At 34.5% G+C, this 72,089-nt stretch overlaps 1 protein-coding gene and 1 long non-coding RNA gene across 5 annotated transcripts in view; one reads left to right on the forward strand and one right to left on the reverse strand.

Moving 5' to 3' along the window:
* The first annotated feature begins 2,563 nt into the window (after window positions 1-2,563).
* Window positions 2,564-36,614, forward strand: LOC136042339 (F-box/LRR-repeat protein 14-like). 4 transcript variants are annotated; one of them, XM_065727303.1, is made up of 6 exons: window positions 3,554-3,735; window positions 15,773-15,970; window positions 21,133-21,349; window positions 23,487-23,593; window positions 24,925-25,080; window positions 36,282-36,614. In XM_065727303.1, exons 1-6 carry the CDS (start codon window positions 3,661-3,663, stop codon window positions 36,417-36,419), a joined length of 891 nt encoding a protein of 296 aa, XP_065583375.1. In that variant the 5' UTR covers window positions 3,554-3,660; the 3' UTR covers window positions 36,420-36,614. The 4 variants fall into 4 exon arrangements, with proteins under 4 accessions (XP_065583374.1, XP_065583373.1, XP_065583372.1 ...); XM_065727302.1 differs by lacking the exons at window positions 3,554-3,735; window positions 23,487-23,593; window positions 24,925-25,080; window positions 36,282-36,614 and adding exons at window positions 2,564-2,685; window positions 13,256-13,460 and having other exon boundaries at window positions 20,158-21,312; XM_065727301.1 differs by lacking the exons at window positions 23,487-23,593; window positions 24,925-25,080; window positions 36,282-36,614 and adding an exon at window positions 13,256-13,460 and having other exon boundaries at window positions 3,549-3,735; window positions 20,158-21,312.
* A 19,049-nt stretch (window positions 36,615-55,663) lies between these two features.
* Window positions 55,664-72,089, reverse strand: part of LOC136042338 (uncharacterized) — a 25,606-nt gene continuing 9,180 nt past the window's right edge. The window contains exons 3-6 of the long non-coding RNA XR_010621258.1: window positions 68,660-68,815; window positions 65,422-65,624; window positions 61,662-61,815; window positions 55,664-60,670 (exon numbers count right to left, since the gene is read on the reverse strand). This is a non-coding gene — a long non-coding RNA (uncharacterized LOC136042338). The remainder of the gene's footprint in view (window positions 60,671-61,661; window positions 61,816-65,421; window positions 65,625-68,659; window positions 68,816-72,089) is intronic.

Consider the following 72,089-nt stretch of genomic DNA (forward strand, 5'->3'; position numbering starts at 1 on the left):
GCTAGGACACACAGAACTCCTATCTATTTAAAGAAAATCAATGGATATAAGTAGGTTTTATTGTATTTAAGCCCTAGGGCCATGGCAATTAAAAACAAAATAAAGGAGATTAACTTTATAATACTTGACATTAAATAAGCATAATAGTCACAAAGAAAAACAAATAACAAAATTATACTTCTGTGTTCAGTTGCCAACCTGAGCAACTGTCATAAATTTTTAAATCTTGCAGAACATTCACCCCCATTACATTCACAAGCTATCTCTCATGACCCACAAATTTGTCCATACATCCACATTTCAGGGAAATGGAAGGACCATCACACTGGTATTCTTCATTTCTACTTATATTTAATGGGTTTGAAAGAAAGTTTCTATGGCTAAGTCAGTAGGCCAGTAAAGGACCTGGTGGTCCTTTAGCCAGGTAGTGCAATAGGAAGCTAAGGACCAGCCAGCCTATGCTCTTGCATGCCCTTCCTCCTTACTGTCCCTAGATTTCCATCTATACTCATTTAAAGTTGGGCCAATTCTAGCTGAGGTTAGTCATATCACCAACCCCTATCCAAAACCAAATAAACTGGCAATGCCAGGAATTAAACCTATACACCTTGGACAAAGCGTTCCAACCCAAAGCGCCTACCACTTAGCAAGGAACACAAATTTGACCAGAGAACAATAATTATTTGAAAAAAAAAAATAGAAAATTGAAAAAAAAATTGCTATAGTTGCCCCACTACTGTCCTATAAATGCTATAGGCCCATTTTATTTAGACAAATCAATTTGAGACAGGTATCAACAAAACTCCATCAGGGATTGTATTTGCTTAAAATACAATCAAGCTATGTGAATGCTCAGCTTTGTGATATTCTAGTCTTGAAATAATAAAAAAAAGAGAAAATTTATATTTTCTATTTATTTTTCACCAACTCATTTGAGCAAAATCATTTGTGACAGCCAAATGCCCATGGTTGGCTTAGAACCTCTCTAAATGCTCTGAAACAGCAGGAATTAAAAAAAATTATACTAATCAGCATTAAACTATCCCTTAAATTTGAACACGTGTATTTAATTTGAAAATGATGCTACTGCTAGTCAGGTTACTGTGCCGTTCCCACTGGCTCTACTGCAGTTAAAAATGGGCAGTTACCATGCAGTAACTGAAAAACCATCAGCTGGAACATACCCATAAGCAATTATATCTGTATATTATATCAATTATATATCTTATATTATTATATTATATATATATACATAAGCAATTATATCAATTATATCTGTAAAGAACATACAAAAAGGCATCAAGTAGTATATTCACTTTATTTTTAAGTCAAAATATGAAAAAAACAAAAAATTTACTCCCGACCTGCCTAATTTGCTAATATATAGCCCAAATTATATATTTTAAATGTATTTTGCCACCTTTTAGCCTACTTATTTTTCCAGTTCTTGTTTTGCCACAGTTGCTTCAATTATCAGGTACTATGGTTGAGGTATAGATTGGCAGAATCAATAGGAAATATGCAATTTCAGCCTTAGATTTCCATATTAGGAGGGTTGGTGCTAAAGTAAAGCAGAGCTGCATACTTCTCTAGTGCTTAAGTATGACCCCTTAGCAATATTGACAAGAAATGAGTAACAGAAAAAATGCAATTTGGACTAAATGGCAATCAGGAACTGGATACAGGCTAAAGGGGGCCGAAAACAGGGCTGTATAATTGGAGTTCAAAGAACTCCAATTATACAGTGATTTTAAAAAATCACTGTAAATAAGTGATTTTTTAGTGAACTAAACGCTTCCCTTGCTAATTTAGGACTTTAAATTGATTAGCCTACTGGAATTTACCTATCCTATGCAATTGAAATATTTTACCTTTTCAGAGCATTAAGACAATCCATCACAATAAAAAAAAAAATATCCAAGGCATCTTGAATGGAATGACTAAAAGAAGACAAATGAAAATCACAATTTGCAATCTAACAATTAAACTTCTGGCCACACAAATTGTATTAGGATACCCAGCTCTGAAATAATTGCTCAAGTAGCTTTGCAGTAACTTTAACTAATATTGCAATAACTTTATAAGTTTTTTCTTAACCATTTTATTATCTACCTATCCCCCCACCCAGTAAAAGAAAAAACCCACCCACCCACACAAGAAAAAAGCCGGTTTTAACTAGGGTAATAACATAGTTTTTAAGTCTATTTTAGTGCAACCTACCCAACAACAAAAATCTGGCTCAATAACTCACCATACTGGTACACAAAAGTGGTGCCTTCATCCTGGATCCATCTGAACACATACTCCATGATTACCTATAATTGAAACGTTTGCCCTCTTTCCGAGTTAACTTGAGACGAACGTACAAAATGTAAAAGTTGTTAAAAGTCAACTTTTCATTAACTTTGGGTGCGTTTGTTTACTTGTCCGATTACTAATCTGATTAATCCAAGCGTTTTTTGAGACACATATGACGTCAGAGGTTAGTCGGATTATCCCCACAAACGCTCAGGATTACTTGTCCGTGGGCTGGCACTTTATAACCCCCAAATAAAAAGATTATTTGAGGATTGTGACGTCAATGCTATATATTTTTTAAATGGATAAACATGTGAAATCGTTAAGTCTAGAGAAAAGACAAGGAAACTGTAAATAATAGAAATAATCTTAGCTTTTCAGTGACCTGTAAGTAATATTATGTATATTACTTAGTATCTAAAGGGTTTTTGGTGTTCTAGGCCTGTCTTGCATAGGCTAAGCTTCATAAGGAGTCAGAAGAAAAGTTTTTTTGTTATTAAAAAGGTTGATTCTTAGGGAGGCAGCTATCACATTGGTGAGTTAGTCAAATGTTATTAAATCAAACAGGCCTAGTTTCTAAACCATCCTATAATTATTAGTTGGAAAAAATTTAGAATGATTAGGCCAATACCTATAGCCTTTTATATAGTCTATATTTGTTGAGATTGCTATTTAAGCTGGATTTTTAAGATACAGTAGGGGTAAAATTTTACTTTAGCTACTTTTGGCTGTCATAGGAAATGTGCATTCCCAAGCTCTATTCCTAATAACACACCTTTCTAACTGATAAAAAACCTTTGTTCTGTGCATCAGAGCCTAGCCTACTAGCCTTTGAAAGCTAGGGCTAGCTCTCCAGAAAACCTTAATATTTTATAAACACAGACAAGATTATCCTACTTACAAACTCCTAAATCTGAAGTAATCTCCAATATAACTGTATTAGTATGCTCTCTGCATATAATTTTATAAGTCTTGTCAGTATGCCTATATTCCATCTGAAATTTCTGAACTGAACTTACAAACTCAATAGACAGTTCAACTGCAAATAGAACTTGAATCCCAACCTCTTCCCAAGGGACTTGATATGCTTCCTTAGAGATATTAATCATACTACTCCACTATAAACATAGCTTATCTACAAAATCCATCTCAGGTGAGTCACATGCACATGATCGTCTGACGTCACAATCTCAAATAATCTTTTTATTTGGGGGTTATAAAGTGCCAGCCCACGGACAAGTAATTCAGAGTGTTTGAGGGGATAATCCGACTAACCTCTGACGTCATATGTGTCTCAAAAAACGCTTGGATTAATCAGATTAGTAATCGGACAAGTAAACAAACGCACCCTCTGTTTTGAAAATGAGAAAAAGCATGGATATTAGAAGAATTAAGAAACAAAGATTGGAAGGATTTTGGAGTTGTTTACCAGAAGAGGTTAGAGTCCATGGTGAAATTCTACTTTTGGCTATCTTGGAAAGGGGTAAGGTTAGGAAAATGAAACTTTCAGGGATAAGTCTATAGGGTAAAGTATGCCCCAGGAACCTAGTTTTGAAGTACCTAGGCTACCTCCACTCCTCGTCCCTCTAGAGGGCCCTAACCGTTGATGACATTTATAAATCTGTGTTTAATAAAATGAAACCTTGCAAAATAAATCTCCTGCTTATATAAGGTACAGCATAATTGTTTTCAGCTGTACAACTTTGCTGAATTTCGGCTATAAGGTTTTAAAGATATGCAAATGTATTTCTAAAATTAAAAAAAAAACATTGCTATGGCTTAAAATTCTACTCAAATAGCAGGAATCACATTTTCAGAACTAAAGCCAGAGCTAAAGAAACTGATAACTGAAAATTAAGGTAGAATGTATTTTTCAAAATTTCAAGGTAAATATATGACTGTCCATATTATTGGCCTACCAATGAAGTAAACCTGCCACTCAATGTTTTTTTTATGATCTTTACAAATATAATAATTGTTTCTATTTGCAAATTCAAATATAAGCACTTTTTGATCTTACCTAAGCTAAACTAACCTTATTAAAAATAATTTTGTGGTAAATGTTTAGTTTCATTCCAAGTTGTCTAAAGTGCATATTACTACATATAGCAAGATTCTGATGATTGTATATATTCTTCCTTTGTCATTATTAGAGAAACACATCCATTTTTTATCTTTCTAAAATCCCCCAACAACAAGTCTAAAAATGTATAAAGTGGGCTTGCTTACAGGATTACTTGCTTACATTTACCCACAGAGCAAATTATATTAATCCAAGAGCTCTGCAGACAGTAGGTTGAGGTCTGTATTCTATATTTATTAAACAAAGAGTAATAAAACTAAAAAAAGATAAAAAATAAAAAACCTTGGTAAATTTATGACACTTCATATAACTGACTTACCAATGTGAACATACCACTTGAAGCCTTTTTTTATGTTCTTTAAGAATATAATAATTGCTTGTACTGTAATTCAAATTTAAGCACTGTTTAACCTAACCCAAACTAACCTTATTATAATTAATCTTAGCTCTGAGAAAATGTAGGATTTTTTTTGAAAACAATAGAAAAAGATGATTCTGTGAAAACACAGTATTATTTTGTAGAAAACAAGTGATAACTCAAACTTTAATTGAAAATTTATTATTTTTAAGATTTCAAAAAGTGCTTAAATTTGAATTTGTGGTAGAAGCAATTACAATATTTGTAAAGAACATAAAAAGGTATTGAGTGGTATGTTCACTTTATTGATAAGCCAGTTTTTTGAACTGTCATAATTTTTTGAAAATTCATCATTTTTAAGAGCTCAAAAAGTGCTTAAATTTAAATTTCCAGTAGAAGCAATTGTTATATTTGTAAAGACCATAAAACAAAGGTATCAAGTGGTATATTCACTTTATTGGTAAGCCAGTTATAGGAACTGTCATGATTTTACCAAAACCTCAAACAAGATTTAATAAATAAAAATAGAATACAGACCTCATCCTGCTGCCCTCAGGGCTCATGGACTAATACAATCTGCTCTATAGGTAATATTACCAGTAAGAAAGCCCACTTAATGCATTTTTAGTTGGTCCCATAGAGAAGGAGGGTAAACCAGAAATGAAAACACACCTAGAATTGGCATTTATAAGTACTAGAGTATAGAAACTATGCTGCTTTGCAGCATAGTTTCCAGTTTAGACAGCTTGTGATAAAACTAAACATTTACTAATTTTGTCACTACAAAAATGTAGCATTATTTTGTTGAAAAGAATCAAGAAAACAATGCTGAGAAAACCTAGCATTATTTTAATAACCAATATTAAATATATAATTATATTTGTATATATATAGGTCTGAAAATAACCAATAGTTCATGCTTTAATTGACAATTCTTCAATCTCCAATTTCAAATTTTGCAATAGAAGAGATTATTTTATTCATAAATAGCAAAAAAAAGGTATTGAGTGGTATGCTCACTTGATTGGTAAGTCAATAATATGGACAGTCATATATTTACCAATTTCAATAGGTATAGACCCATCATGTAGACAAATTTCAGGACCCCCTATAGGAAGAAGGAGTTGAAGTAGGTACTCAAAATACTTTTCCAGGACATACTTTAGCCTTTAGACTTGTCCTTGAAAGCTTCATTTTCCCAACCAAACCTAATTCCAAGCAAGCCAAAAATAGCTGAAGTAGAATCAAGTAGAATAGACTCTTAATCTTGGATATTACTATAGTGTTAGATAGTTGTGATCAGCTAATTAGGCCTAGACCAATTGGAATTGGCAGACTGAAATCTTGGAAAGCATCAGGTTTTCCCAAATTTGAATCAAGACAAAAGTTAGCTCTACACTCTAGTTTATATTAACACTGTACAAATTTTTGTGTTTTACAGCACTTGTCTTATATTAAGTGGATCCATTGTCAATGGTGTCTTTCATTAGGGTACATTGTTCTAATTGTAAGATCCTGTGTTTAAATTTTTATATTAGAATAAATTTTCTAAGATTTGTTTCTAGATTTAAATGTGTAGTCAAGATTAGGCTCCTGTGTTGATACAACATTCAAGCTAATCACATGCTTAAAAACTTTTTTTACACCTTTAATGGTATAACAATCCACTTTCTAGGTGAAATGATTAACCTATAATTTAGCTAGTAAAGAGAGGATTAGCTGGCTGACTATTGGGTATCTTGTCTTTATTAGCTTTTATCCAACTCTTTAACTTTTCATCATATTCTAAAAACTAAAGTTACCTTTTGGGGCTTAAAATAGAATTTACCTCAGAAGTAATTTCTAGATTTGGAAAAAAAAAAATATGAACATCTTCAAGTTAGGTGTTTCCTTTCTTTGTAGCTAGATTTTATGGAAAACTTAATATTTATCCAGCAACTACAAAAGTGAAATCTGAAAAAATAGGTTTTCTGCTCAGATGAGGCTTAATAAAAGTATGAAGTTGCACTCTACAAAAGTATGTACTCTACTAAAAGCAAACTATTACCAGGTTGCAAAACAAATTCTCCCATCAGGTAGTCAGCCTATAGAATTCTGTTATAAAAGAGAGTGCCCTGGGAAAGACCATCTACAGGAGGGTTCCTGTACTCAAAGATTCCCAGGTAAGGGTTGTCACCATTTTTGGATGTCTTGGTCATCAGGCTCTTGGCTGTCTGTACTGATTTCTTGATTAGTCTGTTTGATTGCTGATAGATTGGACTGGATGTGAGGTGCCTAGATCCCCATACCTTTGCAAATCCCTGGAATTATGTTTAGGCATACTTGTTGCCATTATCAGATATGAATACCACTGGTAATCCATATTGAGCAAAATGGGTTTTCAGTTTGGTAATCACTTTGAAAAATCATTTATGGTAATCTGCAGTGATCAAAAAATCAGTTTCATTCCACTTGAAGAGGTCAGATGCAACCTTTTGCTGTGGCAGAGGTGGGACAGGATGGTGGAGAGAGAGAGAGAGAGAGAGAGAGAGAGAGAGAGAGAGAGAGAGAGAATAAAAGATGGGTTTATTAATATAAATAACAAAACAAAACAAGCCAATGGCTTGAAGCAAAGCTTGTTTGGGCTTACAACCACAATACACATACAAATAAAAACAATACAAAAAGAAGAAGAAAAGGAAAGGAAAAGAAAAAGAAAAGAAAAGAAAAGACGAAAAAGAAAATCAATTACCCTGCAATTCAATCATCACAGAATTACACTTCAAAAAAGACAACCAACATCTTGGCTCCACTTGAGGTCTACTCAACTATCAAAACCATAAATATTAAGGCAAAATAGCTTTAATTCCCGCCGAAATTCAAGAAAATTATCCATGTTTCTCAAAGGTGTAGGTAAACAATTCCATGCAAGGGGTCCTAGATGCCAAATAGAAAATTGATATCTACAGATAATAGAATGTGTATGAATATTGCTTCCTCATTCAAACATACTTTTAAAACATATTGGTAAACAATTTTGAAAATATTTATATATAAACAGGCTTGGATAAAAAGTAATAAGTCCTGCTAAAGGCAAGATTTTGCAATCTATATACCTCTTTTGTACCGATTCTTTAAAACCTACACCACATAACACTCAAAGCGCTTTATTCTGCAAAACTCAAATAGGATGGAGATGAGAAGGAAATGTACTACCCCAAACATTAAAACAATATAGCAGATAAGGATGAATTAAGGAATAATACAGTGTTCTTAAAATATCTCTTGGGAAAATGTACTTCAACTTTCTTAAAATGCCTACATTCCTAGCAAGTTTAAGACTAATATAATCTATATGTTCTCTAAAACTGAGACATTCATCAATTAATACTCCTAGATATTTTGTACCATTTATTCTTAAAATTCTCATATAAGCAATATTAAGTCTGTCTCTCCAAGGGTAATAATTTGAGCTCCTACCATACAATAAAAAGCAAGATTTACTGTAATTAAAATTTAACTTATTAACCTTCATCCACTTTTGTACAAACTCCAGACAAGAACGAATACGACTCAACAGCTGAATTCCTGTTTGTGTAGCCATAGTTATATGAGTGTCATCCACAAAGCTGGGAACAATTACTTTTCCCCCATCACATCCAATGTCAAGATCATACGAAATCATATTAAAAGCTCTACATAAATCATTTATAAAAATTAGAAATAACATGGGACCAAGAACAGATCCTTGAGGTACTCCAAATTTAACACTACTGACTGAAAAAACATTATTCCCTAGTTGTACATATTGAGTTCTTTCTTTTAAAAATGAGGACAGTAATTCAAGAAATGGTCCTCTAAAACCGTAATTTTCTAATTTGGCAATGAGTATAAAATGGTCAATGCAGTCAAAAGCTTTTACAATATCAAGAAAAAAAGAAGCGACTTTCATACCATTATCCAACACATCACTCACAAAAAATGTCAAAAATAAAACACCATGCTCAGTAGATAAACCCCTCCGAAAACCAAATTGATTTGGATTAAAAAATGACTTACTCTCCAAAAATTCAACCATTCTTTTAACTGTTAATTTCTCAAACAATCTGGATACTACTGGTAATAAAGAAATGGGCCTATAATTTCCTAGTATATTTTTATCTCCACCTTTATAGACAGGAATAACTTTTGCAATTTTAAAACAACTTGGAAACACTTCAGTCCTTAAACATTCTTTAAATAAATACACTTAATGACCAGAAATAAAAGGATAAATATATTTTAAAGTTTTAACTGTTACAAAATCAGAGCCTGAAGCTCCAATTTTTAATTTTTTTTAATGTTTCAGAAAGCTCAGAAGCATTGATTAGCTTCAAATATGCTGAAACATCACTTGCATTCCATAAATATTTCTTAAAACTACCTTCATGCTCAGAAATAACTATACTTTGGACCAAATCCTTCCCCACATTAGCAAAATGACAGCACATTCTATCAGCAATTGCACTGTCATTATGTATACCGTCAGGAAATATACCATCATTATCAGGACTTATGACGGATTTTATAATTTGCCATGTTTTTCTAGGGTTACCTTCACAAGATTTAAATTTATTACGATAATAATCAGCTTTGGCTTTACAAAGTAGCGTATTTAACTGGTTACTATAAATCTTGTATTCTGTTTTATCACTTACACTATTACTAGCCGCACACATTTTGAACAAATATCTTCTTCTAATAATAGCCTTTAAAAGAGCTCGGGTGATCCAAGGTTTTTTTGGAGTTAATCTACAACAGGTTACATTTTTACAAGTACTACAATCAACCAATAAACTATTTATAATTGAATACCAATTTGAAACTTAGCATTAATATCTAGTTCATCACTATTTAAAAATTCAAAATTACATTTCTCTAACATTACTTTATAAATAATGAGCACATTATTATCAGTGATCACTTTTTTATATATATTTTGTGAATTTGTGTTAGGCCTAGTACCTTTACTAAAACAATTTTGAACACTTAAAAATATCCCAAAATGGTCAGATACTTCATTTATTATCACACTTAAATTATGGTAACTGACATTAGCAAAAATATTATCAATCAACGATGCTGAATTCATAGTAACCCTAGTTGGGACTGTAATCGAAGGCTTCAACCAATAACTCAGCATAATATTTAATAACTGACCAACTTCTGGATTAATAAACAAATTCATTAGGTCAATATTGAAACCACCACACACAAATATAGGTAAGTTTCTACTCCTAATCATGTCCAACTGTTTTTCTAGCAACATAAAAAATTCATTAATATTTCTTGACAGAAGTCTATAAACAACAACCAAATAAAACACCTTGGATTTCTTGCTAACCTCTAATATCAACTCTCAAATACCATTTCTCCATTAACCCTTAAATCATCTCTTTCTATAACTAGGAAGTCTTCTAATGTAAGCACCCAGTCTACCATGCTGACGAGTCTCCCTATTCTTAAGACACAATCAATAGTTGCCTAGTTCTAATAAACTAGAATTATGATTCTGTAACCAAGTTTCAGTTAGAGCTAATATTTGAATTCCAGAAAACATGCATAGTTCATTTAAATATGTTACACTGCTTTGCAGTCCCCGACAATTCAAATGGACAACTGTAAGAGAGTCATTAGGCATCGATTCAGAAATATCAACCGGGCTAATATAGCGTACTGCTATTTTACTTTCCTCTTCAACAAAATCATCAATCCCTCTACTTTCATCTACTAGCTCCAAATGATCCAAATTAAGTGGACTATTCTCAAGTGGACGCAATCTATCAAAATCTACAACCATTTTCACACCAATAACTTCAGCTTCAACACGATTAACTTTTGTGTTTAAATTTGTGTGTCCAGATTCCACTGTTGAAATACAGCATTCCAAAGTTTTTAATCTACCATCAATTGACTCAAAAACCTTCTTATTATCTTCCAAAACCTTCTTATTATCTTTTACAATTTCTAACATCTGAGTGAAATTATCAGCCAAAGATTTTAAAGATAACTCATCATTGGCTTTCGAAAACACTGAATTTAGACCACCTGACGCATCCGAAATATCAAACATGGAGCGGTTTGATGGGCCATCATCACTTGATGCATTTTCAGTTCTTTTCTGTTTCCTTCTCTTCCCCATATTTATATAAAAATATACGAAACAATCTTACCGGAAAAAGTGTCAGATTATTATCCATGCCAGTGCCTACATTCAATGCATTAGTCCCCAATCAAGGGCACGGCTAGCACCGCTATATAGCACAAAGATAAATCCAGGAACGCAGAAACTATAGGCCAAGAAAGCCAAGTTTAATCGCATCAGAAACTATAGGCCAAAACAACCAAGTTTGATCACATCCATAATCACAACTCTTAATTCAGGGGCATATATAAGCTATTGATCCTTTTCTTTTTTCCCTTCTTCATTCAGTTCTTTTTCCCTACCTCACCTTGCCATGCAAATGACGAAACATAGGGAAGTTACTAATCTTGAACACTATAATTCATTTCATCACTCTTTTTATGTAGGTACCCGGATTATGCTCTTACTCGTTCAAAGTCACATTCATGTAATATTACCAGTCAAGCTATTTCAATTCAATGCAAAATCTCCAATAAGTTTTCATCCTCTTTCACTAAATAATGTTTATAAGGGGGCTATTTAAACCCTTTCTTACAAAGGCCTTAGATGCTCCAAATTGACGACCAAATTTATAATGAACTATGTCCAATCCAGATATACTAATCCGATTATGCAAGTTAGACTATATCAAGAAACCGGTTTTTCTCACTGATAACTTTGAGCATACAGATATTTGTTCACGGAATGAATGCTTTTTCAACACAGATAAAGGGCTCTTTTTGGTTTGAAAGCTTGTTTTTGGCACAAGTTCTGCACTTCTAGATACACTGCTTAATGTCTCCATTCTGACTTGGGCAGTAGACGAGTATGCATGCCCAGTGCTTGGTATTATCCACACCAAGGTGGGCACCATGTAGTTGCATCAGGATTTCTGGTTGTAAAGCCTGGGGTATCACAAGTCTCTCTCCTTTAAAGATGATGCCATTTGCTGTAGAAGGTTCATGCTGGATGCTCCAAACATGAAAATGTTTCACTGGCACCTTTTCCTGCAGCTTGGCCATCCATTTTCTATAGCCTTGAGGACATCCTTCAATTAGGGGTCTGCTGGTTTTATCCTTGATTGCTGCTACCTTACTATCACTCACAGGTAAGTTTTTGCTGATTTGGTGCACATAAACATCAAGTTCCTTCTGCAGTTTGTCATCTGTACTGGGTAAGTGCAGCCTGGGTAGACCATCAGCCACAGGAATTTCTGATCCATGGCAAAACTGCAAGTGGCAATTGTAAGGCTGAAGCTGCAGCATAAGTCTCTGGACTCAAGGAAAGGCTTTACAGATTGACTTGTCAACTATGGTCTCCAGTGGCTGATGATCTGTTATGACTGTAACACGTCTTTCATACAAATAGTGGTGAAAATGTTTGCTGCAGTAGATAACTGCATATAACTCCTTTTTGAGGTGTGAGTTTTTTTGTTCTGTCTTGTTCAGTGCCCAAGATGCATATGCTACCACTTCCCCATCAAAACATAGATGGGCTCCCAAACCATGACCCAAGGCATCATCTTTCATTTCCACATCTGTGCTTGTGTAGTTGAAGAATGATGTATTTGAGACAATGGGGTGCTTAAGATATGACAAGACTGTATCATGCTCTGGGCCCCAAGAGAATGTGTCTTGTTTGATGATGTTGTGGAGGACCTTGTTTTGGGTAGACAGATTTGGTATGTATTTTGCCAGGTAGTTCAGCATACCTAAGAAAGTTAAGAGTGATTTGTGTGTTTGGGGACTTGGCATTTGATGAATGGCTGTCCGTTTTTCCTGATCCGGCTTTATGCCTTCTGCTCCATTGATGTGTCCAAAGTAGCAAACATTGCTTACACTTGTCTCTGTTAAATCTCACCCCCTTTTGCAGCGCTTGCTCCAGGAGTGCTTTCAGCCTCTCATTATGCTCTTCCTTGGTTCTACCAAACACCAGAATATCATCGATTATAACAGCAAAGCCTTCTAGCTCTTCAAATGTTTCTTCCTTTTGTTTCTGGAACTCATCCTGTGCTCATATGATGTCAAAAGGCATTCTTTGAAGCCTGCCATATATGGTGCTGAATGTCATCGTGTAAGATGTGCTTTGGGAAAGTTCAAATAACCAGTACCCAAACTTGGCATCCAGTTTGCTATAAACAGTTGCACCATAAAGTTTCGATGCTGCATCCTCCAGGGTAGGTATGCGGTAGTATGGGTACTTAATGCATTTATTTAAGTCCACAGAATCTATGCACAACTGAACTCTTCCATCTCTTTTTTCCACCATGACCATTGAGTTAACCCACTCAGTGGGTTCAGTTATTTTTTTTTTATTATTTCACCCTTCTCCATCTTTATTAGCTCCTGTAACAGTTTATCCTTTAATGTTTCAGGTACTCTTCTAGTAGGGTAGGCAGTAGGTACTGACCCATCCTTCAAATGAATATTGCACTCGGCTTCCAGTCGACTGGTTCCATCTAAGACATTTTTTGTACTGATCCTGTATACACTTTTGGGGTTTGCCTGAGTTCACGTTGAGGATCAGCTTAACTAAGTCCAAACTGATGCTATATTGGTCGCTTATGATGGGAGTAGATGGTGAGTCAACAATATAGAATTTATGCATTGCAGTAGAGCTGGTTTTGTGGCTACAGTTTAGGTCACTAGTTCCGAGAATTGGTATCTTGGCACCACAGTAGCTAGTGAGTCTTTGGTTAGTTGACTAGAGTTTGGGTTTTGGGTTGATCTGATCAAAGACACTAACTCCATTTTTAGAATATTTTTATTATTATAAATAGAAAATGATCCAGTCTAATATTTTATTGCTAAGGGAAGTTTTTCTTATGTATGCCCCTATAGACTAGAAACTAACATTTAGTGTCAGAATTTGTGTTAACCAATTCATTATTAGTAACATCAGAGTATTGCTGTTTGCTTTCTTTTAAGGGTAAGAGAAATGTGTTTATTCTTTTTCTCTTCTCTATTCCTTCTGTTTTGTGCACTTTCTTTTGTCGTTTGGAGTATAAAAATATTGATGATTTATATAAAAGAAATATATTTTCATTTACAGTTTTAAATTTGTGTTGGTTATATATTAAAAAAAAGCTACCAAAGAGATGGATGGTTAACAAAAATTGAATTATGCAGGAATTCTTTTCCTTTTGATTATTGCTGCTGATTCCGTTTTAAAATGAAAATGAATGTTAATTGAAAATCTTTTAGTAAATTATCTCCTTTGTCAAATCTTCTATGTCTGTGTATTGAAAGTCTGTTCACCTGTTTGAGGAACATTGGCAGGCGTCAGACAGAAGCTGGGGTGAAGGCCACGCAAATATATACTTTCGAAATACAAATCTCTTGGGTTTAAAAGTTAAAATGACAATTTTTATTATTATTGATTGATTGCCCTATCTACTTTTGTAATGTTGAAATAGAGTACTAAATTTTAAAATTACATATAGCTATGATAAAAGACCCAGACGATATAGGTCATAAACTGAGACAATGATTTTAAATATACATTACTAACTAAAAATAAAAACCAAATGGCAATAGAAACTGTATGTCACTATCGAATTTCATAATAATATTATTCTTCACAAAGTAATGCAGTAATTAGCAAAGACAATAAAACTAATAGGAAACACCTAGATTTAAATCTTTATTGTAAACGTCAGCCTTATGGAAAATATCAGTAAAACTAAAGTTGGTTCATTGGTTCCTGGGTTTAGTAGTAGTAGTAGTAGTAGTAGTAGACAGGTTTAATAGCAAAAACTTGACAGCTATCGCTGATTTGTGTTTCTTTACAACATATACAAAATCAAAACTACACTTGTAAATATAAATCAAACTATAAATATTAACTCTTATTATACATTTTGACGAAAATCAGGACGAAGGAATTACCATATCGGTTTGTTCTTGCTTTAACGGGAACTAACTTATCTTTAATTTGTGTAAAATCATGGGAGTAGTTCTGAAACTCTGGTTGTAGAAATTTTCTAATGTCTTTTACAACAGGATGCTTGTAGATAACAGATCGATAGAAGTATCGATAACATGACACTAGACAAGGTGATTTTCACAATCTTAAACATCAACACTTATTTATATTTGAGAGGGAGGTCTAAGTGTCCATAGGAAATACATAGTTGGTGTCCATTGTAAAAAAAAAAAAAAAAAAAAAAACCTAAGATCTCTCTTTAAATTAAGATGTCATTTATATTATTGCTTTTATGACTAGTATAATAAAGAAAATGATTTCGATAGTTATTATTAGTGTTGGGGTTTATATTTACTCATAGCCTCTTCCCCAATCGAAAATTTGAGGTTGCCTTGACCCCTCAACAGCTCACTAAAGTTTCAGCTTGATCTTTCTAGCTGTTCCTTTAATGCTGGTTATATTTTGGTTGGTGGATACCCTTAACTGAAGGATTTTTGGGTATTCATTGTAAGCAAATATAAATAAAACACGCTTTAAATTTCAAGCCAAGTGTAGACCCAAGTTGGAACTCTATCTTTTTATCCTATCAAAATTAGCAATAAAATGGTTATCTTAAAAATTTTACCCAGTCAAATGAGCCCTCTTTGATGTTTCTAGGATCACCTCTTCTGGATAAATAGGGCAAAGGGAAAAGTAAATAAATAGAGAACATCTAAAAGGTATATAGCCCTTTACTGTAAAAGTACTTAAAGCTAAATGAATATACTGCAAGTAATAACACCACTTGTTATGTTACTGCTAAATAATGTATATAATATAAGATTAAAATATGTGACGTGTTCAAATATAAGTGGTAGGAGGCATAGATCACTCACCTTTCTGAGGGCTAATTTCCAGAATTAATTCAACAAACAAAGCAAAGCCCACATTGCATCCAAATTCTTTGGTCTAGTATATACCGTTCTAGGTTATATGCACATTCTATGAATACCTAAACTTCAGAGATGTAGAAGCCGCCAGTCAGACTTGTAGAAGCTGGTATGCAGCATTTATCAACAACAGTAAGATTCATAGAAATGTTGAATTTGTAATCCACCGAAACCATAGTGAGGCTCTAGCTGCTTTATCAAGATATCCTGGTCGCTGCAAAAGGATTACAATTGAGGTAAAGTATTTTAATTGAAATTTGTACCTATAGATTACTGACATATAATGCAGGATAATAGAGGAGTAATCCCCTTTAAGGATTGGCCAAAGATCCCTCTCTCCCGAACTCTACAGCTGCTTCAAGACAGAAACTCAAGACAATATTTCTATTATTGGCCATTTAAATGAAAACATAGACTGAATAGTTATTCTTATACTATTTCATATGTGGATTTACTCAAAAAATCCATTGACAAAGAATAAAATGAGTCTCGCAAAGCTTTGTGTACTTGCATTTGTACAAAGGGAATGCAAGGAAATGCAGGCTATTTTGAAATTGATAAGTTGAAATTAAAGATAGGGCAACACTTGGGCTTAAGAGAAATAAAAATGAATCCAAGCGATTTGTCTTACTATATCTATCAATATACCTTGGCTCATAGAAATACATGACGTGCCTATGTCAAAAACAAAAAACTTGTGTTGATGAAGTCATGCTGTATTATTTATTTTGAGTTAGGACTGGTTATAAAGTTCATTTAAGAGCCTCCATACCTGCCAAAAAAAACTAAATCTATAACTGAAAAAAAGGAAATTTAAATCTACAGAGAATCTTGGTAGAGAATTACTACAGAATATTAACTTGTAAGTTTTTCTCATGAGAATAAAGATCAAAGTTGAAACATACATTGCTGCCTTGCTTCATTTGTTACATATTTTTGAAGAACTTTTTCAAACAAAGCGGCTCTTGAATTTTTGTTTTGTATGTTTGTAGAAATCTGAAAATAAAGCACTATATTTAAAACTGAGCTTGCTTGAGTTTATTGGAGAATAAGATGGCATCTTAAAATCTATTGATATCATGGCTCGTCAATGATAGGCTATTAGTTTCAATTTCTTTAGGTTACCTAAGAATTTTTTCTGCTCCTAGTCCTGTTTTGTTGTCAGGTCAGAATTCGACAACCTTAGGAAAATATCGATTCAGTTTATTTGAAACATCTTTTCAAAAACTGGTTGTATAAACTGCTAAGCAGTAATTTTGTTCGTCGTAATTTTCAAATTTTCTTTTTACTTCCCTCTGAAAAACTAGGGAAAAAATTTTGTTTTTTCACGTTGAAACAAAAGCACAAAACTAGCCATTTTAAAAAGATCCTTTTCCCCCTTTTCGTTACTCTACAAAGTCTTGTATACCATAGTTAGTCTTAAAATGTTTGCCGTTTCAGATTCCCTGTTTGTTATATGCTTAATGATTAATGATTTATTGAAAAATTATAATGATAGAATGATTTATTAAAAAATAATAGGTTTACAGGGGAAAAATACCAAAGGAGGATTGTTCATTGGACTCTAAGGACATTCAACCCTGGAGACGACGATGGTTTCCGGTTTTTTCTTCCTACCTTACCTACTTAAGACAAAATTTCCGAAGTACTGGTACGTGTTTTGGGTTCCATGTGAGACATTGAGATGGTGTTATCCCATCATTACGTCAAATTTAAAAAATAAGATGTAATAAAATTTGTTTTCAAATAATCCCTTAAATAGCTATCAATTACATTCTAGTACCCCACGAGCAGTGACGAAAAAGAGGGCACACGAGTTCCCTCAGGAAAGTGATTTTCAATGTTGTTCAAGGTAGGGAACTGTAATTTACCTATATTGAGTTTTGCGCAATGGGAATTCTAGTGCTGTACTTTTCATTCCAATCCAAAGTTTTTGAGGGGTTTCAGGCTCTCAATATTCCTGTGAAGTTGTTTTCAAAATAACATTTTGCTGTTCAAAAATAATCCAAATAATAGCTATCACCTCTGAATCAGCTACAAATGAAAACTTTTTTTTGTAGTAAACCTACTGAAAAAGTTTTTTTTTAAATTAAGAGTGGTGAGGTAAATCCCCCCCCTACTATTTGAGACCACTAGCTTTAGAAGACTGCAGACTAAAAAATTAAACTCATTGGAAAGCTTCCACTTTTACGTAAAAATTGGTATGGAAAATATGTAAATAACAAGAAAATCACATAGGGTTCAAAAAATTAACTGTGGCCTATTCTGTTCTTGGAAAAAGTAAATAACTCAAGCAATTTTCTCAATTGTCATATTAACTTTGATTATATAGTTTTTTTTTTGTAGTAAACCTTCTAAAAAATATGTTTTTTGAAATTAAGAGGGATGGGATACATCCCCCCTAGTAATTGAGACCACTAGATCTAGAAGACTGCAGACTAAAAATCAAATTCATCGGAAAACTTCTCAGTTTTACGCTAAAATTGGTTTGGGAAATACGTAAATAACAAGAAAATTATTTAGGGTTCAAAATATTAACTGTGGCCTATTCTATACTTGGAAAAAGTAAATAATTCAAGCAATTTTCTCAATTGTCATATTGATTTTGATTTATATTCATTTTTTATAACCCCTATGTGTGCAACTCGTCTTAAAAGCCATAGCAAGTCATATAAGTTAATTTAAAAATTTTTTCTGCCAGAAAGAGGGTAAGAAGGAGTCCAACTCACAGAACAAAGTTTGAGGTTTACTTCAGACCGCAAACATTCAGGGTGTATCAATGAGAAAAAAAGAAGAAAGAAAACGTAATGATAGTTTTGATACAACCACCCTCTGAAAAATACAAATTCTTCTTAAAGTTTTAGCCTTCTTAGATCGTTTCGTGGCCAGAAATGTCAATATACCAAATTTGAGAAAAAAAAACAAAAAAAACAATTATGTAGCCGATTTTGAGGCTGGACCCCGACACTTGGCATGTTGCAGGCTTGCATATATTGATCCTTGTTGTAAGTAGTAATCTCCAAACAAATTACATTTGTTTGCTACTCTCTCCTTGGGAAAATGGAGGGCTTGTTAGGGAATACATATTTGGTTGAAGGTTCCCAATTATTTTTAATAAAAAGTTGCTTAGTTTGTGGCATCTTTATAGGTTTGTGCTAGGTTTTGTGTCACGTTTTGTTGGCGTTGAAGATTGTGATGGTGTTTTTCTTCTAACGTATTATTTTTTCTTCAGTTTATTTTTCGCTCGTTCTGATTTTCGTTGTTGCTTGTCTTCTAACAGCACAACTCTTAAGTTCTTCACTTCACTTTTAAAACGTTCCGATACTTACTTTCTCGCTGTCCCTTGTAATGATGGCTGCCACTTATCTTCTGATCTCATATTTCTTTTTTCTTGCTGTGGCAAATCTTTTTTGGCGCAATTTTCTTTGTTTTGCACTTTTACTTTTAATTCTTTCTACTCCTTGTTGTTGCATGTCTTGTAACCGTATATTTCTTTGTTCTTCACTTTTGTTTTTGACTTGCTGCAATTCTTGCTGACGCAAGTTCTTTGTTCTTCATTTACATTTATTATTACTTTATAGACATTTTTTCCATACTTTTTACCTTTTCTCCTCATAAATATGACGTTAATTTTACTGATTTTCTTCTCAATTATATGTATCTTGTGTTATTTTGCCTGAATCATAGACACTAAAAAAGATACAACCACTACAGAGGCAAATATACTCTTAAATTGTGCTCATAAATATGACATTACTTACGTTTTTTTTTCAAATGAAGGCTCTTAACGAATCTCCTCAAACTCGTGACTTTTATAGATCGTTTTCTTTCGCCAGTAAATCCAAGATTTGTCAATTTTTGCCAGAAACAGGGAGTTGTTTTTAAGAAACATACCTAAATATATATATATATATATATATATATATATATATATATATATATATATATATATATATATATATCCAATTATTGCTCGTTTAACGAGATAAGTTATATCGTGATATTTTGAATAATATCAGATATATGGTAATATTTTTGAATTCAAGAAGTTAAAAAGATAATTTTTTTTTAATGAATTTTGTTTTCAGAATAGTGCTAATTAAATTCTCGTTTTTATACGTGGGGGGACGTCAGTCCTGCTTGTCTTAGTTTCTGTTCATTTTAGTTTGACTCGGTTATTTACTGTAATTTCTTTTCGTTTTTGGCTTTATTTGGTATGGTAATTATTTGGTATGATATAACATCAGGTCAATCATTTTAGACTCAACTAGTCTAAAATAAATAGAAGAAAAATTGAGTTTTCTATGGTATTGCAAATTTTTGCCAACCGTGATTTGTTTGGACTGTTTTGAAACCAACTTACTCTGTTAGAAGTTTTACATCTTTAGTGTCCTATCTTGTCTAATTTTTTTTCTGTGTGCAGGAATTCGGTTTGGATACTACGGAAATAGAATGGGAACAAGTATTGGACTGTTGGAAGCTGTTTTCAGATCACGTAAATCATCTAAGGTTTTACAAGTGTAGAATAAATGAAAGACAAATTGAGAGTTTCCTCTGTTCCTGTACTTCCTTAGTGAGCCTAACTGTGGATTGTTGTGATTGTGCTCATGGTGACACGGATTCAGTTTGTGATTTATTAAACTTAGTAAGCGTAACTCATCTGGAAATTAAGGATGAGGGAAATATATACATATTTCCCAGGACATATAATAGTCCTTATTCCACTGATAAATCACTAATAAAATTAACCAATTTTATGCCAAAACTAATTCACCTTTCTTTGTCTATGAGGGACGATGATTACGTACCTGAATATGACCTGGTACGTCGACGGCTACCTAGACCCAAATACAACCTAGTACGACGTGTAGTTGAACCAAAATTTGCCACCATCGTTTCAATCAGTGTCGGTCAAAACTGTATAAACAGTGGTCAATTGATTTATTTGCTAAAAGTACCAGATTTGCGACTAACATCATTGAACCTATATCAGTATGGCCTTGTTGATGGTGCTGTAATCAACGCTATCGCTACTCACCAAACCGAAATAGTCCATTTATTTATAAAACTCAGTTGTTTTTTTTTACTGTACCTGTCAACTTGCTCTGTCGTAACCTGGAAAAATTAGAAACGTTCGATTTCTATGGTAGATTGTCCGATTCTTGTGTCTTTAATATTAATATACTTCAATTGCAGTCTTTAATATACTTCAAGGAACTTAGAACTCTTAAAATAAAAGGTTTTGATTTTGATTTTTATCTCCGCAATTTTCCTCAGCGAAAGCCTGCAATTTTAAAAAGATTGTTAGACAGACCATGGGATATACAGTTGACACATTTAGATCTAGAATTTAATTTTTTTTTATGACCTTTCCGAACCTGCTCTTAACATTGCCAAGATGTTCCTCCGATTTGTTGCCTCACGACTCCTAAAATTGAAATTTCTTCGTTTGTCGACGTGTCCTTTGGATGAAAACTTGTTTAGAGAAATAACTACTAATTTGGTCAATTTGGTTGTTCTTAAATTGGAAAAATGTCATTTAAGTGACGATTATTTAACCGGACTCAAAGATATGGAAATTGACGCCTCCACACCTCCGCTTCGCCATTTGAAAAGTATGTATATTCAATTTTTATTGTAGTTTAGCCAAAGTGTGTGCAAAATACCTTTTCTGTGTGAATAAGTGTACTTTTTCACATAGTCTGGACTTGGTTCGTTTTTGTGCTAAAAATGAAAAAAAAAACAAATTTTCTACTAAAAGAGAAAATATGAAAACTGAAAATGAACAGAAATTTGTATGTATTTGAGGGGGGTCGCCCCATCTTCAACACATCGCCCTTCACGCTAAAATTTAGATCACTTTATTAGTCACTTTACTGTTGAAACTGAGGTCTAACTCAGTCAGCCCTGCAGAGAGAGAGAGAGAAAAAAAAGATTAAAAAAAGACAAAAAAACAGCAATAAAGAGAGCCATACAAAAACAATTAAAGCTAAAAAAATCTGCAAATTATTTTTTTTTTACTGGAAAAATTGCCCAAAAACATGCAGAGTAAATTGTAATTTGAAAAATAAAGAGGGGCTGTTCTGCTTCAACACATGTACCACCCTCAAAATTTAAATATCTTTACAGTTAACTCAGCAATTTCTTATTTTCTTCAACAAATGTTTTCTTCCGACTTCTTTCCTCGCTCTTTTGCTAGTTTGAATTTTGTCCTAATTCTTTAAGAACAACTCCACAAAGACAAAGGTCACTCAATTAGTGCAATGAGAAGCTTCTTTGAAAGAACTAAAAATTTTAGCTTGAAGAGCCATGTGTTGAGGAGGGGGCAACCCCCTTCAAATACGTACAAATCTCTGTTCATTTTCAGCTTTGATTTCCCTTTTAGTAGAAAGTTTTTTGCTTTCTATTTTTGCCACAAAAACAAACAAAGTCCAGACTATGTGAAAAAGTACACTTATTCACACAGAAAAAACATACTATCGTTTTTCTGTGGATTTGGTACAAAAACAAGCAAACTTTTTGGCTAACCGATTGGGCAAAAAAAGGCTAAACCCTGATTACGTGCAAAAAGTATGTATGTCCGAGCGAAAAAATATTAAGCTAATTCTCAAATAAAAAAAGCCTGAGTCACAGCAAAAATGAGGTAAGCCCTGACTTGGAAGAAAAAACAACAACAAAAAAAATCCAAGGAGTGGTACCTCACAAAAACAGTTGAAAAAACAAGAACTGTCTTAACTTCGTATAAAAAACACAGCCAGTCAGAAATAATGGACTAAAAACCAAACTTTTGGTATGAATCCAAGCTATTACTCAAGGTAAAAACAACTTATATCCATTGTGAAGAGTTTCAATTACGCAGTGGAGTTCAGCATAGGCCTCACCGTAGAAAAAAGAATTAAAGCTTCAGTTCTGGCTCAGGCCAAAAAGGGGCTAATTCGAAGCTATAGACAGATTTGATGCCTTACGATTCACCCGGTAACTCACGGAGAAGTTAAGGCATAAATGTACAGCCTCTTATGCTTCTGATATGCTCACATTACCAACGCAAAGATACTCCATCCCTCCTCCATGATGGCTAATATTTAACTCTACACAAATGCTCATGATTTTATGAAACCTCAAATGAATAAACGTAGTAAATAAAGCATTCTAATAAATTTTTATATTAATTTTGTTAATTCTTAGGGTTTCTCTTTAGCAACGAGTGCGTCATCACGGGGCAATAATGTCTTGGAAACTAGAGAGCTCAATATTCAGTTCTTAAATATTTTTAAATTGACTTAGTGGCTAATAATTTCATCGAAAAAAAAAACAACTTATCACTCAATTCCGCCTTTGAACATTAAAAACTATTATTAAACAATCTTTTCTCCAATCTAACCTCTCAAGTCATTTAGAAATTGACACTCATAATAAAAAGTAGAGAAGGATAAACTTCTTAATTAGTATTATTAGTATAAGATGTTGTAGTATGGACAAGATATAAGGGTAAACCTGGCCCCCCAAATTTTTTTCTGACTCGTAAAAACACAATTTTTGGTGTGTTTTTTTTTTTTTTTTGTAGAATTAAAAAATTACTCTATTTTATTACTCGTTCTATTTATTCTAATTTACTCTATATGTTTTTAGGCAATTTTTCTAGTTAAAAAAAATAATTTACTGAAGTTTCTATAGCTTTAATTGTTTTTGTATGACTCTCTTTGTTGCTTCGTTTTTTGTCTTTTTTTAATCTATTTTTTGTTCTCTTTGCAGGGCTGACTGATTTAGACCTCAGTGACAACAAAGTGACTGACGTATGTTTGGAGTCAGCATTTACGTCCTGTTCTTTAAAGAAACTTTCTTTAAGATATTGCGATCAGGTTTGTAATTCTCTCTCTTTGCGTAGATACATAATGCATACATAGTGATTATTTATACTCTCAAAACATCCTAAAATTTATTATTCTGCTTAACATTCATCTAGACCACTCAAATCCTTAGTATAAGTTAAGTCTAGGAGAGTTCAACTTTTCCATTTAGTTTCCTGCTTCTCCATAGCTTTTGCTCTGTTCTTAAGGATAAAATTCATCAAAATTATCTATATAAACGGGGATAGAACGCATCGCTGCTCAGCTCCTGTTCAACTCAAACCCAGTTCTCTACATTAACCTTTGTAATTTTATTTTTGGACATATCACTTATCAGTTTTGCACTTATTTAATGTTCATATTTGGTACACCATACAGGGATATAACCATCTTTAAAGATCTTCTGCTGGCTGAATCAAACGTTTGCTCGTATTATAAAAAAACTGAGGACTAAAGAGGTTTGATAACACAGACAGTTCTCAGTCATTAATATAATACTGACATTTGGCCGACCCATCCCTTCCTCTTTCCTCCAAAAAGACGCTGTTTTTCTTTCAAAGCTTTATCACAGGATTTTTAGTCCCAATAGCATCATTATTCTAAGCAATTTACTTGCGATAGATCTTTACCTGGCTATTCATCTTTCCTATACAGGGGTCTATTTGGAGTTTTTGAAATTGCTATGTACCTTCCTGTTTTCAAAAAAATACTTTTTACTATGTTCAGCAATTTAAATGTAGCTTCGAAACCACCATATTCAAAAGACTCATTTACCAGATTAACAGTGCCTGAGGCATTATTGTTTTTATTCTTTAAGTAATGTCTTTAATCCTTCTTCACAAAATAATTCTCCTTTCACGTCCATTGTGTCAAAACCTTTTGCAAGATGTGCTGTTCAGACAAATAGCAAAAGATTGAAAAAGGCATAAAAAAAGGAACTTGATCACTATATACTTTAATGTATAGAATTTATTTATCAGATTTTATAATGATAAATTATGATAAAATATCATCTTTTGAACTGTTTATTGTTTTCTGTCGGCCTTTAGCCCTCAGGTATAAAATAAATTCCAAACCTTTGAAATAGAAATATGGATGCAGTTTAGTTCAAAATATATGGATATATGAGTTATATTGAAATTGTATTAGATATGTACATAGTATATGAGTTTTCTTCAAAGTACATAGGGCATTAATACCCTATATTTTACTGTGTAAAGAACAATTACCTTTTTAATCTACTATTACACGTACTTTTCATTTTTTGTAATTTACTTTGGACCAGTTTTAGATGTAAATTCATTTATGGTGTTCGAATTTTTCAAATTTTATTCTAATTCTAGGTTACTGACTCTGGTCTTGTGAACCTTGCAGCTCAACCAGAATCATTCAAGCGATCTATAGAAGAATTGGATTTGAGTTTTTGCTCCAGAATTACTGACTTCGGTTTGTCTAAACTCCTTCCGGAATTAAAAAGACTACGTGTCCTCAATTTGAAGGTAATTTTTAGTTCGTTGTTCCCACTTTTCAGGTTTTTTTTCAATAGATTGTATCTTCGACATTGCTGATGTGTAATTTTATATGTAGCCTTTACTTATTTAAGACCTTTGTTTATTTACTTTTTATAAACTTTATTTAGTTAAAGAGAACACAGACAGAGTACCAAATAGAGAAAAAGACTTAAAAAGGGGAATAACAAAAAAAGACATCATAACGTTTGTCAAACCATTGGTGAAGATCACATATTAAACTCTGAACAATTGTTACATACATAACACTTTAAACATCACTGCATAAGAAGGGTTTGCCACAGATGAAACTGACTTTATGGAACTGTCATACTGTTTAGCAAGGATTATTTTGTGGAAACTTTTTTTTTTTATTTTGAACAATTGAGGCTTAAGACAGACAGCGCTTTCTTTCAAGATGGGAAATAAGAAGCAAATAGGTTTGTTTTAGTCATCGTCTAATGGAAAGACCAAGGAAGAAACGGCCCAGGTGGACCAACGAAGTGGGACCCGAATTGTTCCATTTTAAAGGAAGAAGCTCAGATTTTTCACAGTTAATCCATAAAACTGAAATGGAATATATGTCTTTTTCAACTTCACTGTCTTTATTGAGTAACTGATCAGTCTCTCATTTAGCTTGAAAACTCTAATACTTCTTTAATTCATAGATGGCGCACCATGTCTAACTTTCCAATTAAATATTGGATGTGAGAGTAGTGAAGATGTAGACGTTGCAGTGTCCCACTTTAGTTCTCAAATCATACAGATTGAAATCCTTGCAGGAATTTTTCTCGTAATGAAATAAATAGGAAGTGCATTTTTGTTTTAAGATTAATCATATCTTTATTTGAGTGATGCTCCCCGTATGCATCTTTCAATAGTTTCTCAGTATTATTCAGCTACTAAAGAAAAAATTCTTAAATATAAATATTAGCCCGATATCATGTATTTTACAGTAAAAAATCTTGAAAAGCTTTATGAATATTCCTGATTTGAATAATAGAAAAGTAATAGCAATTATAGACAAATAGAAACTATTTTTAAAATACTTTCTCCACGAGAGAAGTTTTTCAAATACAAGTAAAAAGTTACAATTAACAAATAGCATTAATTATTCCTTTCTCAAATATTGCCTTTAATAGTTTTATGAGGGTCTAAACCCATTCTTTGTGTTAACTCCATAGAAATTAAACATCTGTATACGTTTTAACATACTGAAAAAAAACGAACTCAATCATTAATGAAATAGATCTGTATGTGAAGTGAGGCAATTTTAGGTCTTAGTGGGCGCCAAGTTTGAAAATGCAGAACGAGTGTGAAAAGTCCGTAGAAAATGAGCGGAAAACCTACACCATCATGGAGCTCTAAAAGATTTAACTTTCCCGATTAATGTAGCAATAGACAAACACTGCCAGTAAATTGCATATAACTTGGTGAAAAATACTACTAAAATTTCTTAGGAATAAAACCCTAATATGTTAGCTAATAGAAATTGAAAAGGATTGTATATCACGTTGTCTCTAATTTTAACCTTGCTTCGAATGTTGCAGTGGATTCTGAGCAAACATTCAGCAATCACCTCAGCATCTCATTGTGTTGCGAGAACAACATTTTTTTTTTTTTTTTTTTTTTTTTTTATTTTTTTTTTTTTTTTTTTTTTGCCGCCGATCTCAGCTTATTCCCGGAACTGGTAAGGGTCTAACCCGTGCGGTTTTTGCGGAAAGTGTGGACCTCAGGCCGGATTGATGAATATGACATTACAGCTTAGAAATCTCCGCAGAACTCTTGCCTGGGGCCAAAAAGGAGGGTTTTTGCTTGTCCACGAGCCAGAGCCTATGGTGTACAAGGTATAGTGGAATTATACGGCCTATATCAGATAGGAGTATCTGAAGCTGTGCAGCCGAGCTTTCGTTTCATCAAATCATGTTTCTGCTTTTAAGTGGAAAGCTCCGTTCTAGCAGGCAAGCAGGCAGGCACCACTTTCAAATTGAAGATGGACTAAAATCTATAAGTGTTAAATATATGTGGCAGTTACCCAGACCCACAGCCAATATATCTTCTTTGAGTGATAAATAGAAAATTTACAGAAACAAAAATATGGCATTTTCCCACGGGTCCGAAAGTGCTGCCATCTATTATTTCTACCCATTTCTGTTTGTGATCTCAGCTGAGTTTATCATTTAGTTTTTCGGACTTGGGATTGCGGTAGAGAAGTGGTATCAGATGTGCCTAATAAACTTTAAAAGTTTTCTCATTGCTAAAGAAATTAGAGTTTATCCTTTGCTCTTTTCTAAATGGTAGAAAGTTGGCCTACAGCAAAAAAAAAAAAAAACAACTTTTGAACTAAGACAGATAGAATTTTTTTTCGATGGCAATCGATAGCTCTTGATGAGGTGATCAAAGTATATAACATCCATTTTTTGGTACAAAAATTCCTTCATGAGGTATACCCGTTTGAAAGTTTCAAGGGGTTGGCAACTTCAGTAGTAAGGTACACACTGAAACGAAATCTAGGCCGATACAAATTGTGAGACATATAGAGGACTTGTAAGCAACAGTCGGCTGTTAGGTAATAATCACCTTCGGCAATGAGGGGCTAGCAACTTTTGTTAGTTGTTGTATTCATTATTTGTTTCCATATTTGATGGTAAAACAAATTTGATTCCAGTGGTAAAACATGTAGGGGACTTGTAAGTAATAATCTGCTGTTAGGCTACAGTCAACTTCAGCGATGAGGGGTTTATAACTATGTTAGCTGGTGTACCCATTTATTTGTTTTCGGTGAACTTGATGCCTATCACGGGAGAGAGACTTATAAGTAAGAATCGGTTCACTTTGGGCGGGAAATGGCTGTTTGCTCATGATCATCTTCGGCAATGAGGGGTTTGCCACTTTTGCTAGTTGGTGTACCTATTATTTGTTTCCGGTGTATTTGATGGTAAAACCAATTTGATTCCAGTGGTAAGACATGTAGGGGACTTGTAAGTAATAATCGGCTGTTGGGCTACAATCATCTTCAGCGATGAGGGGTTTACAACTTTTGCTAGTTGGTGTACCCATTTATTTGTTTCCGGTGAACTTGATGTCTATCACGTGAGAGGGACTTGTAAGAATCTGTTCACTTTGGGCTAGAAATTTGTGTAAATTGGTGTAAATTGGATTCGATCTCTTTAAATCTGACAGAATTAAGTGTTTACGCAACGGGTACAAACGATAACGTAAAACAATGAGGTGGTTTCGTAATAATTAGTGTCACCTATGGTATTTTAATCCTGAAAAGTTAGGGATAGCTTTATAATACCAACTAGATTATATAAGATAGTGTTCCGAGTTTTCATCCGTCACGATGTCTACGATTGAAAAGGATGAACTTCAACTGGCTGCAAAGTCAATTTAGTCCCATCTTTCGATATTATTTTGTTGTTGTTTTTTCAACGCTGAGGAATAGCCTTTGATCAAGTGATTACTGATCGATAGCGAAGAAACAAAACCAAAGTAACACTTTAGTCGGCGAAGCTGGACAAAGGTTGCCGCCACACTTCACGTTGCCTGGGCGACGTAAGTCTAATTTAAATTAGTTATTTGCCTAATACTAAGACAAATGCCCCGCGGTATTGCTATTAGACATAGTGGTAAAAGGTTGGTAAGATTCTCTATCAAGGTTGCCTAGATGATATACTGATAAAAAGATGAAAAGTAAACTACTGTTTCAGCTTATACTTCATGAGTTAAACGATAGCATTAGTCTTGATGTGTATGCTGCTGAAATTGTTCATGCTATGAAGCATGGGGAGGAAGCCTCTCCCTGTAGCTAAAGTAAAAAGAAGTACCCTTAAGTTCGGTTGAAGTCATGTTCCCAGCTAAAGGGCAGCTAAAAGACGTTCAAAAATATGGTATCTCATTTGGTGTGACTGTGATAAACCAAGATCTGGCATGCTTTTTCAGCTTTTTTGAAAGACAAAAAGGAATATACCAAGTGTTTCAGTGACCATAAACCCAGGGAAGCTGAACGTGCCTCAGCACGTTCCTCGTATTTTTTGCCAGAAGACAAATCACGGGTGCGTGTTTATTTATTTTTTTTTCTACACTGGTAATTCATATAATGAATTATTCAACATGACTTGCATGTTGTGTAAGTGCACCATCTTTTCCCCCAGACACAGCCGACCACCCTCCACCGCTATTGGAGTTTCTGATTATGACACAAACACTACACCAAAGTTCCTCTTGTTCTTGGTGACGGCTCACCACAGCCAGGGAAACCGGGCAAGAAGCTCAATGTTAAGTCGACGAGTATTTTCATCCCCCTTTCGTCTTTGTATTGAAGTCGGAACTTCTGCTTGGTTCTTTGGCTTCCATCTTTTCTTAAGAAACAAGAGCTAAGAGCTCATATGGCACTTGTGACGAGGCAATAAGAGCTAAGAGCCAAGAGCTCATATGGCATGAGCTCTAACAAAATTCTAAGAATCAAGAGATTGATTTAAAAGGAAAATCAGAGCCTTAATGACGGTCAGGATTTAAAATAAGAGCTTTGAGTCACGATGTCCTTCTAAATATCAAAATTCATTAAGATCCGATCACCCACTCCTAAGCTATAAATACCTAATTTTTTCTAATTTTTATTCTCCTTTTAGCCCACCAGATGGTCGAATCTTGAAAAACGACCTTATCAAGTCAATTTGTACAGGTCCCTGACACGCCTACCAATTTTCATTGTCCTAGCACGCCCAGAAGCACCAAACTCGCCAAATCACTGAACCCGTCCCCTCAACTCCCCCAAAGTTAGCGAATCCAGCACGGTTACGTCAATCACGTATCAAGGACATTTGCTTATTCTATCCACCAAGCTTCATCCCGATTCCTCCACTCCAAGCGTTTTCCAAGATTTCCCCCTCCAACTCCCCCCCCCAATGTCAACAGATCTGGCCGGGATTTGAAATAAGAGCTCTGAAACATGAATTCCTTCTAAATATCAAATTTTAATTAAGATCCAGTCACCCGTTCTTAAGTTAAAAATACTTCAATTTTTTCAATTTTTCCAAATGAACACCCCCCAGCTCCTCCAAAGAGAACGGATCCGTTCCAATTATGTCAATCACGTATCTAGAACCTGTGCTTATTCTTCCCAACAAGTTTCATCCCGATCTCTCCACTCTCAGCGTTTTTCAAGATTTCTGTTTCCCTCCTCCAATCCCCTATGTCCCCGTGTCAAATTCGAGTCGAAAATGGAACATCTGACACATAAGATCCTTCTATATATATTAAGTTTCATTAACATCCGATCACCTATTCCTAAGATAAAAATACCCCAATTTTCACGTTTTCCAAGAATTCCAGTTTCCTCTTCCAACTCCCCCCAATGTCACAGGATATTGTCGGAATTTAAAATTCGAGCATTAAAGCACAATATCCTATTAAATATCAAATTTCGTTAAGATCTGGTCACCTTTTCGTAAGTTACAAATACCTCATTTTTCCGAATTAATCCCCCCCCCCCCGACTCCACCAAAGAGAGCAGATCCAGTCTGGTTATTTCAGTCGCATATCTTAGATAGATTTTTATTCTTCCCATCCAGTTTCATCCTGATCTCTCCGCTTTAGGTATTTTCTAAGATTTCCGGCCCCCCCCCCCCCAATGACGCTGGATCCGGTTGAGATTTGAAATAAGAGATCTAAGTTACGAGCTTCTTCTAAATATGAAGTTTCATGAAGCTCCGATCACTCCTTTGTAAGTTAAAAATATGTCATTTTTCGAATTTTTCAGAATTAACCCCCCCCCCAATAGGGCGGATCCGTTCCAATTATGTCAGTCACGTATCTAAGACTTCGGGAAAACGACTATTTCTAATTTGATCTGGTCCGGTCCCTGATAAGCCTGCCGAATTTCATCATCCTAGCTTTCCTGGAAGTGCCTAAAGTAGCAAAACCGGGACCGACAGACAGACAGACCGACAGAATTTGCGATTGCAATATGTCACTTGGTTAATACCAAGTGCCATAAAAATGTAATTTTTCCAGGCGTTAGTTGGTTTGTTTCCTTTAGTATCACTGCGAAAGCGAGTCAGAGGAGGGCGTGATGCCGGTGTCAAGCGAAGAGGATGTACTCCCACATGGGTGTGTCGTCTCCATCTGCTGCATCTTGGTTCTTGTATCATCTCTCGATCCTTCTGGTAGCTGATCAGAATGTTTGACTTCAATATATTTGTCGGAATCGTGGGAAAAAGGCGGCGGTGACAGTTCGTTATCCTTGGCGAAGTTGGTAGGCTGTGTCTCTGTAATCGAATTTGTGTGAGAACTAGAGGCAACGGGTAATGGCAAACTTAAAGTTATTGTCAGAGTCTTTGAATTTGAATGAGCATCCTGAACTGAGGGAAAGGACAGACTCGTGATCTGAAAGAAATTTTGTTTCGTTTTTTTCTTGTTAAAGAAAACCCTTTAAAAATCCTAGTGAAGGTAGGTGACTCAAAATAATTGGTATTTTTCTCAACTCTCGTCGACCGTAAATCCATAGTGTCTTGGCAAATTTGTTTGTCTGAGTTAGCTTTTTTTCTAAACAAATTTATATGGTTTCATTAATTCTGTCTGATCAGTATATTGACCTCCAGTGCTCAATCAAGTACTAAATTATCAATTCTGAGTATTCATTTCCTTACTACCAGTTAAGTCATTTTTTTTTTCTTTGTAGAATTCCCCGTTAAGCAGTAAAAAATAAGAAAAATATTCTCAAAAATGCGACTAAGCAGTGAGTGAGCATTTTCTTATGATGATGTTGTTCCCTTCAGAAATGGATGGTCTTGGATGTTCCAAGAAAACAATATAAGTTGTTTTGCCGAAACACGGTCAAAATGCTGTTTTTACACGTGTATTAATAATTTCCATCTTAACTCATTAGCACCTAGCGGAACACCTTACTTTAAATTTTTTATGACTCAGAATCAGAGAAGTTCTTAAATTTTTTCGGACCTGGATTTAGTTTAATTTCGTTCTCTGGAGTTTTTTTTTAACGTAAGTAAAAGTATGTTTTCGAAAGCTCTTGGGTTCTAATGGAGTACCAAGGAATGCAAGTGGTTGAAACCTCTTGTTTCAGCGTTTTATTCTTCTATAATCACCCCTCTTCGAATCTATAAATAATTTCACCAAAAAGTCTGCAAATAGAGGATGCAGTTTCAGTTAACCAAAAGTGCTCCCAACCGGGAACGTTGGGTTAATAATAATAAAAATATGGGGGTAATATCGGGGTAGTCATTGACGAAAAAGAGGGAGACAAGGGCAATAAAAAAAATATGAACAGTCTCCCAAGTTGTCTTGTAGGGACGATAGAGCTTGAGATAATTGATCCTTGTGAATCAGCTAGTTTACGTCGACCTTATCGATCTGGATAGTTTCAACTTTCAAATTATGTTCAGATGAAACAGACGACGTTCCACTAGGACTTCGTCCTAGGAAGATGGTATTCTACCCTGTATCTTATTACAGTCAGGAAACTCAATAAGATAGATCTCACTCGGCAAACTTAAATATCCAACACATTTCCCAAAACCCCATTTATAATGTGTCTCCTCTCCCGAGACCCATCCTCATACCCCTATAAATAATTCACGGAAACCGTACCCTAAATCGACGTGCTTTTAAGAAAGAGAATCGAAAAAATCTGCCAAAATAACTAAAAAAGAAAACGCAATCTGAAGATGAAGATCTGCCCTCAGAATCAGTACTAGCAAGCGAGTTGATTAGCGAGCGAGAATTATATGAATAATTTTCCCCGAAAAAGAGGTTTTTCTTATAATTTTATAACGAAATGATTCGTAAACTGATCGTGCGGGTAGTTTCATGTCTAAATCTCTAACAGATCAAGAGCAAAATCTTGGGCGAGGGAGCCATTGTACCAAGGGCGCCAATGTGACTCGAGGTGGGCACTAAGTTGACAAGTTTATTTTAAAAAAGATTGAAAAAAGGAAAAAAGAACAGAATAAGAGTGCCAGAAATTTCTTGTGGGAGGGTCGCCCCCTCAGACCCCGTGGTTCTGTCCTTGGCCTAAATTGCTTTTAACTGTTTCATTCATCTAATTTCAACCAAATTAGCAATGTAATTAAAATAAATAGATGGATAGATTTATTCATACGAAAGCCCTATTTGGCCGTTCAATTAGTCACAAAACCAAATTTAAGGATTTATTTGAGGGCGGAGGGGGTTTATTATTAAAAATGTGGAATTCTGTATTTTTTGCCAGAAGACAATTCACGGGTGCGTGTTTATTTGTTTGTTTTTTGTTGTTTTTTTTTTTCTTTTCCCCAGGGGTCATTGTATCGACCAAGTGGTCTTAGAATTTCGCAAGAGGGCTCATTCTAACGGAAATGAAAAGTTCTAGTGCCCTTTTTAAGTGACCAAAAAAATTAAGAGGGCACCTAGGCCCCCTCCCACGCTCATACTTTCTCCAAAGTCAACAGATCAAAATTTTGAGATAGCCATTTTGTTCTGCATAGTCAAAAACCATAATAACTATGTCTTTGGGAATGACTTACTCCCCCACAGTCCTTGGGGAAGGGGCTGCAAGTTACAAACTTGGACCAGTGTTTACATATAATAATGGTTATTGGCAAGTGTACAGTCGTTTTCAGGGGATTTGTTGTTTGTTTTGGGGGTGGGGTTGAGGGGAGGGGGCTATGTGGGAGGCCTTATGGGGGGGGCTTTATGCTCTTTAGCATAAAGAGCGAGGTATTTAGGAGGAGATAAATACCTCGCTCTTTATGCTATAGTATTTTTAGTAATTTCAACTATTTATTCTACGGCCTTTCTGATTTGGGGGTCATTCTTAAAGAATTGGGACGAAACTTACGATTTAGTGTAAAGAACGAGGTATTAACGAGGGTACCAACCCCCTCATATACATAATAAAAATTAAAGAATATAAAAGTTTGTTACGTAAGTAATTCTTAAGTTACGTATTTTTTACTAATAAAAAAAATTCGTTAAAAATTAAAATTTATAGTTGCCTTTTTATGTAACCGAAAAATTGCATGGCAACTAGGCCTCCTTTCCCATCCCTTATTTCTCAAAATCGTCTGATCAAAACTAAGAGAAAGCCATTTAGCCAAAAAAGGAATTAATATACAAATTTCATTTTAATAATTTATGTGTGGAGAACCAAAATCAAACATACATTAATGCAAAAACGTTCAGAAACTACATAAAAAAACTAGTTTTTTAAACTGAAAGTAAGGAGTTACATTAAAACTTAAAACGAACAGAAATTACTCCGTATATGAAATGGGTTATCCCCTCCGGGATCCCTCGCTCTTTACGCTAAACTTTGACTCTTTGCCACAATTCTGCTTTTTAAAACAATTAAAAGCTTTAGCGTAAAGAGCGAGGGATTGCGGAGGGGACAACCCATTTCATTATACGGAGTAATTTCTGTTCGTTTTAAGCTTTAATGTCGCTCCTTACTTTCAGTTTAAAAAACTAGCTTTGTTATGTAATTCAATCTAATGTCAAATTGTGAATTGACAAGGAACTATAACTTCCGGTGTTACCGAACGTTTATCTGGTAACACGAAGAAAAACTGATTCATCAAAACAGGAGTATCTATGCACGTAAAATAGGGGAAGCTAGCAGCAATCAAAAGATTTTTATGCCAATATTGCAGATGTATACTGAACCGGCTGAACATAAATAATTTTTGTTCGTTTTAAGTTTTAACTTTGCTCTTTACGTTCATAGGAAAGCTGAGTTTTTTTTGTTGTTGATTCGGTAAATAAGCTACGAATAATTGACCAAATTGACAAGTTTACTACAAAAAATTGTAAAAAAAAGAAGAAAAAGAACGGAATTGGATTGAGGATTGAGGAAAAATCTTGGGAGTCCAGGCCCCCTCCTGACCCCCTGGAAGCATCCTTGGTATATGTCCCGGAGCATAAACTTAAAAACCCTTGCCCCTGAGCCCTGGGGGATTTTGGTCAACCTTGGAGGCACTGCTATATGTCCTCTGAACTTACTTTCGATGGCCATCTCGAAGTATTCATCAGATGTGTTTATATAAAAGAGGAATTCGGGGAAGGGGATGTTGGTTGCCTTCTATCAATTTTGGCTCTTATAAAGGGAACCAGAATCTTTAATTTCTAATCAGACGAGCCTCTTCTACAGTTTATGCGACCCCCCTTTCCACAAAAATCTTATATGCCCTGGGGCATGACTTACAACTCTTTCCCCCATGCTCCGGAGTTTTCAATCAACCACGAAGGCCTTGTTATATGATCTTTGTACTATTTTGAATATAATGGCTATCTCAAAATTTCTGTTTGATACATTTTGGGAAAAGAGGACCGGGGGGGCACTAGTTAGCCTCCGACTCTTAACTTTCAAAAAGGGCTTTAGATCTTATTATTTCCAATCGAGCTAGTCCCCTTACCTCTTCCACAAAAATTATGTATGTTAACAATGGCCAACTAGCATTACTTAATGCCCCTGCCCCTGAGGGCTTTGGGGGGGGGAGAAAGTTGCCTTCCCCAAAGACTTAATTCCCAAAGTGCCAAAAACCTTTCAACCATGTTGAACAAAATGGCGATCTCAAAATTTAGTTTCGTATATGTTTGGGGAAATGGTGATCGTGAGGGTGGGGGGGCTTATTACCCTCAAATCACTTTCACTTTAAAAGAGGGCACAAGAAGTTTCAATTTCCAATCGAATGAGCGCCTTTCGAAGATTATGTGACAATCCCTTCTCTATGCTGTGCCTTCGTCAGAAGAAAAGATTACATTGTCCTAGTACGTTCTTTACTTAGGCAGCGCACTTGCTCTGCTATAGTTTTCGCTAATATTGAATTACTAATGGAAATAGTCAAATAACAATAGACGTGTCTTCAAAAGCATTGAAAAACGGAAAAACAAAGTTTTGAATATTAATTGTCAATTAAAAAGAGTAAATGAATGCGCTATAAAATTAATAACGGATACTTCATATTCCTGTTGTTAATTTTTTTTTTACATTTTATTTTACAATTTAATTGTTTTCCATTTTCCACGAAGAAAAGAAGAGATAAAAAAAAGATGAATATGAACGCCTAAAGAAATAATTTTTTTTAGGTGAAAGCATTGAGAAGCATTTTAAATTAATGTTGATTTTGTTTTGATTGCCCTAGAATTCATGTCTCTTTTTTGAAATCATGAGCTTTATTTTCTCTCCTTCTTTCCAGGGTTGTCGTAAAGTGACTAGCAAAACGCTCGAAACTGTGAAGTCATATTGTCCAAAGCTTCGGTACCTAGATTCTTATATCATTTTGTCAGATAAACCCAATTTATTGGATACTCTGCCGTTATTGAAATTCATTTAGTAACTTTAATTCGATTATTACAGTGACGATTCTTACGATTCCTATGGTAATTCCTCAGTCTACGATTCCTAAGATTACTGCCATATTTATTACTCTGTCGATGAAGATTACTTCAATATTTTTTTCTCGTGATTTTTTACTGTGCTGTCAGTATGATATTTCATTATTTTGATAATAAAAGTTGTTCTACTACTACTAATCAATAACCTGTATTATTTGTACTATATTCGTTGTAACTTTAGCAGTGAAGGTAGCTTTTAGTTTAACGGTGTTTCAAGCTGAGACCTTCTTATTTGATTAAATAAAAAAAAACAAGTTTTTTTAACTGAAAGCAAGGAGCGACATTAAAACTTAAAACGCACAGAAATTACTTCGTATATGAAAGAGGCTGCTTCCTCATCAACGCCCCGTTCTTTACGCTAAAGTTTGACTCTTTCTCTCAATTCTTCTTTTTAAAACAGTAAAAAACTTTAGCGTAAAGAGCGGGGCGTTGATGAGAAAGCAACCTCTTTCATATACGAAGTAATTTCTGTGCGTTTTAAGTTTTAATGTCGCTCCTTACTTTCAGTTAAAAAAACTTGTTTTTTTATTTAATTTCTGAACGTTTTTGAATCAATGCATGTTTTGATTTTGGCTCTCCGCAGAGGAATAATCAAAACGAAATTTGTATATTTTTTTTTTTGGCTCAATGGCTTTCTCATAATTTTGATCGAATGATTTTGAGAAAAAAAGAGCGGGGGACGAAGCCTAGTTGCCCCCCGATTTTTTGGTTAATTAAAAAGGCAACTAGAACTTTTAATTTTTTACGAATCTTTTTATTGGTAAAAGATTTACGTAACTTATAAATTAGCTTACGTAAAGAACTTTTGTATTCTCATGTTTTTATTACATATATGAGGGGATTCGCCCCATCGTCAGTACCTCGCTCTTTACACTAAAGCTTAAATTTTATCCCAATTCATTAAGAATGACCTCCTGAATCACAAAAGCCGTAGAATAAGTAGTTGAAATTACTGAAAATACTTTAGCGTAAAGAGCGAGGTATTAGAAGGAGGTGAGCCCCTCATATGGGTAATAATTTCTGTTTGTTTTAAGTTTTATTGCTTACTTCCAGCTGAAAAAGCTTTTTCACTTTTATTTTTTAATTGTTTTTTTTTAAATAATGCTAGTAAATCCTGCTCTCCCTTCATGGAAATTGTCTTCTCCCATTACAAATTCTCGAAGGAAAGTTCTCCCAGTATATCCCCCTCTTCTCAACCCCTCCCCTAAACCAAAAAAATCCTCCTGAAAACGCCTGTATACTTCCGAATAACCATTACTATATGTAAGCACAGGTCAAAGTTTGTAACTTGTTGCCCCTCCCACGGGGACTGTGGGGGAGTAATTCGTCCCCAAAGACATAGTTATAAGGTTTTTCGACTACGCTGAATAAAATGGCTATCTCAGAATTTTGATCCGTTGACTTTGGGAAAATAATTACCGTGGGAGGGGGCCTAGGTGCCCTCTAATTTTTTTGGTCACTTAAAAAGGGCACTAGAACTTTTCATTTTCGTTAGAATGAGCCTTCTTGCAACATTCTAGGACAACTGGGTCGATACGATCACCCCTGGGGAAAAAAAAAAACAACAAAAAAACAAATAAACACGCATCCGTGATCTGCCTTCTGGCAAAAAATGCAAAATTCCACATTTTTGTAGATAGGAGCTCGAAACTTCTACAGTAGGGTTCTCTGATACGCTGAATCTGATGGTGTGATTTTCGTTAAGATTCTATGACTTTTAGGGGGCGTTTCCCCCTATTTTCTAAAATAACGCAAATTTTCTCAGGCTCGTAACTTTTGATGGGTAAGACTAAACTTGATGAAACTTATATATTTAAAACCATCATTAAAATTCGATTCTTTTGATGTAGCTATTGGTATCGAAATTCCATTTTTTAGAGTTTTGGTTACTATTGAGCCGGGTCGCTCCTTACTACAGTTCGTTACCACGAACTGTTTGATATTTATTCAACAATAAGTTTTGGCTGATCGTTTTATATAACTATCTTCTAAATTAATGTGTAATGTCCTTTTTTGTTTGCTTCATTAAAAAAAAAGTTCTGCGTGCTAGTAAATTGTTTGGAATTATCAAAACTTGCTCCAATTTCCTGAAAGATCAAATAGAAAGATGCCTTAAGAAGCTATGTAGTAAGCTTTTTAAAATAGGAAAAAAAATCGAAACTCATCTCCTACAATCTAAGAAAAATTGTTTAATTTTTAATTGCCTTGCATACAAAGTTTTTCCTATGGTTGGTGTTGCCTGAAAAAGTTTATTGCAGCGGCCCCTCCTGACTAAACTATAAAATAAAAAAGCCAAATTAAGGACAAAAATTTGATCAAAGTGGGTATTCCCCCAGCCCCTCATGTCACGGGGCAAATGTCCAGGTTGCCCCATAATTTGTCAAGTATAAGACAACCATAAATATATAAATGAATACCAAAATACATGCATAAATTCCTATAAATAGCTGACTCAATCTCAAGACTTGCAGAAAAAAGAAGAGTACAGCTGAAACCCCTCATGCCTTCTATATAACTGGACATAATTTGCACTTTACTGAAAAAAAATTATATTTCGAGCCATATGTTTTAATTTCTCATAATATAGAAAAATAAAAAGTAGACTCCATCATAACCGGTATATATTAAAAATCAGATGTGGATCATCAGTTAACTTATATACCAATCCCTAAAGAAGCCACGGGGGATGTCAAATCTACAACTCTTCGTTTTGCTCGAATAGAGTTTCTGCTCCAGTTTTATTGTTGTTCCTCTTCTTTTTGGGTCTCGTTTATTTGATCATATTGATCTATGGCAGTTTTAAGCCTGAAAAATTATTTGACAATTTCTGCTGATCTTCGGGTGAATTTAGTTCTTTAATTTCATCCGAAAAAATTTGTGTAATGGATTTCAAAATTAACAAATTTTAGTAATGGAGTCTTTTTTCTTTATTCAAATAATATTTTATATCCTTTTGGTTTTTCTATAAGAATCTGAATTTTTGCCTGCTATATATGTGACTGACGAAATTTTAAAGAAATTTCTAATAATATATGCCCAATAGAAAATCTGGATGACTTATTTGACTTTAGTCCCCATCCGGCCTTAGTGGTTGTCGCAGGGCCTCTCTCCTCAAGAGCGAATATATTTGTCGCCTATACTGCTCTCTGTTTTGTGCCAATCTGACAAGACCAGGGGGAGGTTGCAGTCGGAGAAGTTCTCTTTCCAGCGCTTCGGAGGGCGAGAACCGTGGATGCGACCTTCGAAGGCAAATTTTCGAAGACAAGCCACCTGAATTGGTGGACACGGACCCTCTTCAGGATGGGAGTTTTATATTGTAGTCTTTTGAGTAAGTCGGCATTTGAGACTCGATCTACGTATGTTATGCCAGCGATTCGACGCAGCAGCTTTGTCTCAAACGTGGCGAGTCGTCTGGAGTCATCTACTCTGACTGTCCATGTTTCACAACCATGCTTAGCTATAGGAATGATGATGGAGCTGAATAGTTTAAGTTTTAGCTTCACAGAGATTCGATTTTGCTTCCATATTAGCGTCAGAGCTTTGAATTTGGCGATGTCCAGAGCCAGGTGTCTTTTTTTGTCCGCTGAGTGATTATTGTCGTTCGCGATCTGGCTCCCCAGATATATGAAGCTGTCTATTTATTCTATTTCCCATCCTTTAAGCTTTATTTTTGGTAGGGATGGGCTATTGAACCTTCAGACGCGCATGACTTTCGTTATATTCTCATTAATTTTCATTCGGAAGGTTCCTGTAACTACTCCCAGGTTGTCTGCTTTGGTTTGGAGTTCAGGAACGAATTCAGCAAGCATGTCGATGTCATATGTGTATACCACCTTATCGATTACGATCCCTCCTATCATTACCCCATTGGTTGCTTCAACATGCGACATTACACAATGAAGAAAGAGATTAAACATGCGAGGTGAGAGGATGCATCCTTGCAAAACACCAACAGAAGTTTGAAATTATTCGGTCGTTCTCTCAACTGGTTGTACTTGGCTTCTGAACCGCTCACACATGCTACGAATAAGTGAGACGATATATGACAGGACGTCGTAATGCAGTAGTATATGTCAAAGGCCGTCTCTCCAAATTAAGTCGAAAGCTTGTTAGAAGTCAATGAAGAGTTTATAGAGGTCCTGACCGTATTCAAGGTATTTTTCCATTGCTTGACGGATGACAAAAATCTGGTCTATCGTCGAGTAGTTCGCTCAGAAACCTGCCTGATACTATGGGATGATGTGACTGGTTAATGCCTTTATTCTGTCTAGTAGTATCTTGGTCAACACTTTGGCAAGTTGGCTTGTCAGGCTGATTGGACGGTCATTGTCACATTCGGCTTTGGACCCTTTCTTATGCAGGGAATTATGGTAGCGGAACGCCACGTTTTTGGGAAATATTCCTTGTGGCAGGCAGTTGTGGCAATTATGTGGTAGAGGTCTGTTACGACTTCTGAGTTGACTGTCAGGAGTTCTGCCTGCAATTCATCTGGTCCAGGCGATTTATTTGATTTGAGTGACTTCAAGGCAGCTTCAGCCTCGCTTCTGAGTTTTGCTGGGCTTTGTTCCAATGGAGAGATGTTTTAAGTCCTAAGAACGGCAAGGTTAGGATTGATCGGGGGATTTAACTTTCCATGAAATTGTTGCTTCCCCCTCTGTCTTATTCCTGTTGCGTCGTTGATGGGAGTCCCGTCCTTATTCAGGAGTATATTTGTTAGTGTAGTTTTGCGCCTCGATAACTCTCGGATTCTTTTTTACAGGGCATGGGTATAGCCTTTCCGGATGTCGAGCTCGCACTGGTCACATTTGTCATGAATGTACGCAGTTGGAGCGTGTGTTATCTTCTTTTCTGGTAGTCCCTTAAGATGCTTATAAATTTCTCTGCTTTCTGGATCTTGCCTATTAGCGACAGCACGCACAAAAATATAACAAAGTATACAAAAAATTATCATTGGAGCTATATTTTGCGATTTCCATAACATTCCAACATTTCGGGAAATCTTAACAATAATAAGTTGAACATGTTTCCTAAAAGACAGCGTTTCGCCTGTATAGACTTCTAAGTACTTAATTTTAGCATTCCTGGGAACAATAACCTCACTTTGCTGTTTACTTACGCAGTACTATTTCGCTGCCTAAGATGCAGGCAGAAAAGTTGAAAATTCTTTCTTTTCTTCATTATTTTTTTTACTTTTTCTTTTACTGCTTAATTTTTTATATCGGGGAATCTTCGGAGAGGAAATGCGCCTAGCATCAGGTTAAAAGTATTATGTCTCAAGCTTACAACACTTTTGTGAACAGCTGAAGTTGAGAAATAAAGTTTTATCCGTATAATTTTGAGTAAATTAAAACTGGAAAAATTTCTGTTAAATTTCCTGTCTTAAAATCTAGCTGACTTCAGTTAATTTGTGACACAATAAGATCGTGGGATAATTGAAATCAGAGCAATCCTTAGTTTTTTTATACCCGTTATGCTTATCAACTTAATTTTGCAGTTCGACAAAAAAAAATTTTGTCACTGACTGTGGGGCTTGTGGGGTTCTAAAAAGAAATGGTACTTTTATCCTGAATCTAAAACAAGTGGTGAAATTCCATGCACCAAAAGTAAGAATGAGCGTTTGGATATAAAAGCGTCATCAGCCATTTATTTCAGAACAGGCAAATTGTTTAATCGAAAAACTAAATTCTTTTGCTGCTCGATCATTTTTATGATGTTTTAAGTTATGGCTTGGGAACAGGGGTCAAATTATGATCCTCACTAGCGTGGTCTTACCCAGAAAAATTTATGACTTAAACTTGTATTTGGTCAAAAGAACTCTGTCTTAAGTTGATACAGTGCTTATGTTCTCCCGACAGCAGTTCAAGTTGGAATATCAACGTTTTGTTAGGATTCCCTCTGAATTTTGGTTCAACATTTGTGCCGCAAGGATTGATTTTCGAAGCAATGGTATTTCAACTTAGACTTTATAAAAAAAATTTCGTAATATACAGCGCTTAAAGCGAACAAAAAAATACTGCTTAACAATAGTGAATCTGTATCCCTGTAATAAGCTTGAACTTGTCCCTCCTTGGCCATCGGAACCTACACACATTGTAATAACATTTCAACAGAAATTTTTAAAATGGCTCGTCCAGCGGCAATATTTGTATATAAAACTACGCTTCTTTTTTCTTATGTTAAAGGACCATATTGGTGTTTATGATCGTGAACGATGTTAAATTCGATCGGAATTTATTCGGTACATTTTTTGAGTCGGGGCAACGTCACAACGATTCCTATGGCGCACATTGAACTCGAATCTGAATTTAAAATGAGCTTAAAAATTTCTTTTTCAACCTTTGTTTTTGTCTCAGAGCATTAACTGATAAATTTGTCAATAAAAGTCTTCAAATATGGCCTCTGATCAAACTAGAGGGCTCCATGAATGTTTGTGACCTTAAACCGTTAGCTAGAATCCACCGCAAAAGAACAAGGTGTACAACAATATTTTGTTTCGGGCTAAGGTTGGCCATAAGCTTTTGTTTTGAAGGTGTCTTGTGCATACCCCTATTCTCTACTAATGAAATATTTTTGAGACTAAGTGAATCCCTAGGCATCAATCTATTTATGCACGGAAAAACCAAATCCTAGCATTTAGTTCCACTGGTATTTCACCATCAATTTCAAAAAGCCATCCTTGTGGTGCATTCTCCTCAACAGTGGCAATGTTGAGGAATTTTGGAACACAAGGGATTGTCTAACCATTTGTAATTCCCATAGGGTAAAGAGTTATTAGACATTGCCGACGGATAAAGGGAGTTCATATCCAGAAAAACCCGATTCGACTTTTCACTGGTGTGTTGTCTATTCGGACTGGTTTCCAGGGTACAATCCCCGTCAAAACAAATCATCCTCTCATGGATCTCTACAAATAAGTGTTGATCCACGTTGGTGATAAAAAATTTGCTGATTCCAAGTGTTAAGTCCATCACTAGACAAGAAGTTGAGAAATAACACCCAAAATCCTTACAGACTTTATCCGTGTTTTACAGACAAAATCCAACAACGTAAATACGTCACGTGTCATGTTCATTTTACAATAATTTTCCTGTTTCCTACACCCTGCTTTAGTCCAAATTTTCTTCACAAATTCATAGTCGGCAATTGTGCATTGACGCTCGTGAAGTGGATCATAAAACACTTCGATAGGCGGTAATTCTTTCCTCAGGTAGCCTCAAGGCGTAGTTATAGGACTCATACGCACCCCCTACCCCCCCCCCTAGTTTGCAAATATATAGCCCAAATTTGTTTGCATAAACCAAAACAAAATACAAACTAAACACATAAATAAAATATAGCTACAATTTATTTTGCAACCAAACCAAAGTTAATTCTGTGGTATAGAGAAGTGGCTTGACCAGTTTCTTGTGTCATTCTTGCATCATTTGCGATCAAAATTGTATAATGTCTATTATATAACCGATAAGTACGAATTAATGTCACTCCTTCAGTTGAAAAAACTTGTTTTTTTTGTTTAATTTCTGAATGTTTTTAAATAATGTCTGGAAATTTGGCTCCTCCCTACTTAAACTTCCAACCTCTCACGGTAAATTCCTCCATGGAAAGTTCCTTCCATGTGAAATACCTCCCCCCTCCCAACTTCCATTTCGACAATTCCATCCATGCTAAAAATTTCCCCCGTCGAATTTCTCGCGGATGATTCCGCCGGAAAAATTATTCATGCGACACTCTGATTTGAAAAAGACTAATTTCTAGATGTTTTTCAAATCATGCTGGAAATCTCTTTCGCAGAAATTCTTCCCGGAAATACCCTTTCCCCTCCCCTAGTAGGAAATAGCTTCCGCGGAAAATTTTCTATGGGGAATTTGTCCTGTGGAAAATCCCTCTTACAAAACAAATCCTCCAGATAAATTCAACTTCGCTGAAATATTCCCCGAGACAATTCCGATTCCAACATCTTTACATGCAAAATTGAGTCGACAAAGAGAAAGTACGACAAATTCCGTAGAGGAACTCTGTCAAAGGTCTCCAGTTTAAATTTCCCCTGGAAGCCCCCCACCCCCTCCGGACAACTTTTCTCCCCATAGAAAATTATCTCCGTTGAAACCTACTTTCAGCAGAAAACTCCCCGTCCTTCGAAAAATGTCTCAATACTTCCCAATAATATTTTTAAAACTTACAGCCCCATCCCCACGGGCTGTGGGGATCATGTTACCACCTAAAACATTACTATTGGATCTTTTAACTATGCTCAACGAAAGACATATCTTAAAATTTTGCTGATGGGAACTTGAAACCTCTACAGGAGGGTTTTCTAATACGCTGAACCTGATGTTACAATTTTCATTAAAATTTTGTGACTTTTGGGGGTGTTTTCACCCTTTCGTTTTGAAAATCAGGCAATTTTTTTCCGTCTCGTAGCTTTTGATATGCAACTTCAAAATTAATTAATATTATATATTTGGAATCAGTACAAAAAGTCAATTCTTTTGATGTATAGACTGATATAAAAATTCTTGTTGTAGAATTTCTGTTACTATTGAGTGGCGTCGTTACAGTTCGTTATCACGAATTGTTTGCTATGATTCAAAAACTTGCTCAAAACTATTGCGCAAATATATTCAACGTTTTGAAATCGTTTCAATTTGTGTGCAGGTTTCAGTTTTGGGTTACTTTTAAAATTAAACTTTTAAACACCAAAATTGGTGTTTTGGATGACGGAAACACACAAAAGCAACATTACATTCCCAGGGACTCCTTGAATAGTCATGATTTGGGTTCTCCTATCATCCCCTTTGTACATACATCATGGCATACACCCTCCTTCGAAAGCTCTCATCTTTTATATTATTGAATGCCCTTTCCCCCGAGAAAGCCCTGTGTATGTGCCTTACAGAAGTTTTGCACCTAAGAGACTGGTACAAAAATTCAATGGGATGCCACTTTCCGTGACCTGGTGTACATCTCCCTGAACACTACGTGTATCGCACAGTTCCGCCATACTTGGCAGGCGGCACTTGGCGTACGTAATGTCTGAAAATAGATCCCCTCCCCCTCGCACATACTACAAAACATTCATTTTCTGTTACAAAAGAGGGAAATCGAATTCAAAGGGTATTAAGAGGTGGATCAATCATGGGCAAAGGAATCAAAGGAATGTATCAGCCTTATTATGGATACGTTGATGACTTTATTTCTTCAAATGGTGAGGGTCGTCCCCCCATTCCCCTTTGAACGGCCCTGTATGGTACATTCACTAAAGGTGATATATTTGCATATGAATTACGTCTCTTACAAAAGAAATAATATTTTCATTTATATTAGAAGTTAATATCCCAGAAATGTTCGAGGAATCTTAGGGATCTCCTCCTTAGAGCGTTTTCATGAACATGCTAATATACACGAGGTAAGAACATGAAATACATTTAATACAGAAAATAATTGGCAACAAACAGGGATATAGAAACATATAAAGACCCAATACCCCACATCCAACAAGTGTAGGTAGGTGTAGCATATGTAAAATCAATTTTATTTCGAATGTATAACATAATTTATCCTGCAAAAAGGAGACCTCGAGCCTCCCTCCACACCAACGCAAACCAAAATTTTCCCGAATTTCAGGGCAAACATTATTCAAATTATCAAATAAAGGTACTTGACTGTTATCCCGACCATACTCAAGTTCTTGATCTGAGTAGAACTGGTTTTTCTGTCTGCATTCGGATATAACTATCTTAATGCCAGTGATATAAACTACTGTACACGTATATTTTAATTAAACAATTAATATATAGAGTTGGTTAGGTTAGGTATTTAATATAATGCGCTCTGGGCGACCTGCTTTCCATAATTCTTTGTTGTAATTTTCATAATTTTGGCACTAAAATATTATATTTTCATTATATTTTGGTATATTTCATTATGGTTAATCTAACTCCAATTCTTGAGTGTGGTCGGTGTAACAGACAAGTATTATTTCATTTAACAGCATAATTACACTATGTGCATCTTTTTCATTGTCTTCTAACGCTTTCAACTTATTTTTTACATGCGACTCCGAGAGCTCCCTTTTAAATGCCTCAATATCTTTATCTGTTAAATCATTTCTAATTCGTTTTTCTAAACCTATTTTTCTGTAATCCGCATTGTAGAAATTTCTGACTCGTGAACCGTGGTTCACAAACTGCCCAATCTTCACCTCAAGCATAATAGCTCTATGATCAGATCCAACTAAATCTAATGCTCCCATATTTATTGATTCAGGTACAAATTGCGTATTAATTAGCACATAATCTACAACACTTGGAGTTGGACCCGAAAGGCAAGTGAACTCGCCCCTACCCTTATCATTCCCAAACCTACCATTCGCAATCATCAGACCATGTTCCCCACAAAACGCCAGGAGCTTTCTTCCCCATACATTTATTTTTCTTTTTTCATCCTTGTTGCTTCGTGGTATTCTACAACAAATTGGGACAAAATCACCTAAATCTGGGATCAACACGTCTGGGATCTCAGACTCCAGGCCGGTATAAGCATTGAAATCCCCCATTAACACACACTCCAGATCTCTATAACTTTCTTGTATTAACGAAAATTCTTCTCCTAAGATTTCCTAAGTATTTTCTCGATTATACGAACTATCCTGTAGAGGTATATACACTACACCCAAAATTAATTGCTTCCCACATTTCCAATAAATAGACAGCCAAAGCAACTTTTCAGATCTACTACTAATTCTCTCATAACCTTCAATAGCAGATGCTTTAACCAAAACCAAAATGCCACCATAATGTCTATTATTTCTTGCTACATTACGCACGGTCTGTTCAACGAAATACCCGGGGAGAGGTGATATAGGGGAACAATCGTTCCAAGTTTCAATAAGCGAAATCACATCAAACGAAAATAAATCGTCATATAAATAGGTCAACTTATCACGTAATCCTTGTATGTTCCATGACACTAGACTCAGTATATGGCCCTCTATATCCTATGTTTCTACGCCTTCTGTTAGCACTTTAACATCACTAGCCTTTGGTTGAGATTGCTCGTTACTAATCTTATTCGGGGAAAAGGCAACATGATAATACTCACGACTGCGGTTATTTATATCCGCTAACACACTTCGGTGTTTATTGTCATAAAAATCACGTGAAAAACCACCACGATGTCTTTCAATTAACTTCTTTCTTGGCGAATGGCTTCCTTTGGGTGATACATTACGAGTACTTGGTCGATACAAGTCATTTGGGCTGACAATAGTACTAGCAGGTCTTTTAGCTGTCGATACTGCCTGAGGAGTGCTGGTCGATGGTACCAATGTCTCAGTATCACTGTCACTGGCATCACTAACTAGCCTCATCGGAATATTATTGGGATCATTTGGGAGCCTAGCACTAAAGGGTGGACCAGGATTATGTACTGGCTTCAAATTACGCTTAATTTCGACTATTGAATTTCCATCGTACCTGAATATTTGGCCTTGGATGAATAATTTGTCACCTCGTAACTTTGCATCACGGCCGTCATTTTGCGCGAGGGCCAACATTTACTTTAAATGTTTACGGGCCTCCCTTTGTATAGCTGTGTAATACGGAGCCACCGATAAACCAAACCTTCTTAATACGGAGCTGTTTCTTAAAATATAGTCTCTGATTTCAACCGAGTTTAGCTTTACTACTATCGGCCCTGATTTCAATCTAAAAATGTCACGTATATCACTTCGATTAATTCCGAGAGACAGCATAGTACGATTTAATAACCTCGTTATTTCTTGCTTCAGAGTATAATCGCCGAGTTGTTGAGGGGTTTAATTATAGAAGATTAAATTCGTTCTTTTCTGATCTGCTTCGAGCTTGTTGGCTCGTTCATAAGAGACTGCTAGGTTATCAGCTGGTAGCAACAAAGCTATTTTTTTTTTTTCAAATTTTTTTTCAAAAGAAAACTGGAAGGAAAACTTTCAATGTAGCAGTATCGATATCTTTTTCTCTTTTCTGTTTCCGTCTCTGTGTTTTCATATTCGGAAACGTTTTATTGCAATGTTTATGGTCCTTAATATTAATCATAAATCTTAAGCTTTATCATCATCCCATTATTCATATATAACAGCCATTTTGGAAATCTGCTCGTTAATTACCACCAAATAAAAGGATTGGACACACCTCATTCTTTTAGCTATTTCCTGGTCACGAAGTTTTGAGTGTGATAAGTCATAATTTCCATAAGTTTTGTCTCCCATGTACCTCAGCAGATGGAGATCCTGAAGTATGAAGACAAGAAAGGAAATAATAAATGGAAAGAGAAAAATTAAATAGGTAAAAATGAGAAGTTTGAAGAAACGAGGATTTTGTCAGCCAGTAGCAAAATTTGAAAACGAAAATCAAGCAAATATTTCGACAAGGACCTTAATATTTATGAAGGAAATATAAAGGAAATATTTGTTCGATTTTCGTCTTCATATTTTGCTACTGGCTGACAAAATCCTCGTTTCTTCACCTATTTGATTTTTCTCTTTTCATTTATCATTTCCTTTCTTGTCTTCATATCTTGTATAGCCAGAATGGTCTCAGAACGTATATATATCCTAAATTTTTTTGCCAAATAAATTATTTGAAAGAGTTAGTCGTTAATAGCTGCGATCTATGTTCACAGCATTCTGTTCCGTATTTTCGAAGAAAAAAGTTTACATTATTATAAAGAAAAGTTTCTTTATGATAATAATCCAGATACTCCATTGTGTGGAAAAACTGGATGAAAACAATGTAGACGAGTAATTCCGTTAAAAAAAAAAAAAAAAAAAAAAAAAAAAAAAAAAAAAAAAAAAAAAAAAAATCTCGGACGACTTTTTCTCTTTTCATTCCTTTTTTGCACTATGAGCAAAGATTCTTGGAAAAAAAAGTACTCAGTCGGACGAATATCTATTTTATACAGTAAGTACCATTTGCGGTAGAATGAGTTTTAAGGGGGGGGGCTAAAAATATGACGAGAGTGGAATCACCCCCACCTAAATAAAATCAAAAATGTTTTTTATAGTTGATAGACAGCATTAAAGGTGACTTTTCATGATTGAAAATTGAGGAAAGCTGCGCGAAGTTAATCTCAAGCGGATTGGCCAACATATAACATTTGAAAAATTTGAAACTTGTCGGTACCAGCGCGAGCGATGCAAAGCATCGCGTGCGGCAAATTTTTGGAAAATGACAATTTTTTACGAAAGTGATACTATTTTGCCAACCAAACTGGCACTAAAAAACCTGCTGGGTGGCAATCCCGATGAAATCTTGTTTGTAGCTGATGACAGAAAGCCAATATTAAAAACGTCTTTACTGGGATGTGTATCAATTGTTTTAATTGTAATTTGGATTTACATCAGTTGTAGTGAGAGTAAGTTTAAATTTACTGAAAGTTTCCCTAATTTATTTTTACAAGTTTCTTTTTGTATTTAAGGGAACATGCTGCGGTGATCTGATGAACTGCTGTCCTTACACATACAAGTGTGGATGTGATGGTAACTGCTATCCAGGTGACTCCAACATAACATGTGATATACGTTTGCCCAAGTATCCCCTCACCAGAATGCCAGAACTGTGAATTTATCTATGAAGGAACCAGTGGATGTTTTAATGTTCCTGAAATATTGCTACGAATGTATATTATATTATATAAATTAATCGTAAATTATCAACAAAACAGAAGAGTATAATGTCTTATACCATTATTCTAGGCAATAATCACTTCAGGAGTACATGATATGCTGCTAGTCCTTTACTTTGTTTGTCTCTGGGTTGATATATCTGTTACGACTTCATATGAAGAAAAAATAAATAGACGATTTTGCTGGGTTCCCCTAAAAGAAACTATTCTGCATTAGTTCATAAGTTAATAGGTTTACTGTTTCACATTCACAAACAAACAAACAAATTAAACAATTTCCCGCTGAAGAAAACCCATGAGGGTTTGCAGTCGCTTGTAAGTCTACGTAATTACTAACCAATTAAATCAACTATTTACAAATATTTTTAATTTACCTCAACTAATTAAATAGCCAAATATAAATAAAATACAGATAAACCAAAAATAAATGAAAAAATAGATAAATAAATAAATAACTGAATTAAAATGATAACAGATAAATAAAAATATGAAGAAAAATAATAATAACAGATCTATTCTCCATAACTCTTCAATCCTCAACTCCCTCCCCAACCCTGTCACAACTTAGCCCCTACTCACCCTTACCTTCCCAGCCCACCCCTAACTCTTGATTCAGGAATCAGAAATAAGAGAATCATATTGAATCAGGAGTCAGAGAAGGAAGTGTTAAGATTGAGAAGAATAGTCTTTGAATTAAGATTATAATATTGGAAGCCTTAATTACGTGATTAAGCATGGTTCCGCAGCATGGGTGCTTCGACAGGCTAAGAAGGATTTGCCAAATGTTTTTCAAAAAAATTGTCTAAGGATGGTCTTAGGCACTCATTTTACTGGCCACATATCAAATTTCAAGGGCTGTAAATAAAGAAAGGCCAAGACGACTAGGTCCCGTTTTACGAATGAACGGTGACATATTGCCAAAGATTATGCTTTCGGCCATTCATCTAGGGCCAAACAAAAAGCAGGTAACCCCCGAACAGGTTTGAAGAAGTGCATAAGAAAGGATTTAAAGAAAAATTGACCTTCATGGTAGGGGGTAAAGAGTGAAACTTTGATTAAATTATAGGCAGCAAAATATCGCTGCTTAAGTAAAGAACGATGTTGGCACAATGGATTTTTTTTTTATTTGTTTAGACCAGAGCACTTTGTATCGAAAGCTTTGTCGTAGGAACTTTGAAAAGAGCTCATTCAATTGAAAGGACTAGTGCTCTTCTTGATAATCAAAAGTGATTTGAGGCCAGTAATCCCCCCCCCACGCCCACCAATGCCCCAAACACATTCAATCAAAATTTTGAGACAGCCATTCACCCCCCCCCCAGATGCCCTCGGGGCAAGGGTTGTAAGTTATACTCATGGGGAATACAAGGTTATTATGGGAAGTGTTGTCATAGAAACTTCAAGAAGGGCCCATTCCATCGGAAATCGAGGGGGCTAGTGCCTTTTTTAATAGTCGAAAGTGATCAGAGGGCAAATCCCCCCTTCAACGGCAATCATTTTCCCTAACACTTCCAATCAAAGTGTTGGGATGGCTATTTTGTTCAACGTAGTTGAAAGGTCAAGAAATTATGTCTTTGAGGGATGGCAAACCAACACAGCCCTCGGAGCCAGGGCTGTAAGTTATGGCCTTGGGGCATATAAGGTTTTAATAGAAAGCATTGTCGTATGAACTTCAAAACTGGCTCATTCGAATGGAAATTGAGAGGACTAGCTTCCTTTTGATTAGTCAAAAGTGATAGGAGGGTAAATGCCCCCTCCCCCATTATTTCCCCAAACACATCCACTCGAGATTCTGAGAAATCCATTTTGTTCAACGTAATTGAAAGGTCTAGAAGTTATGTCACCAAGAATTACAACCCCCCGCCCTCAGGGCAAGCGTCTTAAGTTATCTTCTGGGAGCATATAAGCTTTATAGAAAAGTGTGGTCTTATAAACTTCGTAGGAGCTCAATGGAATGGTTATCAGAAGCTCTAGTGCCCTTTTTAATAGTTAAAGTGATCGTAGGACACTTATTCCCCCCCCCCCCCCCACACACATCGTATTGTCCGAAAATGCATCTAATAGAAATTTTGAGGTAACCGTTTTATTTAAAATAGTTCAGAAACAAAGTCCCAGAGCCTGGGGTAAATGGTTTTAAATTATGCCTCGGGGGCAAAGAGAGGCGGAAAGCTCTAATTCCCTTTTAAGAGTCAAAAGTGATGGAAGGCACCTAGATCCTCCTCCCCCGGACAACCCCTGTTCACTAAACGAATCTGATTAAAATTGTGAGATAGTGATTTTGTTCAAAATAGTCGAAAGAAAATATAACAATAACTCTAGGGTTGACAGAACCCCTAATGTCCTGGGGATAGGATTGAAAGTTATGTGCTGAGAGCATATAGGGTATTTATAAAATGGGTGGTCGTATAAACTTCAAATGAGGCTTATTTGATTTGAAATTATAATTTCTTTTAAGAGTCAAAGTGATTTGAGAGCCACCAACCTCTTCCTTCCCCTCCACGCTCATCATTTCCCTTAGCAACTTCTATCAAAATTTGGAGATAACAATTTTGTTAATCGTATCTGAAGGGTCCAGAAATTGTGTCAAGACATGTGTTACAAGTTATGCCTTTGGGGCCATAAGGGTGGTCGTATATGCTTTGGAAGGGACTCATTGGATTGGTAATAAGAAGTTCTAGTTCCCTTTTTAAGAGTCAAAGTTATCAGAATGCAATTACCCCCCCCCCTCCCATATGCACAAATACGTTATACTTTCCCGAGATGCATCCAACATAAATTTTGAGACAGTCGTTTTATTCAAAACAGTCCAGAGCTCATATAACAAGGCTTTTCAGGTTACTACAAACCACCAGAGCCTGATGGTATATGTAGAAAGTTATGCCCCTTGTGCATTTAAGGCTATTATGGAAGGAATGTATAAACTTTACAAGTGGCTTGTTCAGTTGAAATTGGAAGTTCTAGTTTCCTTTTCACAGTGAATAGTAATGAAGGTCAACTAGCCCCCCCCCCTCAACTACCCTTCTTTTCAACAAACGCATCTGATTGAAATTATACGATTGTATTTGTTTAAAATCACCGTCATTTTATTTATGACCCATCACATAAAAAACTAGGCAGAAAGCCCAGAAAAATCAAGAAAAACAAAAAACAAACAACATAATTAAAAATACCCTTTGACAACTATGGACAAGGAACAAACAGGAATGACCAAAGTTGGAAAGACTTCTGGCATTCAGTAGACTTCTAACAAATCTTAAAATACAGATTTAAAATGAACTAATTGATCTTTCTTTAGAGGCAAAATTCCTTACTTTTTGTATTTTTATAGTGATGGATGGACTTTGCCCTTGTTAGTTTTAGGCTATAATATTTATCTGATGTATTTTTGGCACTGAATTCTAAAAAATCAATCATGTAAATCGCCTGGCATTATCAGCGACTGTCACTTTTTTCCTAATCTATTAAATCTAGTTTGGAAAAGAAAATATTCTGATTTTCCAATACTATTTTAGCGAATATTTAACTTAGCTAAACAGAACCAAACATGGTAAAACCAATTTCTTTTTTGAGCTTTTGCACGATATAATGCAGTGATATGACATCATTTGTCAAAATATTTGCAAATGTCACAAATCGAATGAATAGAAATTAGATAAAGAAATCTGAATTAGTTTATTAAATATTTTACTAGGTAAATACATTTGGACTTTATATCTAAATAAGAAATTTTTACTTATCAGCCAAAAAACCAGTAACATACAAATTGCTTATTGATATCATAAAAGAAGATTAGCTAAAAAAAAAAAAAAAAAAAAAAAAAAAAAAAAAAAAAAAAAAAATCCAAATAAGCTAACCTAATGCTTGGTGGCCCAAGGAAGACCCTTTAATAATTACAGCGCAATATGTTTTAAATGCCGCCCACCTTTCCCAGAAAACAAATCCGAATAAAGAAACCCCACAGCTCAGAGGCCCAAGAAGCACATTTAAATAGTTATACCATCACAATATTTCTAATATTCAACTCCCCCTACACCTCCCCAAGAGAAAAAGACAAAAAGCAAGAAGAGAAAAACAGAAAAATCCGCCACTGCTTTTAAGACAGAAAGTTGGTTAAATCTGACCTGTATCAAGTTTTAAGTATTCAGAGAAAATATTGTTATTTTTTATAATTAAGAACAAACTTTTTATTGCAATAACAATAATAAGAGACAAATGAATTCAATAATACATACAACACGTAAATAATAAATCATCAAAATATGACTGGTATGTCGGTAATAGAGAAACCCCGTTTATTTATAAAAATGAATATACCAAAATTATGAAAAGAAATATTAAGCACAGCTAGCTTGGAAAATCGACTTCTCAACTTGTCGGAAAATCGAGCCCGAGGCTAGAATATCTTTTAGGATACAGTCCTATTTGGGTAAAAATTACATTTTTGGATAAAATGTCGTTACTGGGCTGTTGAACGTATTCAGAAGGATAAAGAATTTGATTACGAGAGAGAAGAGGTCTTTTCTCATCTTAAAGGAGAATTTCCAAATTATAGTATGGGCAAGTTTGTTATGCTCTGTTTCACGAATAGAGATTAGGCTACAACTTTCAAGGATTTTTTTGGATTTACAGGAGGGGGGGGGGTGCATTTAAATTATATGTTGGGGGCAAATAAATTCCTGATTCCTACAAAAGACTATACGCTATGATTTTGTTTTCTTCTTTAAACGTATACAGGGCTGCCACAGATTTGGCAGCACGAGAATAGGGACTTAGAAACTTTTAGAACCGAAAAAGGGACTTTTTGGGACCTACGTTCGTTACTACACAACCTATAATACAGATGTACTGTAAGCTTTGCCTTTTGATAGCTAGGATCAGAGGCCAGGGATACTAAAAAAATAGATCACTTGGACTTTCATCACATCCCAGAAGGGTTATAGAGCAGATTTTTCCTTCCGCAATACTTTCCAATCTTTCTTTCCATTTTTAATTTGGATTCTGTATTTTTATTTCAGATATATACGTAAAAAAAATATAAAAGTAAAAAAAAACAGAAACTGGATGAAACACATTTCTCACTTTTCTGACTGTTTCATAAGACTAGTTATGAGCAGCTGCTTTGGAAAATATTCCTTGAAAAAAGAAATATATTCGGTGATTGAAAAAAGAAAACTCGTAATCTGAAAATTATACCAGTCACAATAGTTATATTAACAGCTTTCTATTTAAAAAAAAACACCTGATTTTCCATACTCAACTGAATGTGTACCGGGCTTAAATCCTCTAGTCATTTTTGTTCTACTCATAAAAAAGCCACAAAATGCATATAAAAAAATTGACGCCTTTTGTAAAGCTTTTTTTGTACCCCCCGCCCCTCCCCGACCAAAAACCCAGGACACGACCTTGGTGCCAATCAACATAAACACAGGTAAATTAACGTATGGTATAAAAGATTTCCTACCTGCAACACACGAAGTTCTTGCAGAATGTCTCTCTATCAATCTCACATTCTATTCATAAAATCCACTTTATTATTCTATTCATAAATCACAAAAAATACAAATATTCAGCTAAACTAAAGCATATAATAATCATTTTCGTGTAAGCAAAATATAATACTATGTGTATAATATATGTGAATATATATATAAAGCACAAACGTAATTACAATAGAAAATGGTATACTTCAATTTCAACTCGAACCTCCCGGAAAGTTAAAGAGTACACTCACAAATACACGAAACTTTTTTTTTCTAGCTTTAACTTCTCAATTATAATATTTGGCTGAATTCGCAAGGTAAATTAGAAAGTTTGAACTGGATACAAACAATGACAAAACAAAAGTAAACTATAGTAAAAGACCTGAGAATAGAGACATTATGAAATATCCTAGTTAACTGATATTCCAGTTCAGTAATGCTTAGAAATTGAAATTCAAAAATTTCCTCACAATTACCAGTGATTGTGTAGTTGCAGAGCCGTTCAAAGGGGCAAGGACCAGGGCAGCTACCTTTGACACTGTGGCTGGGAGAAGGGGCGCGGAGACAAGGGGGTTGCCTACATTGATAAAATTCTTCACTTTGATTCGGCTTATTTTACTTACATTTGATTTGGCAGTGGGGAGGGCACTGTAATTGATTTGTACCCGGAACCCCACCGTCCCTATGAATGATTATGTGTAGTTGACAATAAATTTAATTTGGAATAAATAAATTTGTATTATCAAAATTGATTCCTCAGTCAAAAATCTATTTTTCTTTCGTATATTTAATCATACAAGGATATATCAATTGTTGGATAAAAACTGATGATTGGTGAGGTAAAAGTGATGGCAGTAATGAACAGGAATGGGACAAACAAGAAATTAGATAACTATTTTCGAAATTAATATTAAAGCATCCAGAAGAGAATACCACAGAAAGAGTAAAAACAAAGTTCTATCTACACAAAATATGAAAGATCTAGAACCATTATCATAGCGAAAACTTTTTATAAATGATATATAAGAAAAGATTATACGTATAGAGATTCAGAGGACTTGAACTTGGAATATCTTTAATTTCCAAGCAAGGTATTGGGTTTTCTCCGAAGAGAGTAAATAGACATCACTTTCTTTTGTTTTCGCTGAACTCTTTCCTTGGAAACTACATCCTTTGGAAAAGTCCACCGGTTTCATCATACTTGCATAAAAAAGCAAAAAAAAAGACAAAATACTAATATGACAAAACCAAACGAAAATTCTTCAACTATTACCAACTTGCAAGTATCTTTCACACTTCAGAGAGACTTGTCTCAAAAGTCAAGAAAAAAGACAATTTTAACAGTGATAAAGGACCCCCCCCATGTACACCTAATTCCAAACTGAACCGAACTCAGATTTGTAAAATTACGGGTAAAAAGAAGCTGGTTTACTAAAAGCTCAATTAAACGGCAAATTTAGAGAAAAAAGATGGACAATTACTTAAAATGATTTTTAATTACACAATCTTAGAACCTTAAAACATGATAAAGGATTTTTCTTGCAACGGCCCACTTGGCTAGTTTCTTTACCAGACTCCCCTTCTCCACACCAAAAACCTTGCATGTTAGTTCCCCAACGATGTACAACTATTATAATTGAAAACTTCTTTCTTGTACACAATTTGGTTCTAAGTAATTAAAATAAGAAGAAAAGAAGTTCAGCCGAGAATGTTTGGACGGAAAAGTTGAAAAAAGACACATAGAAGTAACTTCGACAAACCTTAATGTAACATTAGACTACTAAGGAGTATAATCAATTTCAACCATTTTTATTCTAATTTGTTTAGCGGTATGTTGAATCAAAGATAGTATCAATAAAGGTGAGGTAAAAAAAACACGAAAGGAAAAAAGTAAAAATTCAGTAGGCAAAGTAAGAATGACACCCATAAACCTCCTTTTCAAAAGTCAAAATTACTCGTTAATGAAGCTAATACACCTCATTTCTACACGGAACTGCAAACATAACATGAATTAATATACAATGTTTACAACATGCGTTATCATTTAATAAATAAGTCTATTCACACAGGTAATACAATTACCTATACATACAATTTTTTGTATGCATACAATTCTGTATAACTTTTTTATTTGGTTCAATAGAAGAATAGGAATAAAAAAGGACTTAGTAAGTAAAAAAGATTGGTAGAGAATCAGCAGAAGTTTACCCTGGTCCACGGTCAATTCAAATGAGCATAGAATTGAAATGTGTTCAAAATTATTCTTGACTTAAAACTAGCTTTAACTTATAAACTTTGTCTCGTTATTTCCAATTTTCTGAGTGAAATCACAGGAGACAGAAGAGATGGACAAAAAAAAAAAAACAGAGAAAAAGAAAAGAAAAAAAAATAAATTAGAACATTGTACAGCCTAAAACAATCTCTCGAGTTCTTTGCTAAAAGCCATTAGCATAAGTAATTCTTCCAAGTCTCGTATATTTTCAGATTTACTATGATGCTTCTTGGCTGCTACTTAAACGCTCATAGAAACGAATTGAAGAATACTTGAAACAAGTGCAAAACTGAAATATTTCTAATTGAAAACGTGTTATCTGAGTGAGCCATGTCGATGAATACTTTGTGTCTAATGTAACATTAAGCATAGTTTCATTTTAATATTTAAGTTTTTGCGCTAAATCCATTTATTTTTTCTTATCCATGAAGAGTTATCACTTTCGATCATTCAATCTACCCAAATGAAAGAACCTAATTTATTCTTATATCTCAAAAGCGTTTTTGAATATGCTATGTAATAGGAATGCAACCAATTGAACGGAAAGAGTGAGTATTTTTTTTTCATAGTGTAAATTGATGGAATTTCCCCTAATAAATTCATTTAAAATGGAAGATTATCCTTAATTATAATTAATTGGCAATTTCATTTTCATTAATGATTAACAGATGGTAAATTAAATTTCATCAATTACACAGCCTATTGAGATACACAAGGTCTTTTCAATAATCATATATTTCTAGCTTGAATCATTTTAATGTTAAACTGAATTATAAGAAAAATTAGTTTAACAGAGAGAATTACGCGACACAGCAGAATCGTTTCTACTTTTTCTGCCGCAGGAGAGAAGAATTAAGTCCTGATAAAATGTTCATTCGATACAATAAATCGTCATTCGAATTAAGAGAGTATTGTTATCTATAATAAAAACAATTATTGTGTAGTTGCAATATTTTTAGTTCTTTTTTTTTCAAATAGAACCCTGACAATATATATGAAAAAGTACTATTGTTATAGCAATTTTTCTTGTATAAACACAGTGTAGTTAAAAAAGAGATCATACTTTTCACACGAAAATACTTTTAAACCAGGGTATTTTTTAGCATTTTCATTTCTGGATTTTCGGAAAACATCCAATGGTGTTAGAGCATAAAAATACCTTCTTCTAAAAGAAAAGAAACACATCTTAGAGACAAAAAACGTACAAAGTAACTGAAATTAACGTTTTAAGTATCTTTGTTTAGATGATTTGTCTCACAATTTTAATCAGCCGGGAAAACATATTGAGCAGAAGATTGTGTTAATCTAATGACTAAATTCATCTTCCAAATCGTTTATATTACAATATAGAGTACTTAATTTTTTTTTTTTTTTTTACTCTTAGCTTATGCCAGCTACAGTAATTCTGTAAAAGTGGAATATTATCTCTCTCCCTTATAATTCTGTAAAAAATGATCATTCCTTCGTCAACAGGAAAAAAAAAATGACAAATTAAAATAGGGCTGATTTAAGTAAACATTTAAGAATATTTTAAAGTACCCTCCAGAATTTTATTTTCTCATGGAGGGTGAGAGTACTGATGTACAGAAGGATATAAACCGAAAATACTTGACATAACCAAAAATAGAGCGTACTAAGTCACATTTTCCAAATTTTGCAGAAGCATATTTTATTCGCAACATACCTCAAGACATGGCCCACAAAACTCAGGGATAGATTGAGCTGCCAAGTATTTAAGCCTTTGCAAAGAGAATGGGGGAGGGGTCTGACTCATGTTTTCTTCTCCAAAACATCAATATTTTTGTACAATTTATCCGCTGGATGTTTTATAAAATCTACTATTTTTTTTTCTTCACACCCACGAGTCCCTTCTGAAGAAAAATTACAGTAGGTATGCCTGTTTTTTACATTTACATAAATCTCGTGATATACATTATAAAACTAAAATATGTCTTTGTTTAAAAAAAAAACAATAGAATGAAAAGAGGATTTAATCGAAATTTTCAAACTGGAATTTTGTTTTATCTTAAGCCTGAGCTGATTCGATAAATCAATATGTCAGGACAATGTCCATTTAAGAACGGGTTGTTTCAATTCTTTTTTAAGTTGTTTCAATTCTGTTCGATTTAGTCCAATTCCATTAAGCTGTTTCAAGTTATTGTCAGCCATTTGAAGTTTTCAAATATTTGGCTATGAAATTATGAAAAGCACTTCCAAATAAATTACAGTGACTTGTCAAAAGGTGAAAGATAAGCTAATGACTCAAGTAAGCAATGCCTAAATCCCCAAAAATATGGTATTTCCTGGTCACTACCCCCCCCTCCCTCCTTCAAAAAAATCATTTAAGTTGTACTGAATTTTATCCGCCAGACTATCAAAAACAACAAAAAGAAAACTATCAGTTTGATATCTCTATGTTTCAAAGCATAAACTGTACATTGTTACTCTGAATAGAGAGAGTGGGAGAGTAGAGCAGAAAGGAGGGAAAAAAGCTGGAAGAGAATAAATTAGTTACAAATAAATTATAGATGCATTACTTATTCGTTTCTCTACTATACACGACCACTTTCACTTACTGTAGATATGGTCAACTTGACTTTGAAAACAAAGTCATTTATAGTTCAGCTATTTAGCACCTTTTAGACACTAGATATCTGATTCTACGTTTCCACTGCGATAAAACACTCCACTTCTGTCAATTAATTCTCTCACGTTTGGAGGGTGGAGGGCCAGTACTTTTGTCAGGTGAACTATAGTCATACGGCGTGAAACACGAGGACGACTGAAAAAAGAAAGTTAGGGTTTGCTTTACGTTATAGAATGAAGAGATACACTAAAAATCATATCAAATTGTCAGCAACGTGAATTATAATCCTTTAAGGAAAATAACTGAAGTAAATATTATCCTTAAAGGATTAGCATTAATTGTGGTTCCAAGATGACCCTTCGGAAAGACTTGAAGACTGTTCGGCTTCTCAAACATAATATTACCACCGAAAATAGGACCCAAATAAACTGGAATGATAGACATGAATAAAAATACAAAAAGTTCAAAGTAAATGTTCCATTCTCAGGTTACAGAAATCAGTCTCCACGGTTTCTGTTGGAAAAGGAAAATAGGTTTGGCAATAGCTAAGAAACGTATGTAATAACGAATATTTTATTATGTGAATTTCACGACTCAGGCTTTCCGTTGTAAGTCTATATGTTTACCATTTCAACTTTGAATTTCACCCATGGCCTTAAAAATTTAGGAAAACTCCTAATGTAGCCCTCTCCAACCTTTGGCTTTAGCCAGCTTGTGACAATATCCTGGAGGCTCATGTTATTACCAAACCCAAATCATCGGTCTCAACCACTCTGATGTAGCTCAAAAAAAGAAAAAGAAAAAGACTCACTAAAAAATAACTTAAAAATACAACCAAAGCAAAAGTCGTTGTTATCAAAAACGACATGCCCATTTGAGTTACTTCCCAACAAAGAACTTCACTTAACGAAACAAACATCTTTCACGTGTGTGCTATAAATTGTTTCTTTATTTATACATATCACATGAAACACAAGTATTTTTTGCTACTTTAAACTGGACAAATAGCACGGAAAGGCTCATGCTAACAATTCATATTGAAAAAAGAAAAAGAAAAAAAAAATCTACATTACATGGACTCATGTCTTTCTATACGGGTTTACGTCTTTTTAAGCCAAGCACAGAAGCATCGACATACGAATTTTATCGGTGTGTTCGATACCTTTAAATCCCATTTCCCACTTACCTTTCCCATAATGGCGACGGTGGTTTCATTTCTTTCATGAGCTACTTTGTGTTCGACAAGAAAGTACATATATTCGTCAAACAAAAGTCTGATGAGGTGAAAGGAACCAAAGCTCGCTGCACTTCGGAGCGTTAAATCCGTTATTACCATTGAACTGTAAGCAAACAGTTCTCAATATTATCTTTGAAAGTTGAGCAGCGAGAAAAATATAACATCATTATAACTAATCACAATTACTTGTTAATTAACATTCAATGATTATAATTATGCGATTTGAAAATCCTTTATGCGAAGTTCCTGGGATGGGCAATGTCCTGGGTTTTAGAATTTCCATATTTTCAGGATAATACGGATAAGGATCATGGTTTAGCATATTATGTAAAAGACTAAAAATTAGTCCAGGCATTATGTGGCATACTTAAAAAGTAATATAGAGCTAAACTGTTGGATGCATATTAGCAATTAGAAAACCATAGCATATGTGCTGTCGGCAGTCTATAGCTGGGCCAAGATTGGTTCTAACCATCTAATATACAATATGCAATAGGATAATATCAGGGACATAATTTTAAGGTTTGGAGTTCGCCATAATTGAGTGCAATTCTTTTTTTCAAAATCCATCTCCAAACAGGGTGGTTTTCATGTAAAAAGAGAAACATTTTTTTTCTTGTGGGGGTTATAATATACCCTTCCCCCATTGTCGTGATCCCAATCAATTATCGTATTAACAAAGAAGGATAAAAATTTGCTAATTCAGCGTCAAAAACATAATTATATGAAATCATGTAATTTATATCAATAAAGACCAGCTCAACAACAAACCAGAACAAGTAAAGTAAAATTGCTTAATAAAACGGTAAGTAAAAAAGATAATGCCATCTAAATTTGCATCACACATTTTACATGAATATTTTCCTAAATGGACTTAGTTCAACGTTACATGACTTAATATTACCTAATTTAATATTAACTTAATCTAAACTACATAATTAAGAATAGAATGACTTGAAAACCTTGGTGTGAAATTTAATATTACAATCTTTGGTCATAAGCTGTATTCATGTTTACTTTGATAACCTCTGGCATGCAGGAAAAACCTGAACCGAAACAACTCATGAACTACACAATATGAATAATTTAAACATAATTAAAAGGAGAATAAATATCAAAAGTTCCTTGACACCGGTCAACAGCACAAGGACCTGCCGAGCAGGGAGGGCATTACAGGGAGCCGACTCCAGTCTTCAAGGATTTTCATCGCATTTGCTGGAGATAGGAGCTCATTGACAGTCTAACGAAGCAATACCATCCCCTGATAATTTTATCGCAGTAATGTGGACTAGTCCCCAACACAACCAGGTAATTATCTTTTCAGTAATGATAATTGCAAAGAATTGCAATAAAAAGGACGAATCGCGTAAATAAATATTTACGATAGACGAAATATTTTAGACAGACGATTTGACTTTGTTTCAGGGAACCTAAAAGTTCCCTAACCTGTAAGCGTTGATATGCACCTTATGGGCTTTTACAAAGAACATTACTTTAATAGAACTGATGATTGCGGAAGAAAAACTAAGATAAAAGTATCAAAATTAATAATAAATCACAATAAATCAAAATATAATAAATAATAATACTGTATCAATAAATCAATAATAAGTCAAAATAAATCAAAATATTTTTTTTTAAATATCTGGCATTATGATCGAAACATCGCAAAACAAAGAAGTAAGAGGACAACAAAACGAGAATCAGGCAAATTATCCACAGGGTAAAAACAAAAGAAAAAACAATAAAGTAAACCTTGCTTTAAAACAAAGATACTTAAACATTAGTTTTGCTAATTTCCTTTTGGTACAACACAGAGCACTTATACATTTTATTACTTCCGTTTCCAATTGGAAAAGCTTTTCTAGCTTGAAAGCTTATATTTTATATGTTTTTTGTTTTAGCTAGTTCTCGGGGCCCCTCAGGAAACTGTTTTCCCATTGGAACCAGTAGATTTTGAGAAACCTATTTCATAATTCAGTAATCTAGAGACAAGATAATGGGACTCGAGAAATTAGAAATATTAGAAATTAAACATAAACAGGAATTAAATATTCTATAAGACAAGATTATCAGCTTCTACAATCGATAAACACTAACCAAATGTTATTTATTCTCTTTTTCTATTGTCCGATAAGAAGACTGAACATGTTATTCTTTGTCCGTGCAACCTTTCCTAGTCCTAAGCATACATAATTTAAAAGTAACTATCAAAAATGAAAATTGGAATTCCAATTTAGAATTTATTTTACCACTAGATACTACAAAATGAGTTGATACACATCTAAAACCCTAAAAGGTGTTCCATGTTATGATATACGATAAAAAAAAAAGGTATATTTGCTACAATATGCTATACAGTACTAGATTTACGAGGCATAGAAGACCGGTAACGAGTGGACTGAAAATGTAATTTATAATTTCAAAGGAAACACCGGAGAAATTTTCTAACATACCCCATATTGGAACTATACCTCAAAATGCTGAAATTAGAAAGGTTTTTATTTTAAAGTAGCACTCCAAGACATTATTCCCCCATCTTTCAGCAACTCAAACCGCATGACAAAGACCACTTCATTAAGCAACTACTGCTCACTGAAACCTTGCCACCTTGACGCTGAAAACCAGGAGGACGGCTAAAGAATTGATGGACGCTAGTCAGCAGACATTTGGAGCCAGCTGGTGGTTTCGGCAAATTCGGAAACAACAGGTTAAAATTACCAAAGTCATGGCACAAGACCGGTCATTATTGGAGACTCCCATTCAAAAGCTATGTTCAGACACCGGATGAGAAGAAAACGTCTAGTTCGGGCGCAACTAAGTACAAGAAGACCGGATGTGAGGAGATAATGCCACGAAGCGTGAAACTATTTTTTTTTAAGTTTTGCTTCTTTTTCTCTAGCATTTTAGAGAATCTAGGACCCCCCCCCCCAGATATGCCTCTAGATTTTCATGTAGATCGAATATATTCTTCCGTGTTTCTTTTCTGGCTTTTTAGTGCAACTTTCAGCATAAAACCTTCCACTTTTCGACGACCAGTCCCTTTTATTTGAAACAGTGACTACGTACACATCCTGAACTCTGTTTTTTTAATATTAGAGGCTTCAATATTCATAGGAAAATTACTTCTTCAAGCTAGTACCCCGGACCAAAACCAAGGACCTTCTGAACCACCCCAAATCTTGCCGTATTTTGGTCGAAGAATTTTGCGATAATATCGTTCTTTCAGACTAGCACCCTGAAGCTGTACTGATCGAATAGGAACACTGATTACATACCAAAAGGAAGTCACGTTGTTCAGCTATACATTGTAATTATTAAGTTTTTTTTTACAAGGTTGAAGTAAGAAGCTTGAAAACGTTTTACTTATTTTTTTACTGTTGCACTATAAATTTTATGAAAAAAATTAAATATTCTGTTGGTTGGGGCGCGGTGATATTATGTACTAGAAATATATGTGGGCCTACTCTTTCAAATCAATTATCTAAGTAGTTTAGTCAGAAAAATAACAAAACAGCATTTATAACAGCAAATGCAGTTGGGTTTTATCTAGATTTGTTTGAAAGAAACAGGAAACAAGCATAGAAACATCATTAAGACATTTTAAAATTGCTGGACCATTTCACTGACTAACCAAAAGCCAGGTCCGTAACATTTCTTTTAATTAGAAACGTAAAATACTGCAAAAATTATTCGACAAGAGACAAACCTGTAAAAAGACCAATGTAAAATAAATTGTCTCGCAGCCTTTTGGAAATCTGGCTTCCCAACATGATTTTCAAGGACTCGATTGACAACTCCATCTAGCCAAGAGGCCCATTGTTCTAATGTTACCTGATTTTGAAGAGTAAGTTTGAAATCAGTCTCCAGTGAATTGACTAGCGTAGGACTGCACTAACACACCCAGGATGCCTAAAATGGAATATAGTGCTATAGAACAGTGATAGTAGGCGATGTTGCCAAATAAACGTTTTAGCCCTTAATTAACCTATTCAGAATCATAAGAATAAAAAACTTGCATCTGAATCCCAAAGCGCAATTCCTTAATTTCAAGGCCATGGAAAATAAGGGGTCCAATTTTAGACCAAAATGTGCACAAGCTGAAAAAAAAATCTTGGTGTAGCTTCTTTACCAGGGTGAAAACAGTTACTTAAATAGTTACTCCCCTCATCGGACTTTTTTTTCTCTGCAAATTTTAACTCTTATTCTTATGCTACATGTATCTACTGATCGTATACAAGGGGCACATCTAAAGGGTTTGGGCTAAGACACTGAAACCCATCCATTCTAAAAGACTTGTGTTACAAAAAGTGTCCTAGGTAGTACAGGAAATCGGGTATGTTCCTAATTATAACATCTTAATGAGGTTCTTTGCAAAAATGATTCCAAAATTGCAAATTTCAAATGGAAAGATCGGATGCTTTTGTGCATTTGTTTTTTTTTGCAATTGAAAGCTAAGAAAACTAAGCGAATCCCCCTTCCTTTTAATAATATTGTGACTCTCAGGCCTTTGGTCCCAGATGAGCAAATCATTCGTCTGCAATTAAAGAACTGAATATAGCATTTAAAAAAAAGTTTTGTATTAATAGCTTGCATCACCATAGTTTCTTTAATCATTAAAAGCTACTTGAATTTGATTACTTCTCTTGTACGAAAAAAGATTTGTCTTTTAACCCAAGATGTAGTCTTATGCATTTCTAAGAAAAGTCTAGGGGCACTCTTTTCCTGATTTTCTCATGGAAAACATAAGATTTCGCTTAAGGTGGCTTAGGATGTCAAAGAGAAGGCTATAACTTCCAAAACTTGGCTGGATACAGCCTAGCTCGTGGCAACAAACTAATCCAAATGATTTTTTTTTACCGCTTGTACTATGCATCCAAATTCCATAGCTTTCTTCCCATTACCTTCAATATTTCTCATAGGGTATAACTTTCCACATATATTTGACAAATATAAGATTCAAGTGCTGGTCTATATTAATCACTAATTTAGGAAAACAGTCTTCCTTTTCTTCTTCTGTCTTTTTTTTTTTTTTTTTTTTTATGTGTTTGTGCTGTTGCAGTGGTGATTTCTCTTTTCATGATATAACAAATTTCAAACACCAGCATGCAACGCATTGATAAAAGACCTCAATGTAATTTCATGGCAATTTCTGCAGTTAAAATATTTGATTTAACTAACGTTTTATACTTTAAAGCATTAATTTTAATTTCTTTTTATCACTGATATTTACTCAAATAAATCAAATAAAAGATACAGATATTGAAGGTCTATATAAAATATAGACCTTATACTGTATAGGCCATTAGAATTCATAGTAAAATAAAGCATAACTGAAAAGGAGAACAAATATTTCAAGCCCCCGTCCCTGATAGCAAAATATATCCTAAGCACTTTAAAACCACGGCATTTCTTGATTTATACAATAAAAAAAATTTAAAATAAACCATTTAATAAGGTTATTTTTATATTTGACAGAAAACCTGATTGTCGTCGTTATGCCATTAACTTCATTAACCTTTCTGAAGCGTAGAAAAATTAACATATCAAAGCAGCGTGTAAAGAATGTGACCCTTTACTTATACTCCCCTCCCCCCAGACAAGACTTTTGCAAGAGTAACCTAGGGTTTTTTTCAGACAAACCAGATTGTAAATTTATAATCTGGATTACAAAATAGGCTGCTCTTGCTGGAAGCAAGACTGTGGATTTAGGCGGATTGTGGATTTTGGATTGGGAGTTTATGAGTTATGCTGTTCTATTGTACACAATCTGGCCAATCCAGTTCAATAAAAGTTTTTGCTCCAAGAATAATTCTGAATCTTGTTTGAAGAGTTTGGTTTGTCAGTGGAAAAGGCCTATAGTAAACAAATGCAAATATCACATTTTGTGGCTTTAATATCACAACTTATCAATCTGCAAGAATCATACTAATTATATATTGTTTTTTCCTGTTCATTTGAGACAAGTTGTCAACTCCATTAGCACCAAAACCTTTAAACACAAATTTCAGAGGAGGGGCTACGGGGTCAAAATCACCCCAAAACAGGTTGTCTGAGGGACAGAACGAGTATAAGATAACCTGGAAGAAGCGAGAATCAATATTGGAATTCTATTAAATTCAAGCTAATGAGCATTATCCCTGTCTAAAAAAAAAAAAACTGCCAACAATGCCAAATCAACTTATTATAAGTTGCTTTTTATACGGCTGTGTCGTCGCTTCTTCAGCAACCTTCTTATTAATATTATATGTCAACGTCAAAGTAAACAAAAACTCTTGTTAGAAAAATTCAAATAAAAACAAAAAATAAAACATTACAAAATAAGACAACAGAAATTTGAAGAAAGTAAATATTCAGTTCTTACTCACTATAATCTAGACTCAAAAATGTTTTGTCTAGAACACCTGAGTATATTTAGCAGTTACGGTAGAAGCAGGTAAGTCATTCGAAAGACCACAAACCCTTACAAAGAAGTAGTGTTTGCCAATTTGTTTCGTTAAATCTAAGCTGAATTAATTTGCACGAGTGTTGTTATGTTCGTTCACAAGAATATCTATTGATAGTTCACTCCAGCATTGTCTGTTTTCGGCACAACAAGCGGGTATTGATTAGGTTAATTCGGTCGAAGTGGAACTGCTGGGTAAATACAATTTTTTATACAAAAAGGCCTTCTTTTTACGAATCCAAAAGAAGATAAATCAGGATAACTTTGCGCAAAATCTATTTGGATAGATCTATAAATTCTTGTTTTCTATTAAGAATTTTTTCTATTGTTACAGTTGTAAGTTATAGGAGCTGTTAGAAGTGACCAAGATCCGTACCATCAACTAAAGGCGTTCATTCAGAGGCGACCTATTCACCCTCAGAAGAGTCTGGTGGAATCCTTTGTACTCTTATCTTCTAGAACAATCCCCCCTTTTAAAAATCTAAAAAAAAAAAATACGAACTTGTTCTTGGATATTGTGAAAATCAACCCGATTGAGGTCCGAAAGCATTTGGTTAATCTGGGATTCATTGTGAAGGACGGCACGAGCTGCCTGGGCCAAATGGTTTAATGATGTGTACGGTCGCAGAGTTTGGGACAAAGCATTGACAGCAGCAACCTACGAAACAAAAGACAGCTTGACAAATAATATTTAAAGCAGAAAAGGAAAACAGTAAAAAGATCATTCGAATATATAATTTCGAATATATCAACAGCCTTAACTTGAAATATTCAAAGAAAGTTTCAAAGAAATATTCAGAGAAAGTTAGAAAGTTTCAACAAGACACAAAACAAAACTTTCAAAACTAGTTACTATTTTTAGAAAACCTCTCGCACCCTATTTCATACTCCATGCTCCGTCTGAAAGGGTTGTAGTCTCTCTAAGGCGCAATAGAGGCATTCATGTCAGAAAACAATGCGAACACCTAATATGACTGAACAAATTTTAAAAGAGCATAACCATATAGCTTCATTTGTTTTCTGCCTTGTCTTCGGCAGACGCAAACTTTGTGTTTTTATTTATATAAAATAAACATTATGATCAACTATTTAAAAAAAAATTATTAACAGGGAAACTATTAAGTCTATATTATCAATGCAATAAGATACATAGATGTGATATAACTGTAAAACTGTGATATAATATCTGATGCTATCGAACTTCCTCATCAGGAAGTTCATATAAGTTCATCATATATCTATATATATAAAAATAAGTTGTTTGTGGGTTATATCTGTCTGTCGAGTGACGTCGTGTTTGTCCGCATATGACGTCTGAATTATTTCACACTAATACAAAAGAAGAAAAAAAACTAAAAAAGGTAAAAACTACAAAAAAAACTAAAAAGAAAAAAAAACTAAAAAAACTAAAAAACTAAAAAAAACTAGAAAAAGGTAAAAAACTAAAAAAAAACTGAAAAACTAAAAAAAGGCAAAACCTACAAAAAAAAACAAAAAAACTTAAAAAGCTAAAGAAAAAGGTAAAAACCAATAAAAAAAACTAAAAAGAAAAAAAGAGAAAAAAAAACTAAAAATTTTTTTCATCATATAATATGACGTCCGAATTATTTCATCCTATACCAATTCAAAAACGAATGTATTCAAGCCGATGTAGCTGAGCTGATAAGGCGTTATGTTCCAGGTTCTAGGTTCAAGAGGTTCCAGGCTCGAACTTTGGCTTTAGCATTAATATAAAAGAAGCAAAAATCTAAAGAAGGTAAAAACTACAAAAAAACTAAAAAGAAAAAAAAAATAAAAAATCTAAAAAAGCTTAAAAACTAAAAAAAAACTAAAAAAAGGTAAAAAACTAAAAAAAAAAAACTAAAAAAAGGAAAATTCCATAAAATAAACTAGACCGGGACACAGGGAGTATAAATGACGACCAGGACATAAGTAAAAAAAACTGAAAAAACTAAAAAAAAGGTAAAAACTACAAAAAAACTAAAAAGAAAAAAACAACTAAATGCTAATAAAAAAAACAAAAAAAATCTAAAAATCTAAATAAACTAAAAAAGAAAAAAAAGAAAAAAGGAAAAAAATTAAGGAGAAAAACAAAATTAAAAAACGAATGTATATACAGACCGGGACACCGGGATACAAATGACGACCGGGACACAGGGAATATAAATGACGACCGGGACACAGGGTAACAACTACAACGGGGACGCGGGGGGGCACAGGGGGATATAAATGACGACCGGGACACAAGGAATATAAATGGAGCCCGGGACACACAAAGAGAAATCACAGACTGGGACACCGGGACACAAATGACGAGCGGGACACAGGGAATATAAATGACGACCGGGACACAGGGACAAAACTACAAAGGGGACGCCACGGGGCACAGGGGGATATATAAATGACGATGGCGACACAGGGAATGGTCGATTAGCAATCACCATCAACAAAGCTCAAGGGCAATCATTAGAATCATGAGGTATAGATCTGAATACGGATTGTTTTCCCATGGACCATTATATGTTGCATGTTTAAGAGTCGGTAAACCTGACAATCTATTTATATGCACAGACAATGGGACAGCAAAGAATGTTGTATATTCGCAAGTTTTACGTAGTTAAAAACACACACACATATATATATATATATATATATATATATATATATATATATATATATATATATATATATATATATATATATATATATATATATATATATATATATATATACATATATATATATATATATATATATATATATATATATATATATATATATATATATATATATATATATATATATATATATATATATATACATATATATATATATATATATATATATATATATATATATATATATATATGTATATATATATATGTATATATATATATATATATATATATATATATATATATATATATATATATATATATATATATATATATATATATATATATTCACAGGTGGGACATAGGGACACAACTACAATGGCGCGTAACTAATATGGCGCGTAACGACTTACGCGCGCGGGGGGGCTTGGGGGGGCGCAAAGCGCCCCCACCAATCCTTCCCGCGCGCGTAAGTCGTTACGCGCCATATTAGTTACACGCCATTGTAGTTGTGTCCCTGTTGGTGTAATTTCTCTTTGATTGTCCCGGTTGTCATTTATATTCCCTGTGTCCCGGTGTCTCGGTCGTCATTTCTGTCCCGGTCTGTAGTTTCTATTCGAACAATCCTTGTGTCCCGGTCGTCATTTATATATCCCGCCTGTGCCCCCGGCGTCCCCGTTGTAGCTGTGTCCTTATGTCCCGGTTGTCATTTATATTCCCTGTGTCCCGGTCGTGATTTGTGTCCGGGTGTCCCAGTCTGTAATTTCTCTTTGAGGTTCCCGGTCGTCATTTATATTCCCTGTGTCCCGGTCGTAATTTGTGTCCCGGTATGTAATTTCATCAGTTGACAAACATGACGTCAGTCGACAGACAACTTCATGACGCATACAGCTCAATCCTTATAATGACGTCAGTCGACAAAGATGACGTCAGTCGACACACAAACATGACGTAACTCGACATACACACACACACAGACAACTTATTTATATATATATATATATATGTATATATATATATATACATATTATATATATATATATATATATATATATATATATATATATATATATATATATATATATATATATAATTTTTGTCAGTTTTAAGCTTCAACTTCGCTCTTTACTTCCTTCAGATAAACTTTTTTTTAATTAATACATTTCTATAATGACTATCAATCGTGCTTTATACAATTCAATATTGGCAGACAATATTAGTTTCTTTACCTTTCACCAAGACAATTTTGGTTTTCCAATAAAATACCAAAAATCTTATTGGTTGCTTGAAATGGAAGTTTACGAAATAACAAAAATT

This window comes from Artemia franciscana, unplaced genomic scaffold, assembly GCF_032884065.1.
Source record: "Artemia franciscana unplaced genomic scaffold, ASM3288406v1 Scaffold_1124, whole genome shotgun sequence".
NCBI classification, from domain to species: Eukaryota; Metazoa; Arthropoda; class Branchiopoda; order Anostraca; family Artemiidae; genus Artemia; species Artemia franciscana.

Excerpts from the sequence above, each read along its gene's own strand:
- LOC136042339 (XM_065727300.1), top strand. The coding sequence starts at position 3,661 with ATGAGAAAAAGCATGGATATTAGAAGAATTAAGAAACAAAGATTGGAA. Across the intron at positions 3,736-15,772 it reads GGAGTTGTTTACCAGAAGAG|GTTATATGCACATTCTATGA; the intron begins GTTAGAGTCCAT and ends ATACCGTTCTAG. Across the intron at positions 15,971-20,157 it reads GCAAAAGGATTACAATTGAG|GAATTCGGTTTGGATACTAC; the intron begins GTAAAGTATTTT and ends TTCTGTGTGCAG.